The following is a 72,089-nucleotide window of genomic DNA, read 5'->3' on the forward strand; positions in this document are numbered from 1 at the left end:
GCCTCGGTAACTGTTTGTTTGCCTCTGTAACGTTTTGTTGGCCTCTGTAACGGTTTGTTGGCCTCCCTAACTGTTTTTTAGCCTCTGTAACGGTTTGTTGGCCTCTGTAACGGTTTGTTGGCCTCCCTAACTGTTTTTTAGCCTCTGTAACGGTTTGTTGGCCTCCCTAACTGTTTTTTAGCCTCTGTAACTGTTTGTTGGCCTCTGTAATGGTTTGTTGGCCTCCGTAACTGTTTGTTGGCCTCGGTAACTGTTTTTTTTTGGCCTCTGTAACTGTTTGTTGACCTCTGCAACTGTTTGTTGACCTCTGTACCTGTTTGTTGGCTCTGTAACTGTTTGTTGGCCTCTGTAACTGTTTGTTGTCCTCTGTAACTGTTTGTTGGCCTCTGTAACTGTTTGTTGACCTCTGTAACTGTTTGTCGGCCTCTGAAATGGTTTGTTGGCCTCTGAAATGGTTTGTTGGCCTCTGTAACTGTTTGTTGGCCTCTGTAACTGTTTGTTGGCCTCTGTAACTGTTTGTTGGCCTCTGTAACTGTTTGATGACCTCTGTAACTCTTTGTTGGCCTCTGAAATGGTTTGTTGGCCTCTGTAATGGTTTGTTGGCCTCTGAAATGGTTTGTTGGCCTCTGTAACTGTTTGTTGACCTCTGTAACTGTTTGTTGGCCTCCGTAACTGTTTGTTGACCTCTGTAACTGTTTTTTAGTCTCCGTAACTGTTTGTTGGCCTCCGTAACTGTTTGTTGGCCTCTGTAACTGTTTGTTGGCCTCTGTAACTGTTTGTTGACCTCTGTAACTGTTTTTTAGTCTCCGTAACTGTTTGTTGGCCTCCGTAACTGTTTGTTGGCCTCTGTAACTGTTTGTTGGCCTCTGTAACTGTTTGTTGGCCTCTGTAATGGTTTGTTGGCCTCCGTAACTGTTTGTTGGCCTCGGTAACTGTTTGTTGGCCTCTGTAACGGTTTGTTGGCCTCTGTAATGGTTTGTTGGCCTCCGTAACTGTTTGTTGGCCTCTGTAACGGTTTGTTGGCCTCTGTAACGGTTTGTTGGCCTCTGTAACTGTTTGTTGGCCTCTGTAATGGTTTGTTGGCCTCCGTAACTGTTTGTTGGCCTCGGTAACTGTTTGTTGGCCTCTGTAACGGTTTGTTGGCCTCTGTAATGGTTTGTTGGCCTCCGTAACTGTTTTTTAGCCTCTGTAACTGTTTGTTGGCCTCAGTAATGGTTTATTGACCTCTGTAACTGTTTGTTGACCTCTGTACCTGTTTGTTTTTGTCTCTATAACTGTTTGTTGACCTCTGTAATGGTTTGTTGGCCTCTGTAACTGTTTGTTGACATCTGTACCTGTTTGTTGGACTCTGAAATGGTTTGTTGGCCTCTGTAATGGTTTGTTGGCCTCTGTAACTGTCTGTTGACATCTGTACCTGTTTGTTGGCCTCTGAAATGGTTTGTTGGCCTCTGTATTGGTTTGTTGGCCTCTGTAACTGTTTGTTGGCCTCTTTAACTGTTTGTTGGCCTCTGTAACTATTTGTTGGCCTCTGTAACTGTTTGTTGACATCTGTAACTGTTTGTTGACCTCTGTAACTGTTTGTTGGCCTCTGTGACGGTTTGTTAGCCTCTGTACCTGTTTGTTGGCCTCTGTAACTGTTTGTTGACCTCTGTAACTGTTTTCTGACCTCTGTACCTGTTTATTGGCCTCTGAAATGGTTTGTTGGCCTCTGTAATCGTTTATTGGCCAATATAACTGTTTGTTGGCCTATGTGACGGTTTATTAGCCTCTGTACCTGTTTGTTGGCCTCTGTAACTGTTTGTTGACATCTGTTACTGTTTGTTGACCTCTGTAACTGTTTGTTGACCTCTGTACCTGTTTGTTGGCCTCTGTAACTGTTTGTTGGCCTCTGTAACTGTTTGTTGGCCTCTGTAACTGTTTGTATACATCTGTAACTGTTTGTTGACCTCTGTAACTGTTTGTTGGCCTCTGTAATGGTTTGTTGGCCTCTGTAACTGTTTGTTGACCTCTGTAACTGTTTGTTGGCCTCTGAAATGTTTTGTTGGCCTCTGTAAATGTTTGTTGACCTCTGTAACTGTTTGTTGACCTCTGTAACTGTTTGTTGGCCTCTGAAATGGTTTGTTGGCTTCCCTAACTGTTTGTCGGTCTCCGTAACTGTTTGTTGGCCTCTGTGACGGTTTGTTAGCCTCTGTACCTGTTTGTTGGCCTCTGTAACTGTTTGTTGACCTCTGTAACTGTTTGTTGACCTCTGTACCTGTTTGTTGGCCTCTGTAACTGTTTGTTGGCCTCTGTAACTGTTCGTTGGCCTCTGTAACTGTTTGTTGACCTCTGTAACTGTTTGTCGGCCTCTGAAATGGTTTATTGGCCTCTGAAATGGTTTGTTGGCCTCTGTAACTGTTTGTTGGCCTCTGTAAATGTTTGTTGGCCTCTGTAACTGTTTGTTGGCCTCTGTAACTGTTTGTTGGCCTCTGTAACTGTTTGATGACCTCTGTAACTGTTTGTTGGCCTCTGAAATGGTTTGTTGGCCTCTGTAATGGTTTGTTGGCCTCTGAAATGGTTTGTTGGCCTCTGTAACTGTTTGTTGACCTCTGTAATGGTTTGTTGGCCTCCGTAACTGTTTGTTGACCTCTGTAACTGTTTTTTAGTCTCCGTAACTGTTTGTTGGCCTCCGTAACTGTTTGTTGGCCTCTGTAACTGTTTGTTGGCCTCTGTAACTGTTTGTTGGCCTCTGTAATGGTTTGTTGGCCTCCGTAACTGTTTGTTGGCCTCAGTAACTGTTTGTTGGCCTCTGTAACGGTTTGTTGGCCTCTGTAATGGTTTGTTGGCCTCCCTAACTGTTTTTTAGCCTCTGTAACGGTTTGTTGGCCTCTGTAATGGTTTGTTGCGCTCCGTAACTGTTTGTTGACCTCTGTAACTGTTTTTTAGTCTCCGTAACTGTTTGTTGGCCTCCGTAACTGTTTGTTGGCCTCTGTAACTGTTTGTTGGCCTCTGTAATGGTTTGTTGGCCTCCGTAACTGTTTGTTGGCCTCGGTAACTGTTTGTTTGCCTCTGTAACGTTTTGTTGGCCTCTGTAACGGTTTGTTGGCCTCCCTAACTGTTTTTTAGCCTCTGTAACGGTTTGTTGGCCTCTGTAACGGTTTGTTGGCCTCCCTAACTGTTTTTTAGCCTCTGTAACGGTTTGTTGGCCTCCCTAACTGTTTTTTAGCCTCTGTAACTGTTTGTTGGCCTCTGTAATGGTTTGTTGGCCTCCGTAACTGTTTGTTGGCCTCGGTAACTGTTTTTTTTTGGTCTCTGTAACGGTTTGTTGGCCTCTGTAATGGTTTGTCTGCCTCCCTAACTGTTTTTTTAGCCTCTGTAACTGTTTGTTGGCCTCAGTAACGGTTTGTTGGTCTCTGTAACGGTTAGTTGGCCTCTGTAACGGTTTGTTGGCCTCCCTAACTGTTTTTTAGCCTCTGTAACGGTTTGTTGGCCTCTGTAACGGTTTGTTGGCCTCTGTAACTGTTTTTTAGCCTCCGTAACTGTTTTATGGCCTCTGTAACTGTTTGTTGGTCTCTGTACCTGTTTGTTGGCCTCTGTGCAGACTGAGGACCTGCTGAATAAACTCTCTGCCATGCTTGCCTATTCTACTGTTCCCCTTTCACTTATAATAATAATAATATATGCCATTTAGCAGACGCTTTTATCCAAAGCGACTTACAGTCATGTGTGCATACATTCTACGTATGGGTGGTCCCGGGGATTGAACCCACTACCCTGGCGTTACAAGCGCCATGCTCTACCAACTGAGCTACAGAAGGACCACACTTGAACTGTAGGTCACTTAAACTATATATTTGTGAAAAATATTGGAATGCTCTGACTCTTTGGTACCCCACTTCAGCTGTCCCATTTAGAATTTTTATAGCAATCATTTTTGGAAGTTACAACCTTAACAACAGTCATTGCTTATTGTATAGTAACGGAGTGTTTTATGTTATTTCACAAATAGAATAACAGTCCATATCCACTTCTGGAATTACGAAAATCAGGCTACTCAACTCCATTCCTGTAGACCTATACAAATACAATGCAATATGTGCTAATAACATGTTAATACAATGTTACAGGCTAAAATCTTATTTCTCATGGAAACCAGTCTACATTCTGATTTTAAGAAATGTATAGATATGAATTATGTAGCTGACAAAATGCTTTGTCTTTTCAAATTGAAAATGTTGCCAAAGCAAAGCAATGATTTCATATAAGTGTTGTTTGTGTATCAGCAACAGCGCCCCTCTTAGTGGTTGCCAAGGTATGACTTGACTTGTGCTCCTTGGCACCCAGAGCACTTGGGGAACCACGTAGCATGGCACTCTCTGACGTATGGGTATTCCCCGCGGCATATATAGTCTGTTCAAGGCTGACAATAACACCGCGTGAGAGGGTCAGGGAACCCGGAGACAGAAAAATCACTAACATTCCTGTGACATGTTAATATGGGTTTTCCTTTTTTAATCGGTGACAAGTGCATTCTCTATATAATAAACTTTCCAGACATTCCTAAATAATAATAAGAAATATGTCCAGGCATTCCGAAATGTGTTGTTGTTGTGTAAACTTCCTGAACAAACAGCGAAGGAAGTGGCGGACAGGATTGCCATTGCTCTCCGGTGACTACTGGACTGTTTTTACACCTTCATTCTAAATAAGGAAGCAGCCTGTCAGACATATGACCAGCGTCCCAATTTGGGCTCGGCCAAAGTACCCCATCGCATCCCATGATTGCTCAACTCTACCCAATGAAACTCCTCTCCCCCTGCCCCATCTCACATGTGAGGTGACAGCGGCTGCACATACTCTCATCAGACTTGCAGCTCAGCGCCTGCTGCATACACTTGCTGGGTTGCAACTTTTTCTTCCTCTCTCTCTCTCCTCCCTCACTTCGACGAGGCAGCAATGAAGTCAGAGTGATGTCATATAAGGATGCGAGTGCCTGGCAAGGTGACATAGGTTTTTGGTGAGTGGTATTCTCCACAGCCAGCGTTGCCTATCGAGAGAGGCGCGGAGCTGCAAAAGATGATCATCACCACCACCTCAAGCACTGTCACACTCTCTCCTTTCTCTACTCCTCTTTCGGGCTGTCATTTCATGCCAGAAGACCTGACCTGCCTTCCAAAAATAAGCCTTTACCGCCATGCCGAAGGAAGAAAAACAAGAAGAGAGGTATTTTTAGGGCCATTAACTTTGACCACGTGCCCCGAAGGTAAACTGGATGGCCATTGCGCAAAGGTTCTTCATCGGTATGTGCAACGAGGCCAGCACGCACTGGACGTTGGCTGCAATTGTTCTCTTGGGGTCTCTATTGGGGATTGTGTCATCATATCCGATTCCAAGCAGGACTAATGCAACTTTATTGGAGCAAAGGTGGGAGACCCTCTTTTCCCGCTCTGTTCTGGGAATCTCTGGGGCGAAATCGGACATGAACTGGGAGAGTGACTATTTGCTGGGCATCAAGAGAGTGCGGCGACTTTACTGCAATGTGGGCATTGGATTTCACCTGCAGATCCTCCCTGACGGCAGAATAAACGGTGTACATAATGAGAACCAGTACAGTGAGTCGCATCCTGAAATGTAATTCAATAGAGAACATATAATATGAGCGGTCCCAAGTAAAGGCGACTTGAGAGCTCCTTGTCGGTCTTGCATGATATTTAATCATTGGGGTCGACAACATTGAATGTCTCTCAAAGCAAAGACAAATCTATTAAAAAACCTTGTATCAGTCAGTGCTAAATATCTTCCCAGGCCAAAACATGACATGAATGCTTGGACCAATATAGACGCCAACTTATTTTTACACTGGCTCATTCTGTGGCCCAGAAAAGGATTGCCTTGCACGTCAGAAAGTGCAGTTATGATAGATATTTATTTGGGCAATAGGAAATGAACAGCATTGCTCCCCAAATGATCCAGAACAAAGACGATGCATGCAGAGTAGCCACCTACAAGGTTACACCCACCGCGGCATCATGCAAGTCTTTGTTCTACCGTAATCAAACGCATTGATACACTGTCAATTTGACAAGGTTCCTCTGTATAACACCATGCTTTGTTTGACTAGGTCTAATAGAGATCTCTACGGTGGAGATAGGAGTGCTAAGTATGTATGGGGTGAGAAGTGAGCTGTTTGTCGCAATGAACAGCAGAGGAAGGTTGTATGGAACGGTAGGTGTGCGCAATTGTATTTCCCTCTATTGCTGGGCATGCTGTTTCTAAGAGAGATGGAGAAAAACGCAATGTGTTTGAGATTAGCTCAATTCTTTGTTAATATGGTATTACAAATGATATTTTATGAATGATTTTGTTCTCTCCGAATCAAATATTACCTCACTGATGGGAGCGTTCATGAAGCACGGAATGAATCCATTATAAATTATTCATAATTCCCAATTGCCCAGGGTATAACTTGTTTCAGTATGGTCTTTCTGTAGCCCGTGTAGAATAATGGAAAGGGGTTTTGTAAACGATAACAAACATATCATTCTTATTGAAATATGATCTGTTGAATAAGACGATATAACCGATGCTTGTTGAACTCGTTAGTTAACATTAGCCTAATAGTCCATCAATCATCTAATTGCTTTTCTGGCAGTTGAATGTCTGAAGTTATTTATTGAAGGAATCAATCAACTTTCATGGTAGGACTACTAATCTAAAGTGAAGGAGTTTTAGCATTGATTATATCAAGATTGATTTTATGGCCCATTGTTGAATGAAAATATTGCACCACAGTGTTTGCCTACTTCTGTAAATTGGTCTGAATTGGCATTAGGGTCTGACATTTTAGCCTATAAAACTGCACCCTGCTTTTGTCCTGCAGTCAAAGATGGTTGAGTATGAAGATACCATAAAACTTCAATTAAATGCAGTCACAAATAGCTGCCTGTTCCTTTTAATAGCCGGGCATGTTTCAAATAAACGATGGATCTAAATACATTGTTTACAAGTGAACTTCAGTGCAAATGGTAAAGATTGCGCAATAGAAGATACAGGAGAGCAACAGTATTGCTATGGATGAGACTGCAGTGTGGGTTGACATGGTCGCCTCAATTACAGTGGATACAAAGAGTGAGAGAATGATGCTGAAGCTGAAATTGCAAGTCTGATCTGCAATGGATGTGTTATTATAATGTTTAGACTGGTCATACTGGTCACAATAAAGTGTGGTAGTCTTTTCAACATGTTATTGAGCAATAGATTCCTTGCTCAAATGGAAGCCTCCAATTCAAACTCCCATTAGACAGATCTGCAAGTGTTATAATGTAAGCGCCAGTTGTGTTCGGTGATTGAAGCAAATAAACCGCTCTAGCTATTAATTTAAGTTTTACAGTGTGTAGAAACTGCATCTCCAATAGAAATGCCCTATCACGCTTGTAGGTGATGTCATGGCAACGTTGGCTAGCTAAACTCATGCGCAGAAACATATAATCGGTACTAATGGTCGTTCGGTGTCGAACTGCGCATGTGCAGGCCACCAATCAAAGGCACTCCTTTGATATAAACTTGTTTTTGACAAAAATTACAACATGTAAGTGTCAGATTTCGAGAAAATTAAATACTAAGGAAGAATTTTTGTTCACTTCTCTCATTGACCTCGCAAGGGTTTCCGGAAGTCTCGCTATGTTGGGCTTCTGGGTTGAGAAACTGACTGAATTGAGTAGTGTTTAGCTGCAGGAAACATCCAAATCTATTGCCGTGGAGGAGATCTACAACTTTCTGAAATGTATTTTAATGTTCAGTTTGACAAGACACTGTAAATCAGCAGGCAATGATTCATCATGAAGTTGATGAACAAGGAGTGTCTGAACTCTTTTTAACCACATTTAGTCCAGTCCTCTGTTTCCTCTGTATTTTGAAAACTCTTGAAATAGTTTATTGTCTGAATGTTTATGTTAGATTGGCAGAAAACCCAATACTTGAATCATGAAAATGAAAAATTGTCAAAAAAATGATTACTATACAACTTGTAAATGATTGAATATGAATGACTGCGTTACAACAGAAATGTATGGTTTAGAATAATATAAATAATATAAATAAATAATAATAATAATAATAATATATATATATATTAGAAGTTTGAAGTGGTTATTTAAAGCCAGCATGCAGTCTTTTTAATTAAGATTTTTAATTATCACTGTATGTCTATTTCTTGGAAAATAACTCCAAATATGTTTTTTATCATTTACTTCACTTTTGCCATTGAAATGATGTCTGATCATGTAGGTGGGTTGATACAAATTGAAATATATTTACATAAACAACCATGATTGGTGGATAGGATCATTTAGAATATAGAGCCTGACCCGTTTACCCCTTCACAGTAGGAGGATACATATGCAAAAAAAAAAAAAAAAAAAATGGTCAGAATAACCAGATCAGATTATGATGTCATGCTGTGGGCCAAAATTCCATCCCACCTTAACAGGCTGAAATTCTAGGCATTTTTTCCCAAAAGCTCTTACACTAAAAGGACATTAACATAATTTTCACAATTTCAGAGCGTTATGTCAACCTCATAGTTTGGAAATATCATTACAAAAACTGGAAATCAGGTTTTTGAATGCACTGCCCCTTTAATAATGAGCAAAATATAATCCATCTCAAATGTTCCCCAACAATATTTGTCTACTGAACTGTGTCATGTGGTCTGGTGCAGCAAGAGAAACTATGCCATCCATCTAAGCTTTTGCCAAAGCACGCTTGTAGTGTAATGTTCATCCTGTGGTCCTCCTAACTTGAGATTTTTGTTGACCTTGTCTCTCCATTTGCCATTTTTAGAAATTCTTCCGGGACGAGTGCAAGTTCAAGGAGACCTTGCTGCCAAACAACTATAATGCCTATGAGTCTTCGGTTTACAAGGGCTCCTACATCGCCCTCAGCAAACATGGCCGCGCAAAGAGAGGCAACAAGGCAACCACCGCCATGACTGTCACACACTTCCTCCCACGATTATTATGATCAAAGTTGGCAATAACTCACTAATTTGCACATGTGGATGTTCTCCCAGGTAATATAGAATTACACAGTATACATATACACCATTACAAAAGGACTGCAAAAACTACACAAGTATTTATTATCTTTATATATGTATATTTGGATAGCTACCTTTGTATTAGAACTTATGTATGTGTCATTATTTGCTGCTTATCACATATCATTATCGATTGAGGAGTGTAAAGCCTTTGCCAGTCTTCGCTTTACTTTGATGCGTGCCATAATGGAAGTACGCTTCACCCTGCCCCAGTATCTGTGCGTTAGAGATGTCGATGATGAGTATGACGTGTCTTCTTTCTAACTCCCAGGAAGCTCCAAATCCAACTCCCATTAGACAGATCTGCAAGTGTTATAATGTCAAAATACTTTCAGCTGAGAAACTATCGTCATTTAATCCCGTTACAGCCGGTGTGGACTTCCAAAAAAGGACAAACAAAACATTTACAAGCAACTAACATTTTTTTCCTCCAATGTATTGAGATGTTGTAAACTTCGGACCTGTGCGTGGCATTAATGAGGGATTGGATGTGCTGAATAGGCATTTTTTCTGTTGCTTCTCAACTTTTATTGACACCTTTTCTGGAAATACATACTGGTCGTAACTTGAGTAAATTAAGATAGTTGCTCAGCCAAACTACATATTTGCTCAGTCAAACTCCATAACAAACATATTTTGACATTATAACGCTTGCATAGCTGTCTAATGGAAGTTTGAATCGGAGCTTCCTGGGCGTTAAAGACATCTCTAACTCACAGATACTGGGGCTGCTTCACCCCGTCTTCGGGGTGGATGACTAATATCCTTAGCTTTTAGGAGTGAAATGGATACTTTTTATTACCTCAAAGAACCACTTGACTGGATAAAGAGATGCATGGAGTTACTGTATGCTCAAGGAAATACCTGTTTAGTTTATCCTTTTTCTGAGACCTTCGAGCACTTGCTGGTTTGCTATTTTCAAGCAAAAAGGGGGATTGAGAACGAGACTTCTTAAATGCACTTCCCTTGCTGCACGATGTGAAGGTGCCTTGGTGTTCCCACTTGTGGCCCCCTTAAACTTGCATGTAAGAGACACCCACTGTAGTCAGAAATAGGGCTGACACTCCAAGGAGGGCGTGGGGGAGGGGGGGGGGGGCAGGTCTATCTCTGGTTTATTTTCTTTTTCTGTTATTAGATCGATTAGGTAATATACACTCTGGTACACAGAGAGAAGACTAGAGGAGAACTCAGCCATGAGTGTGGGGAGGTAGAGAAACTCAGTTGCCCACCCACAGTAGAGGTTTAACCACCATGTGAGACTCTATTCTCTCCACAAGGTTATTTAAACATGGTGGGGCAGTTATGTGTTAGACTGGATTCAAACCTCCTTTGTCTCAGAGCTCCTTTGCGTCATGGCTTGAAATGAACTGAAAAAGGGACTAGCATAAGAACGCACAATAGAACATGTATCTGCTCACAAACTGGGACACTGCTGACATACCCAAAAGCTTTAGCGTTTGGCTTTGGGTGAGTGTGTGAAATGTAAAATTGCAGGCTTTTGTGCATCGCCATACATAAACACGTCTATTAAGCCAATGAAAAATTATGTAAATATTGACAAATGTGAAACAGAAAAAAAGAACCAGGAACAAGTTGCGTAGTTCAGGTTGCACAGTGACCATCCATGATGGTGCCTGATGTCTTTTATGTTGGTGAGAATCGTTTCCATACATGATTATTTATTTAGTTGTTTGTTAATGTGTTTGGTGAAATCCCAGATCAGTGTGCTCTGCAACACCATTGCAGTGGCAGAAAGTTGTTGGAAGCTGTAGTTGGATGGTTTTAAATGTAATTACGGGAGGCTCAGTTCCTGGAGTCAATGTGCAGCACTGGACTGAAGGACAGTGCAGTGCCTCATAGTTGATAGTGTTCTTTCCTCTGCTGCTGGTTACTTGAAAAATGAGGCTTCTCATTCTACCCGACCCCATGTCACCCTCTGGGAATGTTCTCTTTGGTGGAGCCGAGGAGGAGCAGGACTATTTTAACCTAGGAAAGACTTATGGGATGCGGCCTGCTGTCTCTGTTTGTTGAATCCCTGCAAGAATGTGTCTCATCCAGGATGACTGGCTGCTCCCCACATACTCCCCTTTAACCAGTACCACCCCGGTCTTCAGATACCCCTGTGAAACCCCATGGGGCTGGAGGGACCTTGGGATTCCAGCAGTAACCCAGGAGAATCCTCTTCTGCTTTAGTCCTTTTTAAGTTCACGGTCAGAGTCATGGACCGGTGTTGACCCTGACTCTGTGTCCAGGGTGGTCTGCTATTTGGGTCACCTCCCATCAAATCAATGTTTGTCTCTATTTGATAGTGTTATCTCTCTATTTGATTCATTTGCAATGAATTTGATGTAAAGCTAGTTGATTGGTTTTAAAGGGACATACAGGGCTGTGCTGGGTTGATTATTCATTTATGGAATTCTTTATGCACTGTTTGAATGGTCTCCATAGAAAGACCATCAGTGGTCTCCAAGATTCCATCTTGTCCTTAATTGCCCTTATAAACGTGGCTTTAAAGCTACAGTCTGTGATTGTTGCATCCATTTTTGGACTTTAAATGTAATGTAATGAGCCTTTATAGCCATTTATTCTTAAAGAATATAACATAGAAATGCCTCATGACCTTAGTTAAACAGTCTTACCCCACCCATCAGAACCCAAAATATAAGCTTGGTCTATTCCACTGTTTGTGAGCAATGTAATTGTAAAAATAGGTAAAAACTATAAAAACTAGTGGCTAGGCAGTGTTTTGTTTTTCGAATCATAGACTGTAGCTTTAAAAATATATATATACAACTGTCATTGTCACTTTTCATATCTGATTGCCTGGCTGAGAATACATGTGTCTGAGATCTACAGTTGTTTGAGTTATGTCTTTAATTTCTCTTGCCGAAGTGCAAAAACTTGGTTTGATGCATCTACCCTGCATTAATGTGAATGCAGATTTCATTTTTGCTCTTCTCACACCCCTTCCCTCACACACTTGTGCGTAGCCTACATCCAAATACTTCCAGGGAGGGGACCTCTGCAGACTTGATACAGTACTTGAGACAAAGAGCAAAGTCACTGCAAGTCTCTATCCTCCCAGTTCTCTGTCTCTACAGCAGGCCTTGTGGGCCACTGTGACGTCAACCAACCAACTGCTCTTCAGGAATCACCTGGCTCTGCCTGAGAACCAGGGCTCTGATATCAAAAGACTGTGGACAAGAGCTTCCAATCCTATCTAAAACAACCCTTCCCTTACACTTTCACAGTCTTTACAGAGAGGTCTTGGAGCGGTTATTTAAAGATTTTAGTGGCACATTGGAGTATTGCAAGGGAGTTTCATATTGCAGAGTAATAACTGTTAAACAATTTCCACAGTTTACAAGAGTCCGTTGAGGTTATTTTCAGGATTGATGGAAGCTTTCTCTAAAGGGCAGCACCTACCTACCTATACACTTACTAGTGGTGTGCAACAGGAACTTACTTTTTTAGGATGGATTATTATGGACATGCAATGAATCTGTCACACGGTATTGTGGCCTGGATCAAATCTCCTTTTCCTAACATGTTGTAATGAGAATCTATGTACTGGAAGTAAATCCTGTTGTTTGTCTATTGGTTAAAGAGTGTTCTCAGAGATCAGACTAAAGACTTATTGCCGCTTTGACTGCATGTGGTATTACATGAAAACATTCTGGGATAGTTTTGGACATGGGTAAAAGTTCAAACGAAAAAAAAAGAATCAGCTACATTGTTCTGATAAAAGTGAGGCAAATATGTATTTAATAAGTTCAATGTGAGTTCATTTAACAGCTAAATCCTCATGTCAATATACCAGGGTGTGAAAAGTGTGTGTGTGTGTGTGTGTGTGTGTGTGTGTGTGTGTGTGTGTGTGTGTGTGTGTGTGTGTGTGTGTGTGTGTGTGTGTGTGTGTGTGTGTGTGTGTGTGTGTGTGTGTGTGTGTGTGTGTGTGTGTGTGTGTGTGAGAGAGAGAGAGAGAGAGTCTTGCACACCCTCCCTCAAAGTCAACAAGATGTCAAAGGTGCACCTTATCAGAGATCTTGAAAATATTGAAAGTAGTGCTTCTTGTGAAAAGTGAAAATTTGCTATCTTAAAGTAGCTTATAAAATGCTGTCTTTCCTATGTCTGAGCATGGTAACGGGATAGTGAGGCAACTAAAAGCTGGAAGCCTAAAGATTACCGGTTGATATTCTGTTCCCTATCAGACTTGACCAAAACATACGACCGCAATAAATTCTAGTTCTTTTTGAAAATGATTTGTGAAATGTGTCAATGAAGTTCAGCAGAGAAGGCATCCTGTTAGCATGCTCCGCTGACTCTTAAAGCTGTCTGAAGCCCACCAAGCTTGATTGGGAGTGTGTCTGCATGTGTTTCGGCAAAACTTTCGTTCTCTTGGTTTTGTACCCCTGCACTAAGGGGAGTGAGCTTCCACCTATGCCCCTTCTCTCTGTTAACATATACCTCACCTTCTGCCTTAGTTTTAATTTGTTATGACGATTGTAAAATAGTAGACTTCCGCAATCATTTATTTCTCAAAAACTGATGAGGCTACGTAAGAATACTAATATATTGAAAATGTTTTTCCTTTTATTTTTGTACGTATGTGCTGTGCACAGCATTCTACTGTATTCCTGAGATACCAATAAACGTTTGTTTTATACTTGTTGTTTTCTTGGTTTCTTATTGAGCCCGGGGCTGGATGTCTTTGTTAAACGTGACAGAGAATAATGTACATGTCACCTAGGAGAGATCAACTTGCTCTCTTCCTAGCACCTCCCACACAAAGATGAGTGACTTACCAAACATATAGTGTGTAATGCACACTGACCAGTGCACTGTGCCCTCTACAGCCTATTGCAATACTTAAGGTGATCTACTATTTTAAGGTTCAGGGGCACTGCTCTGCAAAATGTTACCCCTGAACCCCCTTATAGAATGTTGACACTTCTTATGTTGAAGCACCAACAACAAAGGCAAATCTGCAGCAGTTCATGCTTGGAAAAGTGTCTAACATGAAATCATCATGTCTGAAGATTAGATTTGATCAACTTTATTGTCCCACCAGGGGGAAATTAATTTAGTCAGGTGCTTAAAAAGACCAAGTACATAAAACATAGAAACAGAATAATTAAATGAATGTGTAAGTGCTATAGTCTACATATATGAAATAAGATAGTTATGCCTGGTCATTTTATTTTTATTTGGTCCGACACTAGGACCCCCTGTGCCGTCCACATTGTGGCATAGATTACCTTGTGGTTCCCTCTGCTGGTCAAACTCTGTAATGGTGGAATTGTTTGTGATGGGAAGTTGGCACCAGACCATAAGTTATTTAAGGGGCAGCTCATCGTCACATATACACACAGTGTAATGTTAATTTGGAGCTTAATTAGTATTATTCAGGCATTGATTTATGTTTTATAATTAAATAGAAAATACTAGATAGAAATACAGCACTACATTAGATCTGTGTTTTTAAATGGCCAAATATGTATCTGAGTCTAAGATGTTGTCTTATCATTTAATTCAAACAGATTGTACCATAATGTTCAATTACTATCATAAAATTACTTTTTTCAAAACATTAGAATGGTGTTGGGAATGGGTTGTATAGATTAGGGGCAGGAAACCTTGGGAATTGGTTCTATAGATTATCTTTAACCTTATGGATAAGAGCGTCTGCTAAATGACTTAAATGTAAATGTAAATAAAATGGGTAAAACTAGACCCAATAAAGGGCTTAACCTTGACTCATTGTTTTTTTTATATACCTCCAAAAAATATGGTTAATAGGTCATTATAATATGCTTACTGGACAGAGGGGTATATTTCGCACACTGAAATGACAGAGGGTACACGAGTCCAAGGATCCTGATTGTGATCGTTTTAATGCGTGAAAAAAAAGACGTCACTTTTGTACAGACATTGCTCAAGGAGACTACTACGTTATTTGGTGACCAATACCTATTGACAAACATTCAGGTGGAGATGCACCCCCTTCCTTCCGCCGAGAGAAAGACCCACATCTGCGTTGGGGGCGAGCGCTGCGTAGGCTAAAGGATGTGAGCAGGAGTGGCATTTGGGTCCCTTTAAATAGAGCCGTTCTCAAACGTTGGACCATCAGATCAGCTGAAGTTTGGAAAGAGTTTGCGACAGAACTCACAGCTCCATCCGAAATCTCTGTGATACATTTTCAGTGTTCTTTGGGGAAAATATGGAAATAACCAAGACATCTGGGATGAGGGACGCCGTCCTTGTGCTCTTACTGGCTGTTCTTCAGGGATTTCGACTTGTGGATGCCCTTCCAAACCCATCACCTCTCCTGGGATCCAACTGGGGGAATCCGAGAAGATACGTACACCTGCAGACGTCTTCAGACGTGAACAATTTCTACCTTGAGATCCGTTTAAATGGCCACGTGCGCAAAACTACACTTCGAAGCTCATACAGTAAATTCTTATTACATTTTTGCCGTTTCTTTTTGATTTAAATTTGGTTTTAAGTCGTTGTCTTTAATCTGCTTCTATAGGCTAACACAATTCATTTTGTCAACAGGTGTGATTGTATTGAAGGCGGAAACAAGAGAGCGCGTGGCGATACTTGGAGTCAAAAGTAACCGCTACCTTTGCATGGATGCCCTGGGAAACCCCTTCAGCTCTGTAAGTAATTTTCATTATCCATTGAACTGAAATACATGTTTTCTTAACATTTAGAATAAGACTCGTGAGATAATTGAATGGCACTTTTTCCTAATTTGAACTTTTCATGACATTAACAAAAATGCGCTTTTACGCACGGATTTCAGACCACTTTTATCCAAACACACAGCCTATATCTTATCCTTTTTTGTTTTGTTTTACACTGGTCGAATCATTCTTGTGTTTAGCACTCAAGCAACACTTAAACAATTAAGTTAATGGATATACGTTTCTAAATTGAAGTTTTTACGTAAATTTATCTGTTTACAGACTGTTTGCCACAAGGAAGACTGTCTTTTTAACCACAAGTTATTGGAAAACCACCGCGACGTGTACTACTCTTGCAGAACTGGTATTCTGCTCAACTTGGAAGGGATAAAGCAAGTGTTCACGGTGGGTCAGAATCTACCGCAAACCTCCCTCTTCCTATCGGAGAAGAACACGGTGCCACTGGAGCGCCTCTTACACCGGGAGAAGAGAAATCGGGTGGTTGACCCTTCTGATCCGTACAACATGCTGGGGCATACGGAGGAGGATGAGGACTCCCGGGCTATGCCGGAGCTGGATGACACCTTGGAGATGGACCAGGAGGCTGAACTCCCCGAGGGACGCAACATCTCCAGGGAGACCCCCCAATCTCCCTCCGACGACCCGTGGAACGTGCATTCCCTAAACGCCCCTCCCAGCCCCCGTATAATGAATGCAATGGTGGGATAAGAGGACAGGACACTTGCCGTTGTACACTTGGTTTTAAGAATATAAATTGTGTGCGCGTTCACGTTGGATCTTTTCCAGCTGGTCTGGAAACAAACCCCAACTATTACACCTGTGAAAGTCTGACCGTGACAGGCTTATTAGAGCATATTAGTCATTTGTATATAGTCATAAGACGGAATATTGTATTTTGTTCATTTTTCACTATAGCACAGTAGCTAGTGGGTATATAACTATTGGTTTCCGTGCTTTTTAATTCTGGGGCGCAAATTCTGCACGAGTGCGCTCTGTTTACGGGATGGATTCTTATGAGAATCATGCTGAAACCCGAAATTTCTTCTTCGAAGAAAAAACGTAAGTTGAGCTGAAGTCACTTTATTAAATGTTTTACAATGTAAGAAGCCTACAAGAAAATACTCGGGTTATCAAATCAAATCAAGCTTTATTTATACAGCACATTTCAGACATTGAACGCAACACAATGTGCTTTACAGGGAAAACATTGTAAAAAAAAACTATGAAAATAGAAGCTGAAATATTTACTAAACAACAAACATGAGATAAAAAAACAAAAGATGACACAAACTGAACAACAAAAAAAGGACCCCCAAGGACCCCTGAAATATGGGTTTTAAGATATCTTTTATATGTCCACAGTTGATCTCTTTTAAATATGTCCACAGTTCCAGACCCTCCCAGGTTGTCTGGCACACCTCTCCATGCTTCTTGGTCCTAGGCTTTGGGATAGTTAAAATGCCAGTGCCATTGGACCTGAGGGCCTTAACATAATAGTATGTCTAACATGTATTGAGGTGCACAATCATGGATAGATTTAAAAACCAATAGAAGAATCTTAAAATGAATTCTAACTCACAGACAGCCAGTGCAGAGACCTTTAAAATTGGTGTAATGTGTACTCTTCGTCTGGTCTTGGTCAGTAGCCGTGATGCAGCATTCTGTATGTTTTGCAGTTGACCATTACAGTTGTAGCATTACAGTAGTCAAGCCTGCTTGAAATAAAAGCATGGATGAGTCTCTCTATCAGCCTGAGTGAGAAACGGGCGCACCTTGGCAATGTTCCTCACATGGTAAAAAAGCTATTTTGGTCACATTCCTAATGTGTGATTTGAAATTTAGTTCAGAATCTGAAAGAACATATTTTTTTTTTACTTGGTTGTTTTATCGGTATTGTCCGTGAATTAAAATGTGTGGCTATATTCTCTCTCTGGGCTTTGGCTCCAACAATAAGTACCTCATTCTTCTCTTGATTTAGCTGGAGGAAGTTGTGAGCCAACCAAGTATTTAAATAATAATTTATACGTGTAGCTAAAATCCTCTGGTGACACAGAAATGTAAAGTTGTGTATCGTCTGCATAGCAGTGAAAATCAATTCTGTGCTTTCTGACGGTGCCAAGGGGTAGCATATATAAACTGAACGGTACCAGACCCAAAATCAAACGTTGTGGAACCACATGATATGTATTTTCTCAGAGTTGTGTTCACCAAGGGTGACAAAGAACTCTTGACCAGTTAAATAGGTCCTAAACCAATATAGAACTGGACCTGAGAGGCCAACCCACCTCTCCAGTCTGTCCAGAAAGACATCATGGTCAACAGTGTCAAACGCAGCACTTAAATCTAAGAGTACAAGGACAGATTATGATGATGAAACTTAAACATATTCCATAAAAATTAGGTCTACTACAATGTTTAATATGCCAGTACGCCTACATGTTATAGGCCATTTAATTTAAAACGGGAATGAATAGTAGGCCTACAACCTACAGGGTATCAGAACACATAGAAAGTATAGGTTGGTGATAGGTGCTACCCAGCAAAAGCAAGCAACAAAGCCAATCCCAAGAAAGTTGAAAGTATTTATTTATTTAAATCTATTCATTTATTGTTATTTCTAGTATTTATATGGATGCTTAACTGTTAAAGAGGAATTCTGAGTTGGCTTTTGATGGGATATAGCTTCCATTTCCCCAGAAAACCGGATATGGGGACTCAACTCAGGCGTTTATTTTATGGCTGCTACATTAGGTTAGTTGTGAGTAAGCTGTGTATGAGTATTGGTGACATTTATCTTGATAAAATTAATTATTATGAACACAATATTACTATTTTCAATGTATTTATTTTGGGGGATTATTATTTTAGATAAATATTTTAGTACTTAAGGTTGAAAAACTGCATACCTGAGATCCCCATGATGTCACAATAGCAAGCAAATGCAGTTCTGGGTGGAGAAAAGGCATACTCTCTTTTGTTTCTGAATCGTCTGAATAGACTTGATATTGACAGTAATCTACAACGTTAAGGACTTTGCAATTATATAAATTACAATAAATCCCATATTCAGCAATGTAAGATTTTTCATGTGTTATTTTGCTTATGTTTAGAGCTTGCAAGAAATGTATTTCACTGTACTCGTGTATTTGACATTAAAACTTAACTTGCTGTGTGTTGCTGTTTAAAAGGTTAGCAATCACACCAGTGGGCATAAAGTTGGCTACAGTCAAACAAGCTGATGGCTATCGAGAATTCAAACAAAAATAAATTAGACGTCAATTCCCCATATTCCCTTTCATTGACTACTTTGATGTCTAACTTGCTTGCTTATAGGACTTTGCATGCAATGTCCTGATATATTTAGTGCTCAAATCTCTGTGTTTTTGTAATTTGTTATAGGCTGTTTTTAAGGACATGTAAATGTGGTTTATTTGGCCAATGTCCCTCATTTATTGATGGTGCTGGCTATGCCAGGTTGGATCTGAATGCATATGGATGTCCATTATATTCATCAAATGTTCAGTAAATTAAAATGTCCCCTGTCATGTTGTCCGGCGCCAAATTCTCCTAAAGGAAACTAAGTTATTTTTGAAAATTCACATGAAAATCTGTTACCAACTGGATGGAAACCTAGCTATGAACACCACAAAGTCTCTGGCAAGTGTGCTAGTCATGTGTCACTTTGATTATGCCTGCACATCATGGTTCACCAGCAACCCCAAACATCTAAAGAATAAGCTACCAGCTTAACAAGCTTGTAATAATTGTACTTAAACTCCCCACTCATACTCATCCGGAGGTTGATTATTTTGCATCTCTATTTCTGTAATGTGTCCGGATCTTATGTACACTGAACAAGAAAATAAATGCAACATGTAAAGTGTTTGAGGTGAAATAAAAGATCCCAGACATTTTCCATACCCACAAAAAGCTTATTTCTCTCAAATGATGTGCAGAAATGTCATCGTATGCACTACTGGTGTTGAAGTCAGGTGCAGGAGAGCAGACTTGTGACAACAAACCTCCAGCCAAAGGCAAAATGTTACGACTTCTAGGAGTAGTGGGTGCGGAGTCAGGCGCAGAGAGCAGAGGGTTTAGGACAACCATATTTATTCCGGTGACAGAAAAGGTCACGCCAAAACACCAGGCGCATACAATGACCAGCCCAAAAACGGGACCCAAACAGTCCGGAGAAAATAAGAAAATAGCACATCCACAAAACGAACAGAGAAACAAGCCAACACAAAAGCAGGCGGGCATAACCGGCCAAAATCCAAACAAGAAACAATAAACCAATAAGACAAAACCAACAGAAAAGGAAAAGGGGATCGGTGGCAGCTAGTAGACCGGTGACGACGACCGCCGAGCGCCGCCGCCCGAACAGGAAGAGGAGCCACCTGCGGTGGGAGTCGTGACACAAAAGTGCAAAGCGCAACAAAGTCACAAATAAGCAAAAATGTTTAACAATCAAACATCCTCCGGGTTGAAACATAGTACCTGGGAAAAAAACAGCTAGGCGAGTCAATACAAAACACGTGACAAAACAATCCCACACAAAGACATGGGGGGAACAGAGCCGCCCGAACAAGTAGGGGAGCTGACTTCGACTCCCGGCCGCCACCGGGACCCAGCACCTCTCCTCTGAACCGTACCCCTCCCACTCCACGAGTTACTGAAGGCCCCTCGCCCGATGTCTCGAATCCAGGATGGAACGGACAGAGTACACTGGGGCCCCCTCGATGTCCAGAGGAGGTGGAGGAACCTCCCACACCTCAGACTCCTGGAGCAGACCAACCACCACCGGCTTGAGGAGAGACACATGGAACGAGGGGTTAATGCGGTAATAGGGGGGAAGCTGTAACCTGTAACACATCTCGTTCACTCTCTTCAGGACTTTGAATGGCCCCACAAATCTCAGACCCAGCTTCTGGCAGGGCAGGCAGAGGGGCAAGTTTCGGGTCGAGAGCCAGACCCAGACCCAGTGCGAACACCGGGGCCTCACTGCGGTGATGTTCTTCGCTGTTTTTTTTGGTGCAGCGCGGCCTGCTGGAGATGAACATGGGCAGCTTCCCATGTCTCCTCCGCGCGCCGGAACTGGTCTTCCCCCGCAGGAGCCTCGGTCTGACTCTAATGCCATGGCGCCAGAACCGGCTGGTACCCCAATACGCACTGAAAGGGGGAGAGGTTAGTGGAGGAGTCGTGGAGCGAGTTCGGCGCCATCTCGGCCCAGGGCACGAACGCCGCCCACTCCCCCGGCCGGTCCTGGCAATAAGACCGCAGAAACCTGCCCACATCCTGGTTCACTCTCTCCACCTGCCCATTACACTCGGAGTGAAAACCTGAGGTGAGGCTGATCGAGACCCCCAGACGTTCCATGAACGCCCTCCAGACTATCGAAGTGAACTGGGGAAGACCGGGCAGAGGGAGGAAGATCGGTTAGAAAATCCACCGACAGGTGTGACCAAGGACGTTGTGGAACGGGTAAGGGATGTAGCTTACCTCTGGGCAGGTGTCTAGGAGCTTTACACTGGGCGCACTTTGAGCAGGAGGAAACATAAACCCTCACAACCTTTGCCAACGTAGGCCACCAGTACCTCCTGCTCAGACAGCACACCGTCCGTCCGATCCCCGGATGATCAGAGGAGGGTGACGTGTGGGCCCAATAGATCAACTGGTCACGGACAGCAGATGGAACGTACATACGCCCAATGGGACACTTGGGTGGAGCAGGCTCTGTACGTAACGCCTGCTCAATGTCCGCGTCCAGGTCCCACACAACCAGCGCTACCAGGCAGGAGGCCGGGAGTATGGGAGTCTGATCCATGGGCCGCTCCTCTGTGTCATACAGCCGGGATAGTGTGTCTGCCTTAACATTTTGGGAACCTGGTCTGTAGGACAGGGTAAACACAAAACGGGTAAAGAACATGGCCCAACCTGCCTGACGAGGATTCAGTCTCCTCGCTGCCCGGATGTACTCCAGGTTGTGGTGGTCAGTCCAGATGAGGAAAGGGTATTTAGCCCCCTCAAGCCAATATCTCCACGCCTTCAAACCTTTAACCACAGCCAACAGCTCCCGGTCCCCCACATCATAGTTCCGCTCCGCGGGCTGAGCTTCTTCGAGAAGAAGGCACAGGGACGGAGCTTCGGTGGTGTGCCCGAGCGCTGAGAGAGCACGGCTCCTATCCCAGCCTCGGACCCGTCCACCTCCACTATGAAGGCCAAAGAGGGATCCAGATGGACCAGCACGGGAGCCGAGGAAAAGAGAGCCATTAAGTGCCCAAAAGCCTTGTCCGCCTCAGCCGACCACTGCAAACGTACAGGACCCCCCTTCAGCAATGAGGTAATTGGAGCAGCCACCTGGCCAAAACCCCATAAATCTCCGGTTGTAATTGGCAAACCCTAAAAAATGCTGCACCTCCTTTACCGTGGTTGGAGTCGGCCAATTACACATGGCGCAAACAGTTTGCTGAAGACAAGCAGACTAAGGACATGGATTACTGGAACCATGTCCTGTGGTCTGATGAGACCAAGATAAACTTATTTGGTTCAGATGGTATCAAGCGTGTGTGGCGGCAACCAGGTGAGGAGTACAAAGACAAGTGTGTCTTGCCTACAGTCAAGCGCCGTGAGAGCACGGCTCCAATCCCAGCCTCGGATGCGTTAACCTCCACTATAAATGCCAAAGAGGGATCCGGATGAGCCAACACGGGAGCCTCGGTAAACAGAGTCCTCAAGCGACAAAACACTTGAGCCGACCACCGCAGATGCACTGGTCCCCCTTCAGCAGTGAGGTAATGGGAGCAGCCACCTTCCCAAAACCCCGGATAAACCTCCGGTAGTAATTGGCAAATCCTAAAAACAGCTGCACCTCCTTTACCGTGGTGGGAGTCGGCCAATTATGCATGGCTGCAATGCGGTCACACTCCATCACCAACCCTGATGTGGAAATGCGATACCCCAGGAAGGAGACGGCCTGTTGGAAGAACAGGCATTTCTCAGCCTTGACGTATAGGTCATGCTCCAACAGTCGCCCAAGTACTCTGCGCCCAGAGGCACATGTGGGGTGTGTGTGGCGGAATATATCAGAATGTCATCGATATAAGCCACCACACCCTGCCCGTGCAGGTCCCTGAGAATCTTGTCTACAAAGGATTGGAAGACTACTGGGGAATTCTTCAACCCATACGGCATGACGAGGTACTCGGATGTGGTACTAAACGCTGTCTTCCACTCATCTCCCTCCCGGATACGCACCAAGGTATGCGAGCTCCTGAGATCCAGTTTCGTGAAGAAGCGTGAAATTAGTCAATCACCATAGCGACGAGAGGTAGCGGGTAACTGTACCCCACCGTAATAGAATTTAGACCTCTATAGTCAATGCACGGACGCAGACCTCCCTCCTTCTTCTTCACAAAAAAGAAACTAGAGGAGGCGGTTGACGTGGAGGGCCGAATGTGCCCCTGCCTCAGAGATTCAGAGATGTATGTTTCCATAGCCACCTTCTCCTCCTGTGTCAGGGGGTACATGTGACTCCTGGGAAGTGCAGCGTTTACCTGGAGGTTTATCGCACAATCCCCTCGTCGATGGGGTGGTAATTGGTCCGCCCTATTTTTACAGAATGCGAGAGCCAAATTGGCAAATTCTGGGGGGAATGCGCACAGTGGAGATTTGGTCTGGACTCTCCACCGTCATTGCACTGATGGAAACTCCCACACACCAACCTGAGCACTCCTCTGACCACCCTTTTAGAGCCCTCTGTTGCCACAAAATAGTAGGGTTATGATAGGCCACCCAGGGAATCCCCAGCGAAGAGACTAATTCTCTCCTCATGACCCCCCTGCGTAATCATGTCCAGTGGAGCCATGGTCTCCCTGACCATCCCTGACCCCAATGGTCGACTATCTAGGGAGGGCACGGGGAAGGGTTTGTCCATCTGAAACAGGGGAATCCCTAACCTATGTGCGAAACCGCGGTCCATAAAATTCCCCGCTGCGCCTGAATCTACCTTATGCTGGGAATGGGGGGAAAACTCAGCGAAAGAAATCAACACATACACATGACCAACAGTGGGCTCTGGGTGAGCCTGCTGCTGACTCACCTGGGGTGTCCAAATAGTGCTCGGCCTGCCGTCTCGACTCCCAGATGAGTCCCTCCAGCACCGGTCGGCAGTGTGCTCTCTCCGACCACACCTAGTGCAGGAAGGAGCTCCTCCTCCAATCGCCCTCGCTGCAGCACCCCCTAACTCCATGGGGGTTGGCGCGGATGTGCTGGAGGGGTGGAACCAACAGAACCCGATCCGGAAGCCCGCGTGTAGCAAGCAAGTTGTCCGACCTTATGGACATGTCCACTAGCTGGTCCAGGGTGAGGGTGGTGTCTCTGCATGCTAGATCTCTGCGGACGTCCTCCCATAAACTGCACCGATAGTGGCCAATTCGGGATTACGGATACCACTAGTGCCGGATGACGTCGGAGAAGGTGGTGGTGCTGGTTGGAGTGTGGCTGGTGGAGGGGCCACCCCTCTCCCATCTCTGGAGAATGGTGGTGGGGTGTTGCACGGGCTCCTCCATGTAAGTGGAGAGTGCGTCAGCTCCTACTGACTCCATTTAATAATGGTGCGGGAAACTGTTAGGTGCCTTCTAAGAAGAGGTAGGTGCAGGAGTCAGGAGCAGGAGAGAAAGGAATTCCAGTTTGCACAGTAGTTTACACAGTAGTTTGTAGTAGCAGTAGTAACACAGTAGTTTGCACAGTAGGGAAAATCATGAAACACGCGGAGGAGAAATCTCTACTCCTAAATATACTACCCACGGTACAAAGACTGTGAGGAAAAACCCTGTGGTCCAAACACGCAACCCTAACAGAGCTAACAAGCAAAAACAATCCCGCACAAAGACTAGCAGGCAGCGGAGGTTAATAAACCCACCGCAATTAACTAATCAGACACAGGTGATTACAATAAAAAATGGACCGGTGGCAGCTAGTAGGTCGACGACGACGACCGCCCAGCACCGCCGGAACAACGAGAGGAGCCACCTTCAGTGGAAGTCGTGACAGGGGAACAGTGGAATATATATATGCAGTTGATTAGGGAATATAAACCAGGTGTGCGGGGAACAAGACAAAACAAATGGAACAATGAAAAATGGAGCGGTGATGGCTTGAAGGCCGGTGACGTCGACCGCCGAACACAGCCCGAACAAGGAGGGGAGCCAACTTCAGCGGAAGTTGTGACAACAAATTTGTTTACATGCCTGTTAGTGAGCATTTCTCTTTTGCCAAGATAATTAATCCACCTGACATATCCATCCACCTGTGGCATATCAAGAAGCTGATTAAACAGCATGATCATTACACAGGTGCACCTTGTGCTGGGGACAATAAAAAGGCCATGCTAAAATATGCAGTTTTGTCACACAACACAATGCTACAGATGTCATAAGTTTTTAGGGATCGTGCAATTGGCATGCTGACTGTAGGAATGTCCACCAGAGCTGTTGCCAGAATTACATTTTAATTTCTCTACCATAAGCCGCCTCCAACTTCATTTTAAAGAATTTGGCAGTATGTCAAACCAGCCTACCAACTGCAGACCACGTGTATGGTGTCATGTGGGCGAGCGGTTTTCTGATGTCAATGTTGTGAACAGAGGGCCCCATAGTGATGGTGGGATTATGGTATGGGCAGGCATAAACTGCAGACAACGAATACAATTCCATTTAATCGATGGCAATTTGAATGCACAAAAATGCCAAGAATGTACAAAGCTGTTATCAAGGCGAAGGGTTTGAGGAATCTAAAATAATTCACTATTATTCTACAATGTAGAAAAAAACATTTTAAAGAAACAAAAACTCTTGAATGAGTAGGTGTGTCTAAACTTTTGAATGGTACTGTAGTTCAAATGGAGGATCCTGCATTTAGCCTGGAGACCAATTGGTTGAAGAGAACACACCAGTACTTAAGTTCAAACACAACTGCTTGTCACAGGATGTCAACAGGGTAACTTTGTTGTCTGGACACAGCAAGGCATTTCTGTCATCAATCTTCCCCGAGATGAGGCATCCATTCAAGACCTGTTGATCAGAACCCAAGCCTTTGTTGAACATCACCTGATTCCAGAGCTGCAGAAAAGGAAGTTGCAGATGGTATTGAATGAATAGGAGGAGGGATCAGCAGGAATCTGTTCCTGCAATAGACATCTGTTCGGCAAGATAATCTGCTGCACAAACTAAGACTGCATGGTGAAGTGGTTCCGTTGCAGATGTGTGGGAATCAAAAGGAAGACAAGACAATGGTTGTGCAATTCATGTAGGAAGTAACCTTAACAAGAAGCGGCAGTGTTGTTTCTACACAAGGGGTAATATTGGACTATAGACCGGGGTAAGTCTAGCTCCCCCAGTCATCATCAACTATACACACAGTGTAATGTTCATTTGGAGCTTAATTAGTATTATTCAGGCATGGATTTATGTTTTTATAATGAAATAGAAAATACTAGATAGAAATACAGCACTACATTAGATCTGTGTTTTTAAATGGCCAAATATTTATCTAAGTTTAAGATGTTGTCTATCATTTAATTCGAACAGATTGTACCATAATGTTCAATTACTATCATAAAATTACATTTTCAAAACATTGGAAAGGTGTTAATAGGATATATAGATTAGGGACAGGAAACATTGGGAATTGGTTGTATATATTATCTATAGACTTATCTATAGTTAGTTTTTCAACGTGAAATGATTCATATGTTTCTATATCTATAGAAAATATATAGGTATATTATAATGTGCTTACTGAACAGAGGGTTATATTGCACACACTGTGATGACATGTGCGATTTAAAGATTAGTGCATGATTATGAAAGTGCTGATGTTTGGGAAAAAAATACGACGTCACTTTTGTACAGACATTGCTCAATGAGACTACTACTTTATTTGGTGACCAATACCTTTAGACAAACAGTCAGGTGGAGATGCACCCCCTTCCTTCCGCGGAGAGAAAGACCCACATCTGCGAGTGCTGCGTAGGCTAAAGGATGCGAGCAGGAGTGGCACGTGGGTCCCTTTAAATTGAGCCGTCCTCAAACGTTGGACCATCAGATCAGCTGAAGTTTGCTGCAGAATTCAAAGCTCCATCCGAAATCTCTGGGATACATTGTCTGTATTTTAGGGGTAAAAGATACTGGCTATTCTTCAGGGATTTCGACTAGTAGACACTCTTCCAAACCCATCACCTCTCCTGGGATCCAACTGGGGAAATCCGAGAAGATACGTACACATGCAGACGTCTTCAGACGTGAACAATTTCTACATTGAGATTTTAAATGGCCACTTGCGCAAAACTACACTTCGAAGCTCATACAGTAAATTCTAATTACATTTTTGCCGTTTGGTTTTGATTTAAATGTTGTTTTAAATCTTTCTTTAATCTGCTTCTATAGGCTAACACAATTCATTTTGTCAACAGGTGTGATTTAATTGAAGGCGGAAACAAGAGAGCGCGTGGCGATACTTGGAGTCAAAAGTAACCGCTACCTTTGCATAGATGCCCTGGGAAACCCCTTCAGCTCTGTAAGTAAATGCCCATTTTCATTATCTATTGAACTGAAATACATGTTTTCTTAAAATGTAGAATAAAACTCGAGAGAAGTTTCCTAATTTTAGCTCTTTCTGTCATATGCCAACCAAACCACTTAACTAACACATAGCCAATATAATGTCACATTTTTACATTGGTCGAAGTGTTCGTGTTTAGCACTTAAGTACCACTTTGAAAATGAAGTTAATTTATGTACGTTTCTAAATGGTCTGTTTGCGTAAATTAATCTGTTTCCAGACTGTTTGCCACAAGGAAGACGGTCTTTTTTAACCACAAATGATTGGAAAACCACCGCGACGTGTACTACTCTTGCATAACTGGTATTCTGCTCAACTTGGAACGATAAAGCAAGTGTTCACGGTAGGTCAGAATCTATCGCAAACCTCCCTCTTCCTATCGGATTAGAGCACGGTGCCACTGGAGCGCCTCTTGCACCGGGGAGAAGAGGAACCGGGTGGTTGGTTCTTCTGATCCTTACAACATGCTGGGTCAAACGGAGGAGGATGAGGACTCTCAGGCAATGACGGAGCTGGATGACACCTTGGAGATGGACCAGGAGGCTGAACTCCCCTAGGGACGCATCATCTACTGGGAGACCCCTCAGTCTCCCTACGCCGACCTGTGGAACGTGCATTCCCCTATACCCTCCTCCCAGCCTCCGTATTATTAATGGAATGATGGGATAAGAGGACAGGACACTCGCAGTTGTACACTTGGGGTTATCAATGTAAGATATGCATGTGTTCAGGGTGGGTCTTTTCCAGCAGTTCTGCAATCAACCCGTTTTAAACAGATGTTATACGTGTGAAAGTCGGACCGTGGCACCCTTATTAGGGCATATTAGTAATTGATATGTTGTCATAAGATAAAATATGTATCCAAAAAAGTACCACATTAGAACGTTTTTTGATTCCAGGAAGCAAATTCTGTATTTGATTGCGCTCTGTTTACGGGGAGGTTCCTATGAAAATCATGCTGAAAGACGAAATAATGTTGCGTCTTTTTTTATAGAAAAAAGGCAGTTGAGCTGAGGTCACTTTATTAAATGTTATACAATGCAAGAAGACTGCTAGAAAATATTATTGGTATGAAACTTATTTCATCCAAAATTAGCCCTACTAAAATGTTGACTATGCCAGTAGGTCTGCATATTATAATGCATGTTCTTCTAGTGAGACGTTTCATTTTAAAAGGAAATGAATGGTCCTCTCTACAGGGTATCAGAACAAATACGATAGGTTATCGATGCTGGACACCAAAAGCAAGCAACAAAGCCAATTCCAAGAAAGTTGAAAGTATTTGATTTAAATCCATTCATTTATTGTAATTGATAGTATACTATTTATATGGATGCTTAGCTGTTAAAGAGAAATTCTGAAAACCTGTAAGTTATGAGGCTGTGTGTGTAAGGGCCAGTGACATTTATCTTAAAAATGTATTATGAAGATGACTTAATTTATATTGTATTTTAGATCAATATTTTAGAACTTCAGGATGAAGAACTGCATACCCACAGCCACTTAATCCTAGAATTCTATGTATGATCCAATCATATAAGTACAGGCTAAATGTGTGAGGAAGCTGTCACATTAAGTGCATAAGCAGGTTGACCATTGACTCATTCACTTCGAGCTTCCAGTCATTAAGGTTGCGTGTCTCACGCTTCCGCATCTCATTATGGAGAAAATTGGCGTATCTTAGTTTCTGCCAAACCATCATTTCCACATACTATTTTTGTTTCACTCTCACTAAGTAACATGTTTGAGGTATTTTAGTCAAAGGAACAGTGCCGACTAATCTGTCCTGTTTCACTTTGAGGTTAAACCACATTGACCTGGCTGTCACATTTGAGAGGAGCCTTAACAATCTCAGTGGCGGACATGAGTGAAGGCACATTTATTAGATTGATATGATAGTGTAGATATTTTTCAATATTTTTTAGGCAGTTTATTCACACATTGCAATATTCTTTCAAAAGAAGAGCTGTAATAAGTTAAGCAAACCCACCCATTCTTGTTGAAGGATCATATTTAGTACAGATGTTTATGCTGCCACTGGTGCCTTCGGAACATTACTCATGGTTGTCTCTGGAACAATCTAGACGCAGGTCAGTAGCTGTCGCATAATTTTCAATTGCCCCAGTTCTTTGACCGGTCATGCTCAGCCTGAGCACTGAAACCGTGATTTCTATCAGGTTTTAAACGTGAGAAAGTCTTTAAACTCGGACATGGCCCCTCAGGTGATTAAACCTGATATTTCCCAACCTGCAAACGTACACAGGTTCAAATCCTGCTTTGCATAAAGAAACTACAAGACTTGCACATGCTATTGCCTCTTATGCAACCTTTAGTGACAATTACATTTGAGCAAGATCAGAGGAAGCTTGTGACCACTTTGGACACTTGAAATACATAGCCATTGAACATGTTAGACACCAATATTGAAGCCTTTTTTGGGTTGTGATTAATCAATACAATAACGCTGTACTTTTTGCAGTGTATAATTGATCTCATAATGGACAAGGACCACAATAAGTGATAACTCAATGTTGAATTGTAAAGGCTTTAAAAGATGACATTCCTCACACTTTTCTGCCTTCGGTATAAATGACAACTAAATCTTCAACATGATTGACTTAGTAGTGGAAACAAACCATTACATTATCCATACTAAAACATTCCAAACAAGTCCTCATTTCATTGGACTATGACACAGGAAGTGTTAAGTTTCCATAGAACATTCCATGGATAAATATTGGAAGACCGGGGGAAAAAAAGAGACTCACACAGGATATACAGACATCCTGCAGAATTTGCACTGAGCAATGATCTACTGTAAAAAGGGTCCATTGAGAGCAAAACATTTACCCTGTATTCCCATAATACTGTGTGTCCTCTACTTCTCATTGTACTTGTCTGTGATCAATTTCTGATTACATTTGTTAATAGAACAGGAAACAGACAAACCTCTGACAAAGGAGCAAAAAATGTAAAATAGATACATGATATCACTACAGGGATATGGACCCAAATTCAGACTGACTCAAGCTGCACCATCCGACCTCTCAAGCCAACCCACCCCGATCTCTAGTCAAATAAATACACAATCGAACAATCAAAAGAACAACTGAGGTAGTACATTTGTGTGTAATTGCCATTGCAGCGCCATGCATCTTTTCTGCTGTTAAACCTGTCAGCATTAGTCATTGTTGGAGTGACAGTGTGTGTGAGGAGTCATCCTTAAGGACTGGTATAGTGACACCAAGATCAGATAAGGTAGATAAAATACAGATCTTCAAAATCTATCCACTTTGGGGCACTTCCTATACATATGCATAAAAGAGCCTAGGTCACCATGGTTACATAACATGCTTTAAAACAGGCGAAGATATAAACTGTGCAAAAATGCTTAATTGATTTACCGTGTATAAAATTTAAAAAATGAATCAATTTGTGATTAGGGTTCCTCAATGACCCTAGTAAAATCTCCCCCCCAACTCATATCATCAATATTAGACAGGTTACTGTGCCAGATATTCTTTGCTTTCAGTGGTTTGTTAGCTACAGTAAATAACATTTAAACAGAACAGAGTAGTGTCAAAACCTTTTGTGTTGCCTTGTCCATCTTTAATGTGTGATGTAACATATGTTACGGGAGGTCAGGTGGTCCTTCCTGTTGGTGAAAATACATCGGACAGCAGAGAGTGCCAGGCCAGACTCACTGGGAGACACGGTGAGGACAAAGCGGCTGATGCCTGTGTTGGGGCAGGCTGACAACACCTTGGACATCTTCAGGCCCTGGGGCAGAGAGCACTGCAGGTCCTCCACAAAATGTCTCACAGCCACACGGATGTAGGCCCCGTGGCTCACCACCAGGGCATGGAGAGGGACACCCTCCATCCCGTCGTCAGGCAGACCAGATAGGGGCCCATCTGTGCCAGACTCGGCTGCACCGGCCCCTCTCCCTACAGCAGTAGAACTCTGTCCATGTACTGGTAAACAGACTTTAGAAACTTCTTGCATCGCAGCCTTACCTTGAGGGAGACAGACACACGTTTAAATTATTCAAAGACTAAAATACTCATCTCCCTAGAAGAAAAAATATATATTAACCTCTCTGAACTACGTGTTGAGCTTCTGCCTTGAAGTTCCGAGTTGAACCCCTGCATGGCACTGTTGGCCATGGAATCCAGCTCTTAGCTGTTGCTAGCCAACAGCAGGGCCAAAGGGAAAGCTGATAAAATGTTCAGATCCCAGTCTAACCTGTTCCAAGGTTTCCCCTCCAGGAGGAGTATAGTCTCGACACGACTGGCCGGCTGCGTTAGCCATGTTCTTCAGATCCTCCTTGGGCCGTCCTTCTGCGATCCCAAAACTCTGTATGATTGATGAACCACTTTGATGATCATTTTCTATGCATTGTATTTGAATGTCAAACGCTAAGGTCCCTGTTGAGGTAGACTGGGCTGGATCAAATGTATACTACATACATGCAATAGGAGGCAGATGAAAGACTTACCCTCTCTCTGAGTAACGGGTCAAAGACCATTTCAATGCCCGAGGAGTGAACATTGTTCCTCATTATGATTTCTGCAGTCTGACAAAGGATAAGGATGTGTGAACAATGACAGCATTGTCTTAGTCTCCACACCTACAACCAAATCAGCTACTAGGCTAGAAACTAACATTGCCCCCATTACTGTACTTCTAAACTCAGCAAAAAAAGAAACGTCTCTTTTTCAGGACCCTGTCTTTCAAAGATAATCCAAATAACTTCACAGATCTTCATTGTAAAGGGTTTAAACACTTTTCCCATGCTTGTTCAATGACCCATAAACAATTCATGAACATGCACCTGTGGTACGGTCGTAAAGACACTAACAGCTTACACACGGTAAGCAATTAAGGTCAGTTATGAAAACTTAGGACACTAAAGGGGCCTTTCTACTGACTCTGAAAAACACCAAAAGACAGATGCCCAGGGTCCCTGCTCATCTGCATGAACATGCCTTAGGCATTCTGCAAGGAGGCATGAGGACTGCAGATGTGGCCAGGGCAATAAATTGCAATGTCCATACTGTGAGACGCCTAAGACAGCGCTACAGGGAGACAAGACGGACAGCTGATCGTCCTTGCAGTGGCAGACCATGTGTAACACCACCTGCACAGGATCGGTACATCCAATCATTACACCCGCAGGACAGGTACAGGATGGAAACAACAACTGCCCGAGTTACACCAGGAATGCACAATCCCTACATCAGTGCTCACCAGATATCACCGGCAACAACGTCGCCTATGGGCACAAAACCACCGTCGCTGGACCAGACAGGACTGGCAAAAAGTGCTCTTCACTGACTAGACGCGGTTTGTCTCACCAGGGGTGATGGTCGGATTCGCGTTTATTGTCTAAGGAATGAGCGTTATACCAAGGCCTTTACTCTGGAGCAGGATCGACTTGGAGGAAGGTGGTCCATCATGGTCTGGGGCGGTGTGTCACACAGCATCATCGGACTGAGCTTGTCATTGCAGGCAATCTCAACGCTGTGCGTTACAGGGAAGACATCCTCCTCCCCCATGTGGTACCCTTCCTGCAGACTCATCCTGACATGACCCTTCAGCATGATAATGCCACCTGCCATACTGCTCGTTCTGTGTGCGTGATTTCCTGCAAGACAGGAATGTCAGTGTTCTGCTATGGCCAGTGAAGAGCCCGGATCTCAATCCCATTGAGCACATCTGGGACCTGTTGGATTGGAGGGTGAGGGCTAGGGCCTTTCCCCCCAGAAATGTCTGGGAACTTGCAGGTGCCTTGGTGGAAGAGTGGGGTAACATCTCACAGCAAGAACTGGCAAATCTGGTGCAGTCCATGAGGAGGAAATGCACTGCAGTACTTAATGCAGTTGGTGGCCAAACCAGATACGGACTTACTTTTGACCTCCCCCTTCATTATTCCATTTCTGTTAGTCACATGTCTGTGGAACATGTTCAGTTTGTCTCTCAGTTGTTGAATCTTATGTTCATACAAATATTTACACATGTTAAGTTTGCTGAAAATAAATGCAGTTGACCGTGAGAGGACGTTTATTTTTTTGCTGAGCTTAGTTCAACCTGCTGGCATGTCTCATATCCTGTAGTCTACTTCTGTGGTTCAATATATCCTCTGCTCTATTCCCTCCTTCACAGTAACATATACAATGGAAAAGTTTTGTTCCAAGAATTATTGAAGTGACTTTAATGTCTGATCTGAGTGTTTCCCACTGAAAAGGTGTTGTAGTAAGGAATGATTTTACTTCGACATAAGTTACCAACATCTGCCATTTTCTGCTATTGAACGGCAGTGACAGTGCAGCCGCAATTATACGTCCACACTGGGAATCTAAACTAAACAGAGGTTACATCATACATCTGCTGTGCATTGTTATTCTTTCTGGTGGTCACCTAACCTTGGTCCCAGGCTCAATTGCTACATAGAGCCAACTGGGTGGACGAGGTTAGTGTCCCCTAACCGTAACCTAAGACGACATCACATGTAACACCAGTGGCATCTCAGGAAAACTCACCTGTCTGGCGCGCTGCAGGTTACTGACAAACACATTGGAGAACCTGAGCTCTCTGAGGTACAGTCCTGCAGCCTCTGCCTGCTGGAGCCCCGGCTCCGACAGAGAAGTGTCCACCCCCTGACCTGACAGCACAAAACCAACAGGTACAGTTGAAGTCGGAAGTTTTTTTTTTTTTTTACACCTTTTTAAATAGGCAAGTCAGTTAAGAACACATTTTTGTTTTCGATGACGGCCTAGGAATGGTGGGTTAACTGCCTTGTTCAGGGGCAGAACAACAGATTTTTACTTTGTCAGCTCGGGGATTGAATCTTGCAACCTTTCAGTTAACTAGTCCAACGCTCTAACCACCTGCCTTACATTGCACTCCACGAGAAGCCTGCCTGTTACACGAATGCTAGCTAGCAAGGTAAGTTGCTAGCTAGAATTAAACTTAACTTATAAAAAACAATCATAACCACTAGTTAACTACATGGTTGATGATATTACTAGTTTATCTAGCGTGTCATGCGTTGCATATAGTCGATGTGGTGCGCAATTGCGAAAAAGGACTGCCGTTGCTCCAACAAGTACCTAACCATAAACACCAATGCCTTTCTTAAAATCAATACACAGAAGTATATATTTTTAAAGCTGCATATTTAGCTAAGACATCCAGGCTAGCAGGCAATATTAACCAGGTGAAATTGTGTAACTTCACTTGAGTTCATTGCACGCAGAGTCATGGTATTTGCAACAGTTTGGGCCGCCTGGCTCGTTGCGGACTAATTTGCCAGAATTATGACATAACATTGAAGGTTGTGTAATGTAACAGGAATATTTAGACATATGGATGCCACCCGTTAGATAAAATACGGAAGGGTTCCGTATTTCAATGAAAGAATAAACACTTTTTTTTCTAAATGATAGTTTCCGGATTCGACCATATTAATGACCTAAGGCACGTATTTCTGTGTGTTAATGTTCTAATTAAGTCTGATTTGATAGAGCAGTCTGACTGAGCGGTGGTAGGCAGCAGCAGTCTCGTAAGCATTCATTCAAACAGCACTTTTGTGTGTTTTGCCAGCAACTCTTCGCAATGCTTCAAGCATTGAGCTGTTTATGACTCAAGCCTATCAAATCCCGAGATTAGGCTGGTATGACCAATGTGAAATGGCTAGCTAGTTAGCGAGGTGAGCGCTAAGTGTTTCAATCGGTGACGTCACTCGCTCTGAGACTTAGAGTAGTTGTTCCCCTTGCCGCAGCTTTTGTGGAGCGATGGGTAACAATGCTTCGAGGGTGGCTGTTGTCAATGTGTTCCTGGTTCGAGCCCAGGTAGGGGCTAGAAGAGGGACGGAAGCTATACTGTTACACTGGCAATACTAAAGTGCCTATAATACCAATAGTCAAAGGTGTATGAAATACAAATGGTATAGAGATAGTCCTATAATAACTACAACCTAAAACTTCTTACCTGGGAATATTCAAGACTCATGTTAAAAGGAACCACCAGCTTTCATATGTTCTCATGTTCTGAGCAAGGAACTTAAACGTTAGCTTTCTTACATGGCACATATTGCACTTTTACTTTTCTCCAACACTTTGTTTTTGCATTATTTAAACCAAACATGTTTCATTATTTATTTGAGGCTAAATTGATTTAATTGATGTATTATATTAAGTTAATAATATATAATAATAAATGCCATTTAGCAGACGCTTTTATCCAAAGCGACTTACAGTCATGTGTGCATACATTCTACGTATGGGTGGTCCCGGGAATCGAACCCAGTTAAAATAAGTGTTCATTCAGTATTGTTGTAATTGTCATTATTACCCAAAAAATAAGTCAGATTAATCTGCATCTGCTTTTTTTTTTTTGGTCCTCCAATAATTGGTATCGGCGTTGAAAAATCAGAATTGGTTGACCTCTAGTTAGGATCACCACTATTTTAAGAGTGTGAAATATCAGAATAACAGCAGAGAGAAGGATTTATTTCAGTTTTTAATTTTTCATCACATTCCCAGTGGGTCAGAAGTTTACGTGCTACCAAATACTAATGGAGTGTGTTGCCTTTAAAATTGTTTAACTTGGGTCAAATGTTTCAGATAGCCTTCCGCAAGCTTCCCACAATAAGTGAATTTTTGTCCCATTCCTCCTGACAGAGCTGGTGTAACTGAATCAGGTTTGTAGGGCCTCCTTGCGCTCACTCACTCACACACACACACACACACACACGTTCAGTTCTGCCCACAAATTTTCTATGGGATTGAGGTCAGGGCTTTGTGATTGCCACTCCAATACCTTGACTGTTGTCCTTAAGCCATTTTGCTACAACTCTGAAAGTGTGCTTGGGGTCATTGTCCATTTGGAAGACCCATTTGTGACCAAGCTTGAACTTCCTGACTGATGTCTTGATGTTTCTTCAATATATCCACAATTTCCCTACCTCATGATGCCATCTATTTTGTGAAGTGCACCAGTCCCTCCTGCAGCAAAGCACCCCCACAACATGATGCTGCCATCCCCGTGCTTCACGGTTGGGATGGTGTTCTTCAGCTTGCAAGCCTCCCCTTTTTCCTCCAAACAAAGAGTCATTATGGCCAAACAGTTCCATTTTGGTTTCATCAGACCAGAGGACATTTCTCCAAAAAGTATAATCTTTGTCCCCATGTGCAGTTACAAACCGTAGTCTGGCTTTTTTAATGGCGGTTTTGGAGCAGTGGCTTCTTCCTTGCCGAGTGGCCTTTCAAGTTGTGGTAATATAGGAGTCATTGTACTGTGGATATAGATACTTTTGTATCCGTTTCCTCCAGCATCTTCACAAGGTCCTTTGCTGTTGTTCTGGGATTGATTTGCACTTTTCGCACCAAAGTACGTTCTGTCTCCTTGAGATGAACGAGTCTCCTTCCTGAGCGGTATGACGGCTGCATGGTCCCATGGTGTTCATACTTATGTATTATTGTTTGTACAGATGAACGTGGTACCTCCAGGCGTTTATAAATTCCTCCAAGGATGAACCAGATACAGTAGGGCAAAAAAGTATTTAGTCAGCCACCAATTGTGCAAGTTCTCCCACTTAAAAAGATGAGGCCTGTAATTTTCATCATAGGTACACTTCAAATATGACAGACAAACTGGAAGAAATTATGGTGGAAAATAAGTATTTGGTCACCTACAAACAAGCAAGATTTCTGGCTCTCACAGACCTGTAACTTCTTTAAGAGGCTCCTCTGTCCTCCACTCGTTACCTGTATTAATGGCACCGGTTTGAACTTGTTATCAGTATAAAAGACCTGTCCACAACCTCAAACAGTCACACTCCAAACTCCACTATGGCCAAGACCAAAGAGCTGTCAAAGGACACCAGAAACAACATTATAGACCTGCACCAGGCTGGGAAGACTGAATCTGCAATAGGTAAGCAGCTTGGTTTGAATAAATCAACTGTGGGAGCAATTATTAGGAAATGGAAGACATACAAGACCACTGATAATCTCCCTCGATCTGGGGCTCCACGCAAGATCTCACCCCATGGAGTCAAAATTATCACAAGAACGGTGAGCAAAAATCCCAGAACCACACGGGGGGACCTAGTGAATGACCTGCAGAGAGCTGAGACCAAAGTAACAAAGCCTACCATCAGTAACACACTATGCCGCCAGGGACTCAAATCCTGCAGTGCCAGACGTGTCCCCATGCTTAAGCCAGTACATGTCCAGGCCCGTCTGAAGTTTGCTAGAGAGCATTTGGATGATCCAGAAGAAGATTGGGAGAATGCCATATGGTCAGATGAAAGAACACCATACCTACTGTGAAGCATGGGAGTGGAAACATCATGCTTTGGGGCTGTTTTTCTGCAAAGGGATCAGGGCGACTGATCCATGTAAAGAAAATAATGAATGGGGCCATGTATCGTGAGATTGAGTGAAAACCTCCTTCCATCAGCAAGGGCATTGAAGATTAATCGTGGCTGGGTCTTTCAGCATGACAATGATCCCAAACACACCGCCTGGGCAACGAAGGAGTGGCTTCGTAAGAAGCATTTCAAGGTCCTGGAGGGGCCTAGCCAGTCTCCAGATCTCAACCCCATAGAAAATCTTTGGAGGGAGGTGAATGTCCATGTTTGCCCAGAAACAGCCCCAAAACATCACTGCTCTAGAGGAGATCTGCATGGAGGAATGGGCCAAAATACCAGCAACGGTGTGTGAAAACCTTGTGAAGACTTACAGAAAACATTTGACCTCTCATTGCCAAAGGGTATACAACAAAGTATTGAGCAACTTGTTATTGACCAAATACTTATTTTCCACCATAATTTGCAAATAAATTCATTAAAAATCCTACAATGTGATTTTCTGGATTTCTCATTTTGTCTGTCATAGTTGAAGAGTACATATGATAAATTACAGGCCTCTCATCTTTAAGTTGGAGAACTTGCACAATTGGTGGTTGACTAAATACTTTTTTTGCCCAACTTTATGTGTAGATCTACAATTTTTTTCTGAGGTTTTGGCTGATTTCTTTTGATTTTCCCATGTCATCAAGCAAAGAAGCACTGGGTTTTAAGGTAGGCCTTGAAATACATCCAATACATCCATAGGTACACCTCCAATTGACTCAAATGATGTCAACTAGCCTATCAGAAACAAATTTCTGGAGTGGTTGAAAAACTAGTTTTAATGACTCCAACCTAAGTGCATGTAAACTTCCAACTTCAACTGTATACACACACTTAGAAAAACAGTTGGATAAGGGATTAGTTAGTGTTTGTGTGAATGAACATGGAAACAGATGAGTATCAATACATTTGATTCTACTAGCTGATACATGAGCAACAAGGAAAGGTTTATAGCTGGTTCTTACAGCCTTTGTTTTTAAAATTTACATTTACATTTAAGTCATTTAGCAGACGCTCTTATCCAGAGCGACTTACAAATTGGATCACACAGGATTCCCGAGTGAAGGTCATTACTGGTCAAGGTTGGTATGTTTATAAATAACATACCTTGCAGCAACTTCTCCTTGTTGTATTGCGTCTCCCCACTGTGAAATTGAGACGATAATCACTTTGAAAATGACATGCACAGCATTTTTCTGAGGATACAGAGTATCAGAAATTCTAGAGGTGCACAAATAGCTTAAAAGTTAACGTTAATAGCTTTGATCACTTGCATGTCTTTCAAGGAGGCTGCATGGGAGATAGGCTTTATATACGGTCTATGGAGAGAGGACACTCAGGGTGACACTGCTTCGATATGGTGGCAGAATAAGAAACCTGTGGATTTAGCTAGGCAGCCGCTTTGGCACAGAATAATAATGTTAGATGATACATTTGAATAGGCAACACGCTTCCTAGCTCATATTGTCGGCAACTGACAGCTGTGCTTTGAAGTGGTTCAATAAGGCTGTCAAGAATGTAGAAGCCTCCGTACATTTTAGGAAATGTATTATACATACAGCACATAAAACAGAAAGGTGGTGGTATTTACTTACTGTCGAACAACGGTCAAGCTAAATGTATGCATTTTAGGCTAAGCCAAAAGATTTTCTGCCTCCTTACTGGCTCAATGTTTACGGGTCTCTTCCTAGTTATATGACACCTGGACGTGACGTCGAACGTCACGAGGTCTACTCTAACAGACCAATGGCATTGCAGAAGGTGAGAAAATGAGTTGGTGGGAAAATGATCCGAATTGGATTGCAAGCCCACCAGCCATTGGTGTGTAATGGTATGTGATAAATGTAGCCTATTCATTGAAGTAAAGAGGGAGTTTAAGGATGCTTGCAATTGAAAAGGTACAAAACCATTCAATTTGAGTTGGATATATTTTCTTCAAGATTAGGTTGTTTACCACTCTGTATATTTTATCATCTAAAAGAAAGCTGCTATATAGTAGTAACTCATTACTAGTATGTCACCTCTGATTCAATACTGCAATTGTTAGTGAGAAGATATAATACCCAAACAACTTGTGCTTTAATGTACATTTCCAAAACTCTATGTCAAATATACAGAGAACTGTAAGAAGTGTGAAGAGGTATGTGGCTCTGTGGTTTAAACAATACCATGCAGCCAAGAATTTGTAGGTTCAAATATCATATTGTGTGTGCGCGTGTTTCTGCTTCTCACCATGTCAAAATTACAAGGAGTATAAAAAGTGTGAAAAAGTCTGTGGCTCAGAGGTTAAAACCATACCTTGCACCTGAGGGTTTAAGGTTTTATCCTCTACTCTTACATTTCAGTGTGGATTTCTGCAACTCTTAATGTCAAACATAGAGAGGAAGAAGCATTATTTTTTTTACTGCAGTGGGCAGTATCAGGGTCACGCAGTGTTTCTTGGTAATCTTAAACAAATCTAGTTTGAAACAAAAGTATACACCTCACACACATGGTTATTTAAAAAAAAGAAAAACAGTACCATATCAGAATGCAGAGTTGAAATGTATACATTTTTTGTCTGCATCCCAATATTACACTTTATATACATCACAGAAGACTGAAATATAGCAAAACAGTTTTACATAAACACCAGATTTTGTGGTGTAAAATATGAATACGATTCCACTCGAGGCCACTTGGTCATTTGTCTGCAGGAAAGGGGTACAGACTTGGTGGTTTAATAGTCATAGCACTGACTTACAGCCAAGAGGTTGCGGGTTTAATATCATCTATGTGTGCTATTGTATACATTTTTGCAACTCTCATTGTCAAAATTACAAAGAAGAAAGTTTGAAGGAGTCTCTGGTTCTGGCGTAAGGAGCCCACCCCATAAGAAGTTTGAACCCACAGCCACTAGGTCAGATAAGCCTATAGCTGCAGACACAAAATACTATTTTGGTGCAGCATATCTTCAAATCAAATGAGAAGCCCACCCTTCAAGCTTTAACTTACCTTCATATGGGCCTGCATAGTTACTTACCTGCACAGTACACCACCACCAACCCAATCACTCTACACATTTCACCTTCCCTTTATCTCATCCACCAGCTGGCTCTCTATACACCAGCAATTTGAGCCTGGGGATGAGGTTAACCTTCCCTTAACCAGCACAGAAGTACATTACTAGCCAGTAAAGATGCTTCACTTTTTTTTGTGGGTCAAATTTATTGAACAGAAGTTATGGATCAGACACTTCTGAGGTACATGTGGTTGGGGTCAAAACAAACTGGAATCCCAGTTTTCCACAAACATTTTTTGATCATATAAAAAAAAACTCACTAAATGGGTACCTCACAAAATGCATTCCACTTAATCCAATACACTGACCCTAAATGTGCCAATTAGGTTGTAACTCATAAGTAGGAAAAATAAGATACAAAATATATTTTGTTTGTTTTCCAAATACATTTTATATAGCCGTCTCTTATTTAGCACTAGGTATATGAAATACCTGGTATTTGGTCCTTTACTTGGCCAACGACAGATCAGTGTAATCTGACGGAAGACAAGGAACTTCTGTTGTCTGAAGAGAGGAGGTGCCACGTGAATCTCCTGGATGAAAAAAATCTAGAACCTATCAAAACGCATCAGAGTCAGATTTGATTCCACTAACTCCCTGAAAAACTGCTGAGTTGTGAGGTATTGTCCAATGAACCTGAGGTGCAACAACATTTCAATGGTAGAATGCAGCAAGGAAACAACAGAACACCAGATAAATGGAAAGAGTAAAACATGCTATTTTAGAAAACTGCAGAAGGTACTTCCAGTCAAAGACGTGTCCCACTTTACCACTCACCAGTTTACATACAGCAAGGAAAAAGCAAGGAAATAGGATACTTTAAAATTCATAATTTAGCAGCACAAGTGAATATCACAATTTTAAGATTGAAAAACAACAGGCTTAATAGCAGCAAGAAAAAGATAAAGATAAACAGATCCATTTAGTCTTTCATCACTTAAATCACTCAATTAATTTAAGTAATTAACACAAACAAAACTTTAAATGCTTACCCATATCTTTTCTCAGTTTATAGCAAATTGCGTTTCATGAGAAAGAAAATAGGTTTTAAATACTTTCTGCATTGGTGAACGTGGTTGCCAAAAGTAAAGAGCAAAGTTTTCTGCCTATAGGTTTAAAGTCCGTATGTTATTTCTTTCCTCTCTGAAAAACAAGCTGAACTGTGGAGCAAAACAAAATACAAAAAAAACTATGAACCAGAAAAAAACATTGTGTAATCCTTTCTTAGGACCATCATATTGATTTGGATATGAAGCAGGCAAAAATAAAATTCAAGTTAAATGGATGTAATCAAATAATCAAGTCTAGATGTGATTTTTAATGCTTTCCTAGGTTTGCATTGCAATTGATTTGGTTCCATGTTGGTAAACCCTTCTCCTACTCATTGGTCAGGAAATTCCTTCTAGTCCTTGTGCATCACCCGAAGTGGGGATCCAGCCCAGAGAATATCAAATAACTTAAAATTAAAAAATAAAATTATAAAAAAATAAAACATTAGAAAACCCACCTACCCCATTTGATCACCATCCCCTTCAGCTTTTAAGGAACATCTTTTTAAAAGTGCATTTAGGTTGATCCAAGTCTTTGACCATGACTTAAACATCTAGTTGGATTTAACAGGAGGCCCTTACAGGAAATGTTCCAGCACACCAAACTGCTCCCTCGTGATCAACTCTTGACCTATCAGAATGAAAACCGCCTGCAGCCCTTCCAATCAAGAACAGGCTTGTTCTGGTGTGCCACAAGAGCTTCCTACCATGTCTTCATCCATTTCCCCCTCATTTGAACTGTTTGCAAGTCCTTCATTTCATGGCACCAATCGTGCCGTCTCTAGTTCCATTCTCAAAACCTCCGTTTTTTAGCCAACTCCTCTCACTCTCCACTTTTGCCAAACTTTCACTGCTCTAAATGTTCCACACTCCAACTCTACAAAACTTTTTTAACAATCCATCTGACACTAACAAACAACTGTAGTTTCATTCTCATCTCCAGACTAAGACCATCCCTCCAACATGCCGTCTCCCTTTCTCTAGTATTGGCTTTGTCTGACCCAGAACAAAAACATGCTTTCACCCCAACTTTACTGGCAGTCTTAAAACAGGGCTCCCTGGTATAAAAAGGTATATATGATCCTCAATAATGTTCTAATAACGTGCAGGAGTTTCTCAGAGCACACAACCCAATAACATATAACAACAAAAATAGCTTTGTTCAATTAGAAAGTAAATATTGGCTTGGTATTAACTTGGCAATGAAATCAAGACCTTAACAGCTGATAGTTGTTATGTCCTTGCTCTCACCCTTAGGGGGCAGTATATACACACCCTCAGGACTCTTTACCTGTGTCTCTCTACCCCCTCTCGCTCCGTTTGTGTTCTGTGTGAGTGGGCCCAGCCCTCTCCTGGCTAGCATATAAGAGCATAAATAGGAAGCATTGCTACAGATGCAGAGCTAAGCAGGCAGGAGATACCGCTCTCTTCATCCTGTACATTAGCTTCTCCTAAATAAAGGTGTATGAACACTGTGCAGAACCAAACCAGTACTTAATGTAATGCACACAGTACCGGGGCTTCCTGTATTTGAAATTGAGGGAAACACCCAGCCACTGTGAAATTGATAAATGCTTACTAATGATTAACAATTATTATAATAATCATAAAACTAAATTATATTGAAATAATGATAACAATATCTAGAATAACAATAATTAAAATACAATAATATGAATAATAAATGTGTTTGCTATCTTTTTTAGAGTGAAAAACTACATTCTATTTTTATCAAGTAAAAAAAACTAATATTTCTATGTTTAATAATTCAATGATGCAAATCTATTCAAGTTTCCTTTCTGCAAACCTAAGGCACTATCACGTTTTCAAATACATTGGGTCTAAAAGAGCTTGTTTAATTCAGTATGGCACATATGTCAATACGTGACCAGCTAAATATAGATGGGAGCCACCCATTTTTTTGTTTGTTTTTGACCTATTCTCTATATTGTTTGTAAAAGTTCTTATCAGTTGATCATTCCAGCATAATGCTGTTGACAGCTCATAGATTGCCAACCCAAACTTTGTGGGACCTCACAGGTTGACTTAACAAACAAGGGTGGGAACTCGTAGGTTGGCGTGACATTTAGTGGTGGGAGTTCATTGGTTGACTTGGCGTATGTGCTGGCAGCTCATTGCTTGACATTGCGAATGTTGTTAGATCCCATAGATTGACAGAGCGACGCAATTGTTGGGAGCTCGCTGGTGGGCGTCACTCTTGTAGATGGTGGTGGTGGTGGTGGTGGGGGGCTCATAGGTTGACGTCACGTACGTCTGTTGGGGTGCTGGAAACGTCTGTTGAGGTTCTTGATTGGTCTTGCTGCTCCATGGCCTTGCTGCCCGGTCTGCCTTGGGCCATCTGCCTCTGCTGCTGTTGCTCCTGCTGCAGGCTACTGGCCAACACCCTCTCTATCTGCTCCTGACAAGCCTTCAGACAGTCCTGCAACAGACACAGAGAAGAGACATCAATACACTAACACTAACCACAGGTCTATCGAGAGCTGCTGGGTTGTTCCTCGTCTTAGACTGACTGTGGCCCCTGAGTCCCTGTGTGCTGCTGTACTGGACTCAGGTTCCTTTGTGTAAGCCAAGAGCGCAGACTTACAGTGATAAAGAAATATCTTAGACAACAAAACAGCGATTTAGTCTGTGGCGTAAAATTATAGATTCACATCTGCAGTATATATACATATACAGTGCCATCAGAAAGTATTCAGACCCCATGACTTTTTCCACATTGTTACATTACAGCCTTATTCTACAATGGGTTAAATAAATTACAATCCTCAGCATTCTACACACAATACCCCATAATGACGAAGCGAAAACAGGTTATCTACCTACATAAGTATTCAGACCCTTTGCTATGAGACTCGAAATTTAGCTCAGGCGCATCCTGTTTCCATTGATCATCCTTGAGATGTTTCTACAACTTGATTGGATTCCACCTGTGGTACATTCAAAAGATTGGACATGATTTGGAAAGGCACACACCTGTCTATATAAGGGTCCATAGTTAACAGTGCATTACAGAGGAAAAACTAAGCCATGAGATCAAAGGAATTGTCTGTAGAGTTCCGAGACAGGATTGTGTCGAGGCACAGATCTGGGGAAGGTTACCGAAACAATTCTGCAGCATTGAAGGTCCCGAAGAACACAGTGGCCTCCATCATTCTTAAATGGAAGAAGTTTGGAACCACCAAAACTCTAGAAAGAGCTTACCGCCCAGCCAAACTGAGCAATCGGGGTAGAAGGGCCTTGGTCAGGGAGGTGACCAGGAACCCAATGGATACTCTGACAGAGCTCCTCTGTGGAGATGGGAGAACCTTCCAGAAGGACGACCATCTCTGCAGCACTCCACCAATCAGGCCTTTATGGTAGAGTGGCCAGATGGAAGCCACCCCTCAGTAAAAGGCACATGACAGCATGCTTGGAGTTCTCCAAAAGGCACATAAACACTCTGACCATGAGAAACAAGACTCTCTGGTCTGATGAAATCAAGCGACAACTCTTTGGCTTGAATGCCAAGCGTCACATCTGGAGGAAACCTGGCACCATCGCTACAGTGAAGCATTGTGGTGGCAGCATCATGCTGTGGGGATGTTTTTTCAGCAGCAGGGACTGGGAGACTAGTCAGGATCAAGGCAACGATGAACGGAGCAAAGTACAGAGAGATCCTTGATTGAAAACCTGCTCCAGAGCGCTCAGTACCGCAGACTGGGGCGAAGGTTCACCTTCCAACAGGACAACAACCCTAAGCACACAGCCAAGACAATGCAGGAGTGGCTTAGGGACAAGTCTCTGAAAGTTCTTGAGTGGCCAAGCCAGAGCCCGGACTTGAACCCGATCGAACATCTCTGGAGAGACCTGAAAATAGTTGTGCAGCAACGCTCCCCATCGAACCTGACAGAACTTGAGAGGATCTGCAGAGAAGAATGTGAGAAACTTGCCCAAGCTTGTAGCGTCAAACCGAAGAAGACACTAGGCTGTAATCGCTGTCAAATGTGCTTTAAAAAGGACTGAGTAAAGGCTCTGAATACTTATGTAAATGTGATATTTCTGTTTTAAAAAATATATATAAATTAGCAAACATTTCTAAAAACCTGTTTCTGCTTTGTCATTATGGGGTATTTTGTGTAGATTGATGATTTCTTTTTTGAATCAATTTTAGAATAAGGCTGTAACCTAACAAAATGTGGAAGGCAAGGGGTCTGAATACTTTCTGAAGGCAGTGTGTGTGTGTGTGTGTGTGTGTGTATATACACATTTACATACATACATAGTGGGGCAAAAAAGTATTTAGTCAGCCACCAATTGTGCAAGTTCTCCCACTTAAAAAGACGAGGCCTGTAATTTTCATCATAGGTACACCAACTATGACAGACAAAATGAGAAAGAAAATCCAGAAAATCACATTGTAGGATTTTTAATGAATTTATTTGCAAATTAAGGTGGAAAGTAAGTATTTGGTCAATAAAAGTTTCCCTGAATACTTTGTTATATACCCTTTGTTGGCAATGACAGAGATCAAACGTTTTCTGTAAGTCTTCACAAGGTTTTCACACACTGTTGCTGGCATTTTGGCCCATTCCTCCATGCAGATCTCCTCTAGAGCAGTGATGTTTTGGGGCTGTTGCTGGGCAACACGGACTTGCAACTCCCTCCAAAGATTTTCTATGGGGTTGAGATCTGGAGACTGGCTAGGCCACTCCAGGACCTTGAAATGCTTCTTACGAAGCCACTCCATTGCCCAGGTGGTGTGTTTGGGATCATTGTCATGCTGAAAGACCCAGCCACATTTCATCTTCAATGCCCTTGCTGATGAAAGGAGGTTTTCACTCAAAATCTCACGATACATGGCCCCATTCATTCTTTTCTTTACATGGATCAGTCGTCCTGGTCCCTTTGCAGAAAAACAGCCCCAAAGCATGAGGTTTCCACCCCATGCTTCACAGTAGGTATGGTGTTCTTTGGATGCAACTCAGCATTCTTTGTCCTCCAAACACGACAAGTTGAGTTTTTACCATCTGACCATATGACATTCTCCCAATCTTCTTCTGGATCATCCAAATGCTCCCTAGCAAACTTCAGACGGGCCTGGACATGTACAGGCTTAAGCAGGGGGACACGTCTGGCACTGCAGGATTTGAGTCCCTGGCGGCGTAGTGTGTTACTGATGGTAGGCTTTGTTACTTTGGTCCCAGCTCTCTGCAGGTCATTCACAAGGTCCCCCCGTGTGGTCCTGGGTTTTTTTTCTCACCGTTCTTGTGATCATTTTGACCCCACAGGGTGAGATCTTGCGTGGAGCCCCAGATCGAGGGAGATTATCAGTGGTCTTGTATGTCTTTCCCAATAATTGCTCCCGCAGTTGATTTCTTCAAACCAAGCTGCTTACCTATTGCAGATTCAGTCTTCCCAGCTTGGTACAGTTCTACAATTTTGTTTCTGGTGTCCTTTGACAGCTCTTTGGTCTTGGCCATAGTGCAGTTTGGAGTGTGACTGTTTGAGGTTGTGGACAGTTGTATTTTATACTGATAACAAGTTCAAACATGTGCCATTAATACAGGTAACGAGTGGAGGACAGAGGAGCCTCTTAAAGAAGAAGTTACAGGTCTGTGAGAGCCAGAAATATTGCTTGTTTGTAGGTGACCAAATACTTATTTTCCACCATAATTTGCAAATAAATTCATTTTTTTATTTTTTTATTCTCATTTTGTCTGTCATAGTTGAAGTGTACCTATGATGAAAATTACAGGCCTCTCCAATCTTTTTAAGTGGGAGAACTTGCACAATTGGTGGCTGACTAAATATTTTTTTGCCCCACTATACATACATACATAGCAGTGGAGGCTGGTGGGAGGAGCTATAATAATGGCTGGAATGGAATAAATGGGACAGACTCAAAAATGTGGTTTCCATATGTTTGATACCATTCCATTCATTTAATTCCAGCCATTACAATGAGCCCATCCTCCTATAGCTCCTCTCACTAGCCTCCACTAATATATATGGTGTGAGAGCTCTCAATGCATGTCATCTTAAGGAGTTAGGAAATCTGTGTGTTTCTCATCTGCCATTTCGCCTGGAAAGATGGAGCCTCTGTTAGGCATAAGAGAAGAGTTAAAGTGGGAGCCATGCAAAGGAACTGCCTGCCTGTGTTCTACCACAAGAATGTGGGCCCTGGGTTCTAAGAAGACATTCCCTTGCCTCTGCTCTTTATAGCTGCAGTCTAGGTCCCGAGCCAAGACCCACAGGCTCTGACTCCATGAAAAGTAAATAGCTTCAATGTGCGACTACTGCAGGCATACTGTAGCATCGCTCTTGTTTACCAGGAAGATCTCTGTGCTCCAAGCCCAGGAACGTTGGTGAATAGCTAAGTCTAACAGGCAGCCAAAGAGGGTGTCGGTGCCCATTGTTGGAACACATTAAGTATTTTGTGCTATACGCTCGCCAACACTGATATTACCATCTCTTCAAAAGTTTCCCGCCATGCTCCTAAAATGTCTGCCATGTAGCACTTACCTAGCCTGATATCAGATCGGTTTGTGCTGTCTTGCTAACACCTTGTCATTCATTGACATTACAAGGAATTGGCCAAACATTAAAAACAGACCTGGGATCATGCTATAGACACTACTTACCACCTCTGTGTTGGTGATCTTGGCCAGCAGGTCAGTCAGACGGTCTCGACTCAGGGCCTGGTCTGATTGGTCCAGCTGCAGGCCGCAGATGGCCGCCCCCACGCTGCCCGTAGCGATCATGGAGGGGGGGTTCATAGCGAAGCTGAAATCTGAGGATAAGAGACAACGTGATCCGTCAGTCACCTGTCGAACATCAGTGAGTTCACAACAGTCAAGGGGTGACAAATCACAATCATAGTTGCACATTCAAGTCAAGGAGTAGTGAGGAAGCATTTAGAGGGGAAAAATCTACAATATAAAGCTACGAACTGAGTTGAACTGTACTTTCCCACAGACTAACACAAGACACACTATCAAGTCAAGATGTAGTCCAAATGAAGTAGCTGAGCATTTAAAGACGTTCAAACATCTTCATAATCTCTTAATATGAGCTTTTAAAGAGCTTAACCCAACTTTCCCACAGTCTAACACATGTCCAACATGGCCGTGGTGGAGCCTGTGTGTTTTCCCTCACTCTGCCTCAGCTGTGATTAGGAAAACATAGCAGGAATCCTCCTACTCAGTGAGCAATGAGTTCCAGAAACTACTCCCTCTTGTCCTCCATCAACCAGGCCCAGAGCGCTCAGCGACAATAGCCCTGCCTGCTGGCGGGGGAGGGAGGAAGCAGGCCTGGAGGAAAGGAAACGTCCCTAAAGTGGACTGGGTTTAGCTTTAGCCCCAGCACAGTCCAGCCAAGCACAGACCCTGGTCTCTGTGCTGTGGCCTTCTCTCTCTTTATAGAAAGAGGACGCGACTGATAGCTTTGGATCAACCCCAGGGAGTAGTCCAACCACTCTCGTCTCCTCCTCAAGAGGCCAGCTGTGCAGAGGCCAGAGAGCTCCCCTGTCATGAGAACAACATTCAGAGCAGCACAAACCCAAACATTTACATTATTGCTAAACCACAGCACTCTTTTTATTGTGGCTGTTTTGCGCTTGTGATATAAAACGGGCTGCTTATGAATAGTGGGGAGACTGCTGAAACACACCCAAATAAAAATGCAACACTAAAATGGCACTAAACAGCCACAGGGCATGAACCTCATTGAAGGAGCCTATGGCTTGAATACCATATTGTAGTAAACAAGGACATATGGGCCAGATCGGATCAAAGAGACGCATGGCAGTAAATCTCAATACATCAAAGTGGACTTTTTTCCTAAGTTACATTTCCTCCCTCTAAAATTGTCTGACGTGAAAGATGTAATATATTGGAGAGAGAGAGAGCAGCAGCTAGATCAGGTCAGCTAGACCAGACTGTCTTATTACTGCAGTCCATTCAATCAGAACAAGGACATAGGAGGTAGGGCAGGTAGCCTAGTGGTTAGAGCTTTGGGGCAGTAAGCGAAAGGTTGCTAGATCGAATCCCTGAGCTGACAAGGTAAAAATCTGTCGTTCTGCCCCTGAACAAGGAAGTTAACCCACTGTTCCGAGGCGGTCATTGTGAATAAGAATTTGTTCTTAACTGACTTGCCTAGTTAAATAAAGGTAAACAATACAGTAGGATAAAGGAAACAAACCCATTGGGATTCACCCTTAAGAGTTTAGGAAGGGTCTGACTAGGGGAGGAAGGAAGACCACTGGCTGCCAGTTCTGACTTATCAAACCTGGAAGGACCTCTGGGTGTGTGTGTTTGTTTTGAGACAGCGAGAGAGAGCGAGAGACCCACAGCTGCTGTACCCTAGTCCACAGAGGAGAAGGTGGAAGGGGAGCCAAACAGCAGGCGAGGAGACTCATCCACCCACTGTCATCACAGGGAGAGGCTAACCTAAACAACACGAACTGAGAGGATTCTCCCAGCCTCCTTTAACTATACTATTAATGCCTTATATGCTCAAAGTGCTCTCGATACTGCTTGCATCTGCTTTTAGCAGCCGTTCTAATGTAAAGATGACCCCATTAGGCTACGAGCAGCGTTCCAGTGATGGGAAGAGACGTGGAGAGCAGCCATTGGATGGATGTGTGGTTGTGGTCCCTGCCCTTAGACTGCTGAGTAGAGGGTCAGATGAGTGCAATCAACAATGAGTCACAATGTCAGATAGATTGTTAACGAGAAAAAAGGCGAGACTATCCTATCAGGAAGCAGAAGTTCTCCTGAGGTAATTTCATGTTATTACCTGTGGCACACAGGGCAATGAATGTCTGTGTGTGCTTGCGGACCACAGATAGCTTATCTTTGGGCAGGGGCAGTCTGTGCAGGATGTGATCCACAAAGTCGTTTGGGATGACTGCCGCCATGTTCCACTTCAACTTCCCTAGGACCACCAACTCCCACTCCTAGATGACAGAGAGAGAAGGAAGAAAACAAAGCATGAGAAGAATTGTAATGTCTTGTGGATCATTATTATGCATTCACCACTTTACCCAGCCTTACTGTCAACAAATGCATGAGCTGGGTTTATAAGTTGCTGAAACTTTATAGGGTATTAGTGCTAAACGATTAACCAAAATGTTGTTTTTTTAAACTACTAATTGTCTATTCAATTATTAGAATGCCATTTGTTTTTTCTTCTTTTTCTGAGCTCAATGGGCACATCATCCAGTTTCTCTAGAGATAAATCATATTGAGCCTGAACGGTACGATGTAGTAGGGTGTTGTCGTTTCCAACAGGCCAATATTCTATATAGTTTAGCGAAGTAATTAACTACAATAACTATAATCCATTGCGCATCTACTTGTCCGGTCTGGGTTTATTTTACGCCTGCTACGGAAGAGAAATCAATGCTCGTGAGGTGATATAGAGCAGCTGTTGCTTCGCAAGGAATCTACCTAAAAATATGCCTTATTTACTTTGAAGCACTACTAAAATAGTGATTTTGTCAGACAATAGGCAGCAGCTCTACAGAGATAAGATGACTTGGAATTAAATAAATAAAATAAAACAAGTGTAATATACACAACTGAAATACTTTACTAAAAGTAAAACTATGTGAAATTATTGTTAATAAGTGATAAGCAGTAATGGGGAGTCACTACCATCATGGGACTTTTAATGTTTTTTTTCTGTTGCACTATAGGGTATTGAGGGGATGTGTGTTGATCCTGTTCCTCTTCTGTTTGCCATGAAATACCATGCATACCAACAAGTCGGTCTCAATTCAGAGGAGAGATCATTCAACACCAAAGCAACATTTTCCTTGACACTCTCTCGTTCTGCATGGTTCTCCCATTACTCTTCATGTGACACGTCGAGCCTCGCCACTGGTTCCAGCCAGACAGCAGCATCACAGCCACAGTTGCTTCCTTCCTGTCACAAGCCTTAGCTAGCGTCTTTGGTCTGCACCGCCCGTGTTGGTTAGCACGCTGCGGGGAGCTTTCATGTTAAAAGCAGCCTCACCCCAAGGGGAAAAGGAAAGGAACAAAACAGCCTATGTGATAAATTCAGCTGACCCCCCCCCCCTCGACTGGTTTCCTCTTTTGAAATGATGGGACAACCCGAGTTGGAGACTGTGGCAGGGAACGCCCATGTTTACTGAAACCCCTCTGTTAGCGTGGACAGGGACAGGCCCCTCTCTGAGCGGCTCTCTCAGATTATAGGGGCAGCCCAGAACAAGCGTCAGCCATACAGCAGGACTTCATTAATCTATATATGCTTCCTACCAGCGCAGCGCCACACATGCAAACGATTAACCTATGGTAAACCCATGGAGAATGTTGACTGAAGATGTGCAGGGAGGTCTGTCCTATTGTCACTGCTGCGCTCACTTCCTGGACAGCTGCCCTTGCTAGAAAACCCCTGAATTCCCCTCTCTCTCTCAGCTGATGCACCAGCAGTGGCTCATTGACAAAGAATCTCAATTTCACCATCCTGGTCCCAGGTCTGTTTGTGCCGTCTAGCATGAGCTGGCATTACTGTGACCTTAGGAATTGGCAAGACAGCACAAACACATCTGGGACCAGCCTCTACCTATAAGTTTCCATTCACTTTTTCCTAGGAAACCTCGAGCACAGGGGTTGTGTGATGATGCAACCCCCGGCAGCTGGACAGCAGAGGAGAAGAGGACACAGTCCTATAGCTCTCCTATGGTGATTCATATTTGGACACTTGAGCAACATGGGTGGGACATGCCATGGGAGGGGGGGGGGGGTTCACAGGAATAACCTGTGAATAACAGTCCCCTGAGAGAGACCAATCGTTCAATTAACAGAAAGTGGTCAGGAAAACACAGTTGGATATTATGAAACTAATGTATATAAACTTCCTCAGCCAGTGGAGATTAATATAACCCTTGTGGATTTATGCATGACTGTTCCTTTCTACAAATGATTAATCCACAATGTTTGAAATGTTGAAATCCTTCTACCACAAGACAAACTGGATAACTGCCACTAGGTGGCAACACAGGCCACTTTAGCTCAGACCTGATCAGGCACTCTCCTCATGCATGCATAGGCCCACTGTATGGCCAAGGAATGAATCAGTCTCCAGAACTGTACACTGATATATTTAACCAAATATGGCAGAAGAAAAAACTTTAATATTGTACAATTATTGGGTTATACACGAATGTATGAAGTTTTAATTGCATACTTTTCCATGCATTAAGAAAAAACAATAGTTTCTTACCAGCAGCTCCCTTGGTGTGATGGAGTTGTCTGTGTACATGCACAGCTTTTCTGCAGTTAATGGACGACTCTCCTTTAACTTTGTTGCAAGGAGCATGCATACAGCTCCTAGAAGTTGCAAATAACATTTTCTAGTGGGCGCCACCGCTAAGAATCTGTCCAAATAATTAATAGCCAAGGGGAAAACGTCTTCCTCACTCTTCTCCTCTTCACAAACCTGGTGGGAGATAATATTATTATATTAGGCCTACTATTTTTTATTACTCTATCAATATTTACATTCATATCTGCAGACACCCCATTTCAACATTTGCATGATGGGGAAACCGAATGTTGTCGATATTCATTCAGTGGATCCGCATTAAAAGCTTAAATATCAAAGTATATCAAAGAGCTCTCATTCGTTATAGCCTGTAGCGGAAGTCGTGCCCAAACACCCACGCAGCTCACTTCGCCATGTCCGTCATATTTTCAAAAAATAATTACAAATATAAATAAATTAGCTACAGCAGGAAAATTGTATGCGTAATGTTCACAAGCCATTCATAAACCATTCCCGAAAATTGAGAAGGTAATTTGTCTTTGATTAAAGTTGATAATGGCAAAAACTAAAGTAGCCTGTGCGTGCTTGCCATTTTGAGGCAGCAAGAAGTGAAAATATTTTTTTCAAAAAAATGTGTCATAATTATTTAGAACGGACAAATTGTATAGATTCAACATGAAAATGAAGCTTAGAATGTCTTCTTTCATTTAACTGATTCCATAACCGATACAATCCAAGATTATTGACATTCAGCGAACTTAAATGTATGGTGATGACTTTAGCTAGCCTGGTGGAACTTCCCAGGTACCACATGCCCTGCATGGGTCATGTCTCAGTGAATTAAATTGTAAAAATTCGGCAACATGTCAGCTCTCAAAACAACCATGATATGAAACTTTAATAAACCATCTGAATAAATAGACAAAGGTATTACAGTTATTAGAACATGCTCCTATATGCAACATGCAACATTCTTACACAAAACACACACACACCCTTGTAGGCTCATTTGTTTTAGATAAATCAAATCTTACTATACACAGCACACTTATTAGAGTGAGAGATATGCCCTCAAACAATATACCTGACTAATGCACAAATGCATTGAAAACAGCACCATACCTGACCAATGCACATGTAGGCTAAAAACGCTCACAAACCTCGTGCATCCATCCTGCAACCATTCGCCTCATATGTGGCTGAATGTCCTTCTGGACACATTTAAAGTACGAACATTGCGGTAGAAACCTGTCTTCTATGGTTAGCAGACTTTGCAATACTCTGTCGTCATAGAGAATGTTGGGGTCAATTTGGGCAAGCACGACTTTGTCCTCGAAGCAAAGAAGTTCCATGGTTCGGTTCTTTCCTTTGCAGAAAAAAATAAATAACGTCAAAACAGTAGTGGGGACAGTGTAAAACAGCTGGAGAAGAAGGCTATTCGGGAGGAAGCATGGGTGAGACTGCAGGGGTTATTCCAGCGTAGTCCTGCCTCTCGATAGCCTGTTTCCTCTCAGCCCTGGGCTTTAGGCTACTTGCCGCTTATTGAAGTCTGAATAAACGCAGGGTAGTCTATAGGCTATGATGCAAGCATATCTCATTCTGCACAATAGTTGGCTAGGCTATAGTGACAGAGCAAACGCTTGTTGTACAATATATCTTTTGCTGTGTTGCTAGAAGCAGGAACCGGATGAATGCCACCTCACTCGTTTAACTTGTCCCTCTCCCCACCCCAACTCCGGTCTCACACATGCGCTGATGCAGTGAAATCGAACATTAGGCTAAAGAAATGTCAGACATGAACCTAATCGATCACAGTAGCATTGTGAGGTTTCTGTATCTCTTACATCTTAGTTTGTCATATTTAACCAGGCTACTGCTTCTACTACGGCTAACGAATATGGCTAGGCTATTCTTAATTGGCACTTAATGTGTTAATTATCAAGAGCTTGGAATCTAGCAAACTAAACTGCAAGTTTTTCTTTAGTTCAACTAACTCAATGTTTACAGAACAGTATCCCATACTGTTGAAAAAGGAACTAAAAACCATTGAGCTGAAAAAGCAACATCTTACTGGGATGATTACACAATCATTATCAAAAATAACTAAATTAAATATGCCACATATTCTGAGTTTTTGTGAGAACGTGCAGAAAAAGAGGGAGAATTGTCTCTATGGGAATGTCAAGGTTAGTTGGATTAGTTTTACTTCAAAGGGGACAGGCTGAAACCATTCAGTTTGCATTCCACTTTCAGGTCAGACAGGTATGCAATTAATATAGACCTATGGGGGAACAAGCTAAATAACTCAGTTATGGTGTGCAGGAGTCTCAGCTGGAGACCAAATGGAACCCTGGCTGCCATGTTCATACCAGGCAGAATAATCCAAACCTTGGGGGAAACGGAGGTGTCAGACAGATAAAGCTCCCTTTGCTCAGTGCTGCTGTGTGTGCATGTGTCTAAAGATAACACGTGTCAGCCACTATCACACAGTCCAAGTCGCACAGAGGTAACAGAGACTGGGCAGAGCCCTGGGAAAACGTGGAGGAGCGTGAAATCACCTTGATCCAAAGATTCCTGCTGCATACCAGCCCACTGAACCCATTAGAGCAGGGGCTCCGAGACTTACAGGCCCTCAGATCAGAACAGATCACAGGATGACACCAGGGTCAGAGAAAGAGACGCACACACACACACACACACACACACACACACACACACACACACACACACACACACACACACACACACACACACACACACACACACACACACACACACACACACACACACACACACACACACACACACACACACACACTGGGGAGAGAAAGACAGTGGGGTAAAGAAAGATATTAGCTAATCCCTGAAATTGTCCTGAAGGTCAACGTCATTATGTTAAGAATGATGTGTGATCGAGTGAGTAATACAAGCAAAACAGGTAAATAAATTCCACCATGAAGTGTCAGTTAACTGCCAAACCTGCTTATAGAGTGCCCACATAGCCAGGGCCCAGAGTTTTTCATGACAGCCTGACCCTCAGGGACAACTCAGAGCATCACGATGGCACATGAAGAGGCACAAAGTCTATTTTGGTTTATTTGCAGCAGAGAGGAGCATTCCAGGCTGAAATGCCTGTGTGTGAACAGTCAGTGGTGAGAACCTCTCTCAGAGCTGTAGAGTGGAACTTGGAGCCAATGCGGTAAGAACCTCTCTCAGAGCTGTAGAGTGGAACTTGGAGCCAATGCGGTAAAATCTCTCTCAGAGCTGTAGAGTGGAACCTGGAGCCAATGCGGTAAGAACCTCTCTCAGAGCTGTAGAGTGGAACCTGGAGCCAATGCGGTAAGAACCTCTCTCAGAGCCGTAGAGTGGAACTTGGAGCCAATGCGGTAAAACCTCTCTCAGAGCTGTAGAGTGGAACTTGGAGCCAATGCGGTAAGAACCTCTCTCAGAGCTGTAGAGTGGAACTTGGAGGTAAAATCTCTCTCAGAGCTGTAGAGTGGAACTTGGAGCCAATGCGGTAAGAACCTCTCTCAGAGCTGTAGAGTGGAACTTGGAGCCAATGCGGTAAAATCTCTCTCAGAGCTGTAGAGTGGAACTTGGAGCCAATGCGGTAAGAACCTCTCTCAGAGCTGTAGAGTGGAACTTGGAGCCAATGCGGTAAAATCTCTCTCAGAGCTGTAGAGTGGAACTTGGAGCCAATGCGGTAAAATCTCTCTCAGAGCTGTAGAGTGGAACTTGGAGCCAATGCGGTAAAATCTCTCTCAGAGCTGTAGAGTGGAACTTGGAGCCAATGCGGTAAAATCTCTCTCAGAGCTGTAGAGTGGAACTTGGAGCCAATGCGGTAAAATCTCTCTCAGAGCTGTAGAGTGGAACTTGGAGCCAATGCGGTAAAATCTCTCTCAGAGCTGTAGAGTGGAACTTGGAGCCAATGCGGTAAAATCTCTCTCAGAGCTGTAGAGTGGAACTTGGAGCCAATGCGGTAAAATCTCTCTCAGAGCTGTAGAGTGGAACTTGGAGCCAATGCGGTAAAATCTCTCTCAGAGCTGTAGAGTGGAACTTGGAGCCAATGCGGTAAGAACCTCTCTCAGAGCTGTAGAGTGGAACTTGGAGCCAATGCGGTAAGAACCTCTCTCAGAGCTGTAGAGTGGAACCTGGAGCCAATGCGGTAAGAACCTCTCTCAGAGCTGTAGAGTGGAACTTGGAGCCAATGCGGTAAGAACCTCTCTCAGAGCTGTAGAGTGGAACTTGGAGCCAATGCGGTAAGAACCTCTCTCAGAGCCGTAGAGTGGAACTTGGAGCCAATGCGGTAAGAACCTCTCCCAGAGCCGTAGAGTGGAACTTGGAGCCAATGCGGTAAAATCTCTCTCAGAGCTGTAGAGTGGAACTTGGAGCCAATGCGGTAAGAACCTCTCTCAGAGCTGTAGAGTGGAACTTGGAGCCAATGCGGTAAAATCTCTCTCAGAGCTGTAGAGTGGAACTTGGAGCCAATGCGGTAAAATCTCTCTCAGAGCTGTAGAGTGGAACTTGGAGCCAATGCGGTAAGAACCTCTCTCAGAGCTGTAGAGTGGAACTTGGAGCCAATGCGGTAAAATCTCTCTCAGAGCTGTAGAGTGGAACTTGGAGCCAATGCGGTAAAATCTCTCTCAGAGCTGTAGAGTGGAACTTGGAGCCAATGCGGTAAGAACCTCTCTCAGAGCTGTAGAGTGGAACTTGGAGCCAATGCGGTAAAATCTCTCTCAGAGCTGTAGAGTGGAACTTGGAGCCAATGCGGTAAAATCTCTCTCAGAGCTGTAGAGTGGAACTTGGAGCCAATGCGGTAAAATCTCTCTCAGAGCTGTAGAGTGGAACTTGGAGCCAATGCGGTAAAATCTCTCTCAGAGCTGTAGAGTGGAACTTGGAGCCAATGCGGTAAGAACCTCTCTCAGAGCTGTAGAGTGGAACTTGGAGCCAATGCGGTAAGAACCTCTCTCAGAGCCGTAGAGTGGAACTTGGAGCCAATGCGGTAAAATCTCTCTCAGAGCTGTAGAGTGGAACTTGGAGCCAATGCGGTAAAATCTCTCTCAGAGCTGTAGAGTGGAACTTGGAGCCAATGCGGTAAGAACCTCTCTCAGAGCTGTAGAGTGGAACTTGGAGCCAATGCGGTAAGAACCTCTCTCAGAGCTGTAGAGTGGAACTTGGAGCCAATGCGGTAAGAACCTCTCTCAGAGCTGTAGAGTGGAACTTGGAGCCAATGTGGTAAGAACCTCTCTCAGAGCTGTAGAGTGGAACTTGGAGCCAATGCGGTAAGAACCTCTCTCAGAGCTGTAGAGTGGAACTTGGAGCCAATGCGGTAAGAACCTCTCTCAGAGCTGTAGAGTGGAACTTGGAGCCAATGCGGTAAGAACCTCTCTCAGAGCTGTAGAGTGGAACTTGGAGCCAATGCGGTAAGAACCTCTCTCAGAGCCGTAGAGTGGAACTTGGAGCCAATGCGGTAAGAACCTCTCTTAGAGCTGTAGAGTAGTACTGGGAGCCAATGCTGTGAGATAATTACATTACAGATATTGGGTAATGGACATGACGAGCACAGCTTCAAGGTTTGTGTGTGGTAATGGGGTTAACAAACTCAATAGAGTTATGTATGTGTAGGGTAGTCAGCATTTTACATAAGAGACTCCCATCACTCCTAAGGTTCTTCTCCAGAGCAAAGTGAACCTATGAAGAAGCCAGTGAATGCGGAAAACCTGACCTGGCACAGAATAAAAACCATAGAGAGCTAAATGCATGTGGGTTGGCCTGACTGCAGCCTAAGTCATTCCTTTCAATTTGAGTCCTGTTGAAGACTGAGGGAAGATAATAAAATATTTACATTTACATAGACAGACACACAGACGTAGTCTATGCAGACATGCATAAACAGTTCAATTTAGTCTCAGAGGAGCTAGAGAGAAATGAATGGAAAGAACTATACATTCAGAACAGGAAAAGGAGGGGTGTTTCCCACATTGAGAGATTCTCAGTGAAACTGAAAGCTCTTATACAAAACCCAATGGCAACATTTAAGAAGACAACGTTGAAACAGTAAGCACTTCCGTGTTTGCCTTTGGTCTTGAACACAGACCTGAGTCAGTGGCTCTATCCAACCTTCTCTCAGCCCCTCCTATATACAACTATCCCTCTATTTCTCTCTCCCTCTAGCTCTCTCTCTGACGTCCATCAGCTTGTGTTTCTATCTTGTAAACAGCATCGCTTCGAGAACATTAGCCTACTCTCTCCCTTCCATACACTCAGGAGTGAGTTGGGAGGCAGGTAGCCTTGTGGTTAGAGCATTGGGCCAGTAACCGAAAGGGTGCTAGATCGAATCCCCGAGCTGACAAGGTACAGATCTGTCATTCTGCCCCTGAACACGGCAGTTAACCCACTGTCCCTAGGCAGTCATTGTGAATAAGAATGTGTTCTTAACTGACTTGCCTAGTAAAATATAAAAAAGAGAGAGGGTGCAAAAGGAGGAAGAGGAGAGCTTGAATTAAGTCATGAGCAGCTAGTAAAATAGGTTGGATTTTTACTGGGTGAGATCACATCCTCTCCTCTCCTCTGAACAGAGAACAAAACTCATCCTCTGACGCCTGGAGGAGCGCACTCTGCCCAGCCTAAGACGGGGTCTTTGTATGTCAACCTGTTCATACAGTGTGTAGGCTATGAGCGAGTGAAGCAGCTTCTGTGAATGCCCTACTTGGTAGAGGGATTCTGCGTTATGTAACTAACCAGCCTGAGGCTGAGCCTCCCCCCTCCCGTGCTGCTCAGTCTGTCAGCTCTACAGTCAGTTCACAGGAGGTTGGTGGCACACAAATTGGGGAGGACGGGCTTGTGGTAATGGCTGGAGCGGAATTAGTGCAACGGTGTCAACTAAATCAAACACAGTTTCCATGTGTTTGATGCCATTCCATTCGCTCCATTCCAGCCATTATTATGAGCCATCCTCCCCTCATCAGTCTCCACTGAGTCAGTTCCCTTCCTCACCCTCCGGTTGCCTCTCCTCTCCTCACATCACAGACATCTCAAGGCAGTGAAGAAGGGAAGCGGTCTGAGTGGGAGCCAATAGGCAGTGGGCTGCCTGTCACAAGTGGACCGGGTCTCTGCAGTCAAAGATCAGGGGAAGGGAGAACACAAACAAAAAAGATTCCGGTGAGGGAGCTCCTGTCAGCAGCAGCGTCGGCTGGTGCTTTCTGAATGGGGAGGATGCTGTATTTGGTTGTGCTGGGCTGAGGGGGTGTGTCCTTGCGACCACCAGCATCCTCTTTAAAGGCTGATTCATCAGGGACAGGATGTCCAACAGGAAGACAGGCCCAGGGGGCAGATAGACCAACTGAGTAGCTGGTGCGATACAGTATCCTCGTCCCAAACAAAAGTTCTGTACAAACTGATGATTGCTGTTGTTCTGTAGCCTGTTGAAAACATGGTGTGTTAATCAGTGGCGAGCAGTTTCCAGTAAAACATTTCCAGATAAGTTTATTTTAAGGCGCTGGCCCCACTTGTCTACAAATAACATTGCTTTCTTTGTCTCTGTGACTTCCCTCCGTCTTTGCAACATTTCCTCCCCAGCACACTTACATTTCCCTCCAGAGAGAAAGGAGGAAATGGGGCCATAGCTCGCATGGCTGAAGAAAGTGCTTTGAAAACTGCTATAGCAAGGTGATTCGACTCCCTATAAATCACTAGCAGGGGAGGGTAGACTCCTGGGTCTGCTCTGGGGCCCCTGTTCCTTTCCTGTGTGTGATGCATGCTAACCATGGGCCTTATATTCCTATACCAGGCACAAAGAGAACTCTGTGAGAGAATAGCCATCTCAGCTCACATCTTAATTCACCTTATTGGCCTCATTGCTTGATTAGATTGAGGGAGGATGCAGGGTGAGAGAGCTCCAGAGTCGCCAGACTCAGCCATTCAACAGCACGATGGAAGTCATCGTGCATCCCAAAGTGGGACTTGGATTCCATCCAGCCAGACCAGGGTTGAAATAATTACAATATTTCAAATACTTTATCTGTGCTTGATTGAGCTTGCCTGGCTTACTGGACCAATAGAAAAATCCCCAAAAGTGCAAACCCCGCTCACCTGGCACTCCAGCAAAGATAAAGCAAACGCCCAACAAATTTGAAAAATGTCACATAGTATTTGAACCCAGAGTCTGGAGCAAGCACAGAGTGTTATCCTCAAACACAGCAGTATCCTGGGGACACTGCTGAGCTTCAAGCAATTCAAGGGGAAAAAGCCATCCATGTCTGTGAGGTACAGTAAGTCTTTCTGACTGATTTCCCAACATATTTCTCTCAAAGTGAAAAGCCATTCTAGGAACCTTGGCTGGTTCAAGTACAATCTTGTAGCACAGGCTTGGTTAGCGCACTCAGGGACCATAGGGTGGGGGCGGTATGGCCTATCGCCCAGAGATGGCTGTGGCCACTACGGTCCCAAACCGCTCACCACAAACCAGTCCAGCAGCAGAGACCGGCAATTAACTAAGCAAACAAACAAAGTCTCACATTACGATGGTAATTTAAAAAAAATCCCAACAAGATTGCATAATCTTACATTCCAAATAGCCTAGAGAAGATCTGAGATAAGCACCAGACATACCAGCCTTATCACCTTATCTGCAGGAAATGCCATAATATGAACTAGAGTGGTGAGGTCGGTGTGACCGGCAGTGACCATTCCCCATGCTACCCCCCATCCCCTGGGACACGGCCTGAATTTGATCCTGTGATTTCTCTCCTGGCGGGGAGGACCAGGGAGGCAGAGGAGGCTGACCTGACCAGGGTGGGACCAGTATTGCGGTGGTCTGCCTGGGATCAGAGCATGGTCCATCAGGGCTCTGTACCCACCAGGGCATTCCTTTGGACCAAGCCAAAAAATTTCACATACTGCACACTGCAATCATCTACTCTCAAAACTCAATTGGAGAAATATGAGATCCATGAATGGATTGGAGCAAGTGTTGATTGCGGTGGTGTTGTGATAAGTCATGTCTTTTTTCTCCTTCTCTGTTCCTCCTCCTCCAAATTACACGGAAAATATGTTTAATTGTTCTCCCATAATTCCCTGTCCGTTCATTCAGAAGTATGTTCACTGTTTTCCCATGTCTTTTTTCCCATGACACATTACTTTGGGAGCCTAAATTCAGTTCGACAGGCTGGATCTTTATTTAGCAAGAGGGCAATAAGCACTTTCTTTCTCCACAGTGGAAACCAGTTGAAAACCTGGATAAGAAACTAATAGAACCTGATACTGGTGTTGTCACATACAAAGTTAGAGACACCCAAGAAATGGGAGGTGTATCAGAGCAGGCTGATGATGATGATGGCATTATGAAGGGACCAATCATAAAGCAGGGTTATGATGTCATTATGAACAAACAACCAGAGAGCAGGGTTCTGTAAGGGATAATCAACGAGAGGCTATGCATATTATAGAACATAAATGACTCCATGGATGGTGTGTTCCACATCGTGCTAGCGGAGTGGAACTGACCCTCCACGGAGTTGCATTGTTTCAAGTTGATTATCGCTTTTATACCATGGCTATAATTGAACACATTTGCCTCTAGAAATGTGTCCATTTGCAGGTAGAAATGTGTTAAACATCCACTGAAGTAGAAAGCAAGTTTACTAAATAGCTACAGTAGTTTTCTTGGTAACCAAACAAACAGACTTGCTAGTCTAGCTAACCAAACCATCAGTGCTAGCTTGCGATTATGAAAATCGAATTCAACAATGCCAATAATATTTTCAATTCGACTTTTACTTTCAAAAGCAGCACAAACATAAAACATATAAGAATGAACTATAGCCATTGAATTCTACCGTGCTAATACTCGAGTTCTAAGGAAATAATGCAAGCTCTCGAATACCCTTCCAGTGTAACGGCTTTCTTCTATGGACGAAGAAGAGGACCAAAGCGCAGCGTGGTTAGTCTTCATCATGTTTAATAAAGACGATAAACGTGAACACTACAAAATACAAACCGACAACTGTGAAAAAACCAAAACAGTTCTTTCTGGTGTAGACACACAAAGACAGAAGACAACCACCCACAAAACCCAACACAAAACAGGCTACCTAAATATGGTTCCCAATCAGAGTCAATGACTAACAGCTGCCTCTGATTGAGAACCATATCAGGCCAAACATAGAAACGGGAAAACTAGACACACAACATAGAATGCCCACTCAGCTCACGTCCTGACCAACACTAAAACAAAGAAAACACAAAAGAACTATGGTCAGAACGTGACATCCAGCCCATCAGAAAAGAGTATTCAACAACGCCACAGTATAAGACAATGTGTATAATGTAAAATTGACCCCTTATTATTACATCATCATAACTCTGCTTTCTGATTAGTGCATCATAATGACATTGTCATAACCCTGCTCTCTGATTTGTCCTTTCATAATATCATGTTCTTATGATGGACTAATCAGAGAGCAGGGTTTTGACTATGGCATTATGAAGGGACCACTCAAGAGAGTAGCAGGTATATTATACATACAACATGTCACACACACAAGCCTTATTTCAACATTTTGAGAATCAAGTGATATACAATCAGACTACAACCTTCCCACAAGGACTATTCAGATCGCGCTATTGGGTATTTTATAACCAGATACACCTCTGAAGAGACATATCCCTCCCTCGTCCCTGAGGTCAAATGAGAGGAATTCATCGATTCTTCCCACCAAAACTCTGGGAAGAAGAATAGAGGCCCAGAGTCTTTTTCCCCTTAAACATTATTATTCCAATGTCAAGCCCCACACCAGCCGGTCCACTTGTGTGAGAGGAGAAAGCGAGGTTCACAGTGCTGCCGAGGCTTTGCTGCGATGCTCCAGGCTCACCCTGGGCCACCATTTCCCAGGACCAAGGCCACATCCCTGGGGATCACTCGTCCAGTTTTGGCCCCCATCGCTTCGGATCCTCCGTGGTCTTCCGGACTGGGAAAACGGCCCACCAGGCCATCACACTGACCTACATAGCACACTGTTGGATGGTGCCCATCTATCAAATCCATCAGACATACAGTGCACTCAGATTGTTGTAGCCTTTTCATTTCTAGGAATGACGAATGTGACATATCCAATGTTTAAAAAACAAACTTTCTTCTGCTGGAAGCTGAATTTTTCCATTATTCTATGTCAGACTAAAGCCATGTAAACAAATAATCACAAATCTTGCTTTAGCCACCTGCCGTCATCAATTTACACACAGTGATGCACATACAGTAATTCTATCATCTGTTTCTTGATAAGAACAAAGCAAGGTTGGGTTACAGAATAATAACCCTATTGGAACTTTCATTGATGCCAAATACAGAGAAGGTGTCCTGGCTGTTTTTGGAATTGGACGACCTTGGATGTCTGTGTTTCCGAGCCTTATGTAAGCATCCATAACAGGAAGTAGTGAGGCATGTGTTATGGTTGGAGTGATGGCTGTGCTGGAGCTCAGGCCCTTGGTCAGGATTCCCACTGTCAATGAGGAAATTAAGGCTAAGGGAGGCTCTCTTTATGGTTAGCCCTGGTATACATAAATACTCCCAAGGGGGAGGAGGACTTTCAATGGGCAAAAATAACGGAGGACTTATTCTATCTTGCACAACGCACAAAACTGAGCAACCGGATAAAACTTTGAGCAATGAAACTGACCACAATGCAACAGGACATTTTCATTTCAAACTAATCAAATTGAAGTCTTGGTAAAGAGACCAAAGATTTTCAGGAATCTCTGCAATGCACAGTGTGGGAGGAGTGATTATCCAAACTGAGATGTTTGTAGACATGACAGAGCATTGAAGGTGTGGCTCTTTTCTCCATGTCCTTTGCTGTAATGGTAGTCATTCATTATGAGACCACTACTCCTGGGTGTGTAAACTGAGTGTGGGTTTGTAGGCCCAGGGTATACCCACTGGGATAAAAACTGGTTGAATTAACGTTGTTTCCACATCATAAAAAAACAACAACTGAAATGTGATGACATTGAATCAACATGGAAAACCGATTGGTCTTGAAAAACTAACATTTTTGTTGATTTCACGTTAAATTCACATTAGTTGACAACTCAATCAAAACTAGACGTTGAAATGATGTCTGATGATGTCTGTGCCCAGTGAGTACACACTAGTGTGAATATGGGGTCCTGTGGAGATTCCCAGTTCCTCAAAACAAACAGGCTATTAGTCTACACTGTGACCTGCTTGCAATCTGTTAAAAAGGAAAGAACAACAGAGGTATCACTACCTAGCTGTGTCTGCTTCCTCAAGACAGTGGTACATACAAGGGGAACCTGATACAGCCACGTTCCACTGTGTGCCGGCTTACAACAAGAACCAACATGACATTTGGCAAATGCATTTCAATATACAGTACCAGTCAAAAGTTTGGACACACCTACTCATGCAAGGGTTTTTCTTTATTTTTACTCTTTTCTACATTGTAGAACAATAGAGAAGACATCACAACTATGAAATAACACATATGGAATCATGTAGTAACACAAACAAGTGTTAAACAAATCAAAATATATTTGAGATGTGAGATTCTTTGCACACACAGCTTTGCACACTCTTGGCATTTTCTCAAACAGCTTCACTTGGAATGCCTTTCCAACAGCCTTGAAGGAGTTCCCACATATGCTGAGCACTTGTTGGCTGATTTTCCTTCATCCCAAACCATTTCAATTGGATGATTTTGTAGGCCAGGTTATCTACTGCAGCACTCCATCACACTCCGATTTGGTCTAATAGCCCTTACACAGCCTGGAGGTGTGTTGGGTCATTGTCTTGTTGAAAAACAAATAATAGTCCCACTTAGCGCAAACCAGGTTTTGAGGGAGTATTTCTGCAGAATGCTGTGGTAGCCATGCTGGTTAAGTGTGCCTTGAATTCTAAATAAATCCCAGAGTGTCACCTGCAAACCAACTCCACACCATCACACCTCCTACACACTACCCACACATGCAGATATCATCCGTTCACCTTATCCCCTTACACTGTGTATAAGACAGTAGTTTTGGAATTGTTAGTTAGATTACCTGTTGGTTATCACTGCATTGTCGGAACTAGAAGCACAAGCATTTCGCTACACTCGCATTAACATCTGCTAACCATGTGTATGTGACAAATAAAATTTGATTTGATTTGATTTGATTTGATTTCTGTGTCTCACAAAGACACGGCAGTTGGAACCAAAAATCTTGAAGTTGGACTCATCAGACCAAAGGACAGATATCCATGGTCTAATGTCCATTGCTCGTGTTTCTTGGTCGAAGCAAGTCTCTTCTTATTATTGGTGTCCTTTTAAATCAAATCAAATGTATTTATATAGCCCTTCGTACATCAGCTGATATCTCAAAGTGCTGTACAGAAACCCAGCCTAAAACCCCAAAACAGCAAGCAATGCAGGTGTAGAAGCACGGTGGCTAGGAAAAACTCCCTAGAAAGGCCAAAACCTAGGAAGAAACCTAGAGAGGAACCAGGCTATGTGGGGTGGCCAGTCCTCTTCTGGCTGTGCCGGGTGGAGATTATAACAGAACATGGCCAAGATGTTCAAATGTTCATAAATGACCAGCATGGTCGAATAATAATAAGGCAGAACAGTTGAAACTGGAGCAGCAGCACGGCCAGGTGGACTGGGGAAAGCAAGGAGTCATCATGTCAGGTAGTCCTGGGGCATGGTCCTAGGGCTCAGGTCCTCCGAGAGAGAGAAAGAAAGAGAGAAGGAGAGAATTGGAGAACGCACACTTAGATTCACACAGGACACCGAATAGGACAGGAGAAGTACTCCAGATATAACAAACTGACCCTACCCCCCGACACATAAACTACTGCAGCATAAATACTGGAGGCTGAGACAGGAGGGGTCAGGAGACACTGTGGCCCCATCCGAGGACACCCCCGGACAGGGCCAAACAGGAAGGATATAACCCCACCCACTTTGCCAAAGCACAGCCCCCACACCACTAGAGGGATATCTTCAACCACCAACTTACCATCCTGAGACAAGGCTGAGTATAGCCCACAAAGATCTCTGCCATGGCACAACCCAAGGGGGGGCGCCAACCCAGACAGGATGACCACATCAGTGAATCTACCCACTCAGGTGACGCACCCCTTCCAGGGACGGCATGAGAGAGCCCCAGTAAGTCAGTGACTCAGCCCATTTAGTAGTGGGTTCTTTGCAGCAATTAGACCACGAAGGCCTGATTCACACTCTCCTCTGAACAGTTGATGTTGAGATGTGTCTGTTACTTGAAATCTGTGAAGCATTTATTTTTTTGCTCCAATTTCTGATGCTGGTAACTCTAACGAACTGATTCTCATAAGAGCCAGTTTCATCATAGGGCTTGATGGTTTTTGTGACTGCACTTGAAAAAACTTTCTTGAAATGTTCCGCATTGACTGACCTTCATGTCTTAAAGTAATGATGGACTGTCATTTCTATATGCTTATTTGAGCTGTTCTTGACATAATATGGACTTGGTCTTTTACCAAATAGGGCTATCTTCTGTATACCACTCATACCTTGTCACAACACAACACAACAAATTAAGAAGGAAAGAAATTCCACAAATGAACTTTTAACAAGGCACACTTGTTAATTGAAATGTATTCCAGGTGACTACCTCACAAAGCTGGTTGAGAGAATGTCAACAGTGTGTAAATGTGTAAAGCTGTCACAAAGGCAAAGGGTGGCGACTTTGAAGAATCTCAAATATAAAATATATGTTGATTTGTTTAGCACTTTTTTGGTTACTACATGATTCCATGTGTTATTTCATAGTTTTAATGTCTTCACTGTTATTCTACAATGTAGAAAATAGTTGTTGTTTTTAAAGAAAGAAAATAAATAGACATTGGCTGACACTAAACATCAGGAACAATTCAAATCAAGAGGTTGGACAGAAAGAAAACATGTCATTCGGTCAGAGCCGCAACATGTGTTTCTTCACATCTAACTGATAAGGTTCTACCAAGTGTTGGGTACAGTATGAAGCATGAGGGATCTACTGGGGGAAAGAGGAGTGATAACGCATTCCCATATGCTACAATAATTTCCTCCCTCAGGCACTGTTGCTGCCTCAACAGCTAGCTCACCAGTTGGGAGAGGGTGTGCTGGAAAATATGCCAATGACATGGTGACATTCTTTGTTCATTTCACATTGAATTCCTGTTCGTTGACAACTCAACCAAATGGAAATCAAAAGTAGATGTTGAAATGACATCTGTGCCCAGTAGGTACACACTAGGGTGCCTATGAAGGTCCTGTGGATTTTCACAGTTCCCACAAACACAGAGTTGGGGGGCTACTTCAGCTTTAGGTAGGAAGTTGCATTAAACAACATGACCCATTCTTCCATGCAGCACTACAGTGCATTTAAGAGTTCAAGTCAACATGACACAAGCAAAGGAAGTCAGGTGACAACACACCTACCGGTTAGCAGACAGACATACAGGCAGCCATATAAGTGGACAAACAGGCTATGACAGTGTACACTGTGTCCTGCTTTCAATCTGACTGTTAAAATGGGAAGAAGAACAACAGAGCTATAACTACCCAGCTGTGTCTGCTTCCTCAAGAGAGTGGTACATACAAGGGGATCATGATACAACCACTTTCCACTGTGTGCCGGCTAACAACAAGAACCAACATGACATTTGGCAAATACATGACCTTAGAATAGACATTGGCTGACATTACATGTCAGGAACAATTCACATCAAATTCACATCAAATGTTTCTTCACATGTACCGAGTGTGGCGTACAGTATGAAGCATGAGGGATCTACTGGGGGAACGAGGAGTGATAACGCATTCCCATATGCTACAATAATTTCCTCCCTCAGGCACTGTTGCTGCCTCAACAGCTAGCTCACCAGTTGGGAGAGGGTGTGCTGGAAAATATGCCTCGGCAGTGAGTTACTGTAGAAGAAAAGGAAAGATGCTTCAGCCGTATTGGAAACATCTTTTCTCACAGTCAAGCCAATGGGCAGTGTCATGAGATAGGCTTTGACTGGAGCTAGCTGGGTCACCCTTCACAAGCTGCACTTCCTGTCCTAAGATGACTTGTCACAGGAAGTCAGGAGGCTAAGTCATCACTGTAACGGCGTACACCAGCCAAACTAAAACTAGCAAGCATTTCCCAACACAGTCCACAGAGAATAAATTATAACCAGGAATAGCTTAAATTCACGCTACATATTAGTCGACAGACCTACTGGCTCCAGATCATCTACAAGTCCATGCTAGGTAAAGCTCCGCCTTATCTCAGTTCACTGGTCACGATGGCAACACCCACCCATAGCACGCGCTCCAGCAGGTGTATCTCACTGATCATCCCTAAAGCCAACACCTCATTTGGCCGCCTTTTGTTCCAGTTCTCTGCTGCCTGTGACTGGAATGAATTGCAAAAATCGCTGAAGTTGGAGACTTTTATCTCCCTCACCAACTTCAAACATCTGCTATCTGAGCAGCTGCAGCTGTACATAGTCTATCGGTAAATAGCCCACCCAATTTACCTACCTCATCCCCATACTTTTTTTTCTACTGTGTTATTGACTTGTTAATTGTTTACTCCATGTGTAACTCTGTGTTGTCTGTTCACACTGCTATGCTTTATCTTGGCCAGGTGGCAGTTGTAAATTATATTATTGTTCTCAACAAGCCTACCTGGTTAAATAAAGGTGAAATAAAAAATGAATTAAATTTTTTTTTTAATACATTTGTATCTTACATTAAGTGTGATTCAAAGATTTCTTCACTTTAATGGGAATTAATTAAATAGGTGGGGACTGCAAAGACAAAAAAATTACAGCACTATTTTGCCTAAGATACCCACTTATATGATGCATTAACAAATTCAAGGCCTGGCTATTTCAACAACCACTCTACACATCTCATTTTGATTGTCAGTGAGTCATCTGCCCAACGCTGGTAAGTCTGCATGGGCACTTCCTCTGACAGTTCTGCATGCTCTGCTCTTCACCCACAGACACACAGAGTTGCACTTTGTTCTTCACAGGAACTGTGGTGATCTCTTCTCACCACCTGCGATGTCATGTTTTGTCATTTATTATCTTGTCTTGTCCCTGTGCTTCCCATTCTATTCGTTTCCCTCTGCTGGTCTTATTAGGTTCTTTCCCTCTTTCTATCCCTCTCTCTCCCCCTCCCTCTCTCACTCTCTCGCTCTCTCTTCTCTCTATCGTTCCGTTCCTGCTCCCAGCTGTTCCTATTCCCCTAATCATCATTTAGTCTTCCCACACCTGTTCCCGATCCTTTTCCCTGATTAGAGTCCCTATTTCACTCCTTGTTTCCCGTACCTGCCCTGTCGGATCCTCATTTATATTCACCGTGCTGTGTCTATGTTTTGCCCTGTCGTGTCGTGTTTCCCTCAGATGCTGCGTGGTGAGCAGGTGTCTGAGTCTGCTAGGTTCAAGTGCCTTCCCGAGGCAACCTGCAGTTCTCGATCAAGTCTCCAGTCTGTTCTTGTCTTTACGTGTAGTATTATGCTTTTTGTTTTGTAAAGTTTATTCTGGATTAAATACTCTGTTTTCGCCAAGTCGCTTTTGGGTCCTCATTCACCTGCATGACAGAAGGATCCGACCGAGGAATGGACCCAGCGACTACAGACGCTCGTAACACTGCCGTCGAGATCCAAGGAGCCATGCTCGGCAGACACGAGCAGGAATTGTCTGCTGCTCGCCATGCCGTGGAGAACCTGGCCGCTCAGGTTTCCGACCTCTCTGGACAGTTCCAGAGTCTTCGTCTCGTGCCACCTGTTACTTCCTGGCCTGCCGAGCCTCCAGAACCTAGGGTTAATAACCCACCTTGCTACTCCGGGCAGCCCACTGAGTGCCACTCCTTTCTCACCCAGTGTGAGATTGTGTTCTCTCTCCAACCCAACACATACTCTAGAGAGAGAGCTCGGGTTGCTTACGTCATTTCACTCCTTACTGGCCGGGCCCGAGAGTGGGGCACAGCTATCTGGGAGGCAAGGGCTGATTGTTCTAACAATTACCAGAACTTTAAAGAGGAGATGATTCGGGTTTTTGACCGTTCAGTTTTTGGTGGGGAGGCTTCTAGGGTCCTGGCTTCCCTATGCCAAGGTGATCGATCCATAACAGATTACTCTATAGAGTTTCGTACTCTTGCTGCCTCTAGTGACTGGAACGAGCCGGCGCTGCTCGCTCGTTTTCTGGAGGGACTCCACACAGTGGTCAAAGATGAGATTCTCTCTCGGGAGGTTCCTTCCTGTGTGGACTCTTTGATTGCTCTCGCCATCCGCATAGAACGACGGGTAGATCTTCGTCACCAGGCTCGTGGAAGAGAGCTCGCATCAATGGTGTTTCCCTGCTCCGCATCGCAACCATCTCCCTCCTCTGGCTCTGAGACTGAGCCCATGCAGCTGGGAGGGATTCGCATCTCGACTAAGGAGAGGGAACGGAGGATCACCAACCGCCTGTGCCTCTATTGCGGATTTGATGGACATTTTGTTAATTCATGTCCAGTAAGAGGCCAGAGCCCATCAGTAAGCGGAGGGCTACTGGTGAGCGCTACTACTCAGGTCTCTTCATCTAGATCTTGTACTACTATGTCGGTCCATCTACGCTGGACCGGTTCGGGTGCTACATGCAGTGCCTTGATTGACTCTGGGGCTGAGGGTTGTTTCATGGACGAAGCATGGGTTCGGAAACATAACATTCCTTTCAGACAGTTAGACAAGCCTACGCCCATGTTTGCCTTAGATGGTAGTCATCTTCCCAGTATCAAATTTTAGACACTACCTTTAACTCTCACAGTATCTGGTAACCACAGTGAGACTATTTCTTTTTGATTTTTCA

At 43.3% G+C, this 72,089-nt stretch overlaps 3 protein-coding genes and 2 pseudogenes across 3 annotated transcripts; 3 read left to right on the plus strand and 2 right to left on the minus strand.

The window, feature by feature from the left end:
- The first annotated feature begins 4,848 nt into the window (after nt 1-4,848).
- LOC123994669 (fibroblast growth factor 4B-like) lies at nt 4,849-13,739 on the plus strand. Its single transcript, XM_046297551.1, has 3 exons — nt 4,849-5,591; nt 6,101-6,204; nt 8,821-13,739. The coding sequence occupies exons 1-3, from the start codon at nt 5,252-5,254 to the stop codon at nt 8,998-9,000; spliced, it is 624 nt and encodes a 207-aa protein (XP_046153507.1). The 5' UTR covers nt 4,849-5,251; the 3' UTR covers nt 9,001-13,739.
- A 1,491-nt stretch (nt 13,740-15,230) lies between these two features.
- LOC123995489 (fibroblast growth factor 23-like) lies at nt 15,231-16,494 on the plus strand. Its single transcript, XM_046299145.1, has 3 exons — nt 15,231-15,528; nt 15,635-15,738; nt 16,048-16,494. Exons 1-3 carry the CDS (start codon nt 15,294-15,296, stop codon nt 16,492-16,494), a joined length of 786 nt encoding a protein of 261 aa, XP_046155101.1. The 5' UTR covers nt 15,231-15,293.
- A 7,139-nt stretch (nt 16,495-23,633) lies between these two features.
- Nucleotides 23,634-28,379, plus strand: LOC123995900 (annotated as a pseudogene).
- A 1,337-nt stretch (nt 28,380-29,716) lies between these two features.
- Nucleotides 29,717-39,527, minus strand: LOC123994499 (annotated as a pseudogene).
- A 474-nt stretch (nt 39,528-40,001) lies between these two features.
- Nucleotides 40,002-54,940, minus strand: LOC123994501 (G1/S-specific cyclin-D2-like). Its single transcript, XM_046297169.1, has 5 exons — nt 54,385-54,940; nt 53,183-53,398; nt 50,732-50,891; nt 48,577-48,725; nt 40,002-44,375 (listed from the first exon to the last, which is right to left on the minus strand). The coding sequence occupies exons 1-5, from the start codon at nt 54,574-54,576 to the stop codon at nt 44,187-44,189; spliced, it is 906 nt and encodes a 301-aa protein (XP_046153125.1). The 5' UTR covers nt 54,577-54,940; the 3' UTR covers nt 40,002-44,186.
- Nucleotides 54,941-72,089: the final 17,149 nt, after the last annotated feature.

The sequence above is a fragment of the Oncorhynchus gorbuscha genome, linkage group LG14, assembly GCF_021184085.1.
Source record: "Oncorhynchus gorbuscha isolate QuinsamMale2020 ecotype Even-year linkage group LG14, OgorEven_v1.0, whole genome shotgun sequence".
Classification (NCBI taxonomy): Eukaryota; Metazoa; Chordata; class Actinopteri; order Salmoniformes; family Salmonidae; genus Oncorhynchus; species Oncorhynchus gorbuscha.

Coding starts and splice junctions, on each gene's coding strand:
- LOC123994669 (XM_046297551.1), top strand. CDS start 5,252: ATGGCCATTGCGCAAAGGTTCTTCATCGGTATGTGCAACGAGGCCAGC. Junction 5,592..6,100: donor ACATAATGAGAACCAGTACA/GTGAGTCGCATC, acceptor TTGTTTGACTAG/GTCTAATAGAGATCTCTACG. Junction 6,205..8,820: donor GAGGAAGGTTGTATGGAACG/GTAGGTGTGCGC, acceptor TGCCATTTTTAG/AAATTCTTCCGGGACGAGTG.
- LOC123995489 (XM_046299145.1), top strand. CDS start 15,294: ATGGAAATAACCAAGACATCTGGGATGAGGGACGCCGTCCTTGTGCTC. Junction 15,529..15,634: donor TACACTTCGAAGCTCATACA/GTAAATTCTTAT, acceptor TTTTGTCAACAG/GTGTGATTGTATTGAAGGCG. Junction 15,739..16,047: donor TGGGAAACCCCTTCAGCTCT/GTAAGTAATTTT, acceptor ATCTGTTTACAG/ACTGTTTGCCACAAGGAAGA.
- LOC123994501 (XM_046297169.1), bottom strand. CDS start 54,576: ATGGAACTTCTTTGCTTCGAGGACAAAGTCGTGCTTGCCCAAATTGAC. Junction 53,399..54,384: donor TTGCAGGATGGATGCACGAG/GTTTGTGAGCGT, acceptor ATCTCCCACCAG/GTTTGTGAAGAGGAGAAGAG. Junction 44,376..48,576: donor AGATCACCAACACAGAGGTG/GTAAGTAGTGTC, acceptor TGTCTGTTGCAG/GACTGTCTGAAGGCTTGTCA.